The sequence below is a fragment of the Rhineura floridana genome, chromosome 12, assembly GCF_030035675.1.
Source record: "Rhineura floridana isolate rRhiFlo1 chromosome 12, rRhiFlo1.hap2, whole genome shotgun sequence".
Taxonomy (NCBI): Eukaryota; Metazoa; Chordata; class Lepidosauria; order Squamata; family Rhineuridae; genus Rhineura; species Rhineura floridana.
This window is the reverse complement of record NC_084491.1, coordinates 43697520-43769608: the sequence shown is the minus strand read 5'-3', so window position 1 is coordinate 43769608 and position 72089 is coordinate 43697520. Positions and strand designations below refer to the sequence as shown.

At 44.8% G+C, this 72089-nt stretch overlaps 1 pseudogene; it reads left to right on the top strand.

Moving 5' to 3' along the window:
• The first annotated feature begins 43953 nt into the window (after positions 1–43953).
• LOC133368909 (5S ribosomal RNA) lies at positions 43954–44071 on the top strand (annotated as a pseudogene).
• The last annotated feature ends 28018 nt before the right edge of the window (positions 44072–72089 follow it).

Here is a 72089-nt window from a genome sequence, read left to right as displayed (position 1 = left end):
AGTGAATCCCTAGGAACATTTTGGTTTACAGCTGCTCTTCCTAACATAGCACCCTGCTTAAAAAATAAATAAATCAGAAGTCCAATGGATTTTGTAGCTGACTTGTTGACAGACGTTCACAATGTATGAAGGCTCCAAAACTGGTATTCTAGACCAAAATTGGAAGATGAGTGCATGAGCATTACAGTTGGCATCAGTATGGTGATGGAACAGAGAAATAAACCACCAATGATGAAAACAGAGAAACAAGAGCACAGGAAACCTAGCTACTCTAAATGGATTCCTGTCTTCAGGGCCAAAGGAACAGTATCCTAGGATAATAAATGGACTTGCAAATACAATCTCAGAGCCTCTGCCTATAATTTTTGGACATTCTTGGAGAACAGGTGGGGCAGGGAAATGTTGTCCCCTCTTCAAAAGGGGAGGAAGAGGTTCTAGGCAACTACTAACTGATCAGCATTACATGACTCCCAATGGTTCTAGAACAGCTTAGTAAGCAACAAGTCTCTGAGCATTTAGAAAAGGAGCCAACTGGGCATCCGTAATACAGGAAACAACTAGTAGTGCTCCTCCGGATGATCTCAGTGATTGAGCTGGGATATAATGGCTCAAATGGTGCTTATTGTATCCAGGACCCAAGTTGTTCAGGGCATAGTATATTAATGCAAGAACCTTGAACCTGCCCTGGACAATTTGACTGTATCATTAAACCTCCCACAGTAAGGCCTATCCTGGAAAGAAGCGATAGGTTGCACGGCAAGGAGGCCTTGTTCTCTTTCTCTCCTCTCTGTGGAAAGTCACTGGGCCTGATGAATACAAAGCCTCAGGGATGCAGGTATATAATTATCTGAGGCATGGATCATTGCCATCCATCTCAGGGAAATGTCCTTAATATATTGACATCTTCAGCTGGCTTGACAGCCATTTTCCTGGCATCATCAGTTTGGTTTGAAAATAGAAAAAAGTTCCCAAAGTACCTGGTTGTTGAGAGCTGCCAGGACCTGTCCACCCGTCACCTTTCAGGACGTGTTGAATTAGCTAGGACTTTGTCCAGCCGCCCACACAAGTTTGCACAGGGAGTCTTCACCACAATTACTTGTTCATCATTTGTAGGAACGACTGAGTTTTGCAGTGAAGAGAGAAGCTGTCAGGGCCATTAACTAGGATAGTGGAGGAGTCAGGAAGACAGAAGAGTTATAAAAAGCTAGATATTTTCCCAGGAGGGCATCTCATTGTCTGGGTATGTCTACATATATAGTCTATGCCGGATTTGTATTAACCTTCCATTCCAGAAAATTGCATGGGGCCCCAGGGATGGGCATATGAAACAGGCATTCCATCACCATTTGCATCCTCTCACTCACACACAAGGACTTCCTTCTGGAAGTCCACTGACTGATCCTGCATTAGGGCTCTCAAAACTTTGAAGTTCCCTTGGACAGTTCCATTGGAGGCCTCACAGGACCTCCCACCACGTGTTGTCACATGCAGCCATACTGCACCATGGGTGAAGTTGTCCTGAAAGCTGCAACACAAGTACCCACACACAGGTTTTGATTCTGTTCTGGCTCAGAATGGAACAAAAGTGAATAGGTGGGCAGTAAACTGTTAACTTTCCAAGCTGCTCATCTTATTTATTTATGACATTTCTACCCCGCCTTTCTTTTCATGATGGAAACCTAAGGCAGCTTCCATCTGGTTCCCAGGCAGTCTCCCATCCAGGCACCGACCAGACCTGACCCTGCTTAGCTTCAGCAGGGAGCTGGCCTCCTGTGCCTTCAGACCACAGCCTGGGACCTTGAGGTGGGAAGGTGATATTGCAGGTTTCATTGAGACAAAAGATGGCGGTGGTTTGACAGACACATTAAAACGTTACAGTTCTGTGGCACTGAAATGTTGTAACAGCAATAAAAAAAAAGATGTCATAGATGAAAATGTCCTGGTGGATTTGCCGAAATCATTGTGGATTGTTGGAGCAATGCTCCAAGTTGATGGGATAATAATCTGAATGGATGGCATTTGGGTCAGCCCTGATTATTCTCTTGTGTTGGGCATTTATTTCTAAAAGTATTTGTATACCATATCTATAGTGGTTACATTACTTCAGCTTCATCCACATAGGTTGTACTTATTATGGACACAGTTAATTTTCCTCGGCACTAATCTCACCATCACTCAGTTTGGGTGTGTGTGTAGAATGATTATCCCATGATCCTTTGCAAAAGCAGCATATAGCAGAGCTGTATCTTCCCATAGGAGCCTGTTTGAGCCCTGAGATCATCGGGAGTACAAAGGTAAGTAGGGCAGGAGGCAGGAGGACTAACAGTAGATGGAGCCAGAGTCAATGACAAGCAGAGCCAACTCATTCTAGTTTTGTACTCATCCTCCCCCTCCCAGTGGAGTTCCAAAAGGGCAACACTGAAACAAAGGAGGAGGAAGAAGCTGACAGCCAGGGCCGCCCCCTGGACTGGTTGTAAGTAAGAAGGCAGGCAGGTGGGGGCTGGCCCCACTAGCCCCAATGGACCAGCCTGCACTATACAGCGTTTACTACCTACCACAAAAATGTTTAGGAAGCAAAAGTTCCAGCTTAACGTTCTGGTGACTACAGAGTTTACAATGCACTGTTGCAGCCTATTAAAATCTAATTCTGCTGGATTGCTACCACTTGGAGACTTCATCATAACAATAACAATAAAATACCCCTGGGGTTAGGGATCAGCCAGTTTTCATGGGCAAATTGGTACGCTGTGAACACACCCACCCGCCATGCCCCTTCAGCCCACCTGTGTGGCTGCTGGACAGGGATGCGATGTGGTAGAGATTGAGGTACAGTTTGGCCAAATGTGGGTTGAAGTGAATGGTCATGGGTACCTCTAAGGAGTGCAAGGAATTCCATTGTTTCAATTGCTAATTACTGCCCAGCAGGACAAGGGCAAAGAATAACCACCTGCCAACTTAAAAATGCTACCTGAGTTGCTATAGCAACCATCCCTTTTGCAAAGCAGCCAAGCAGAGGCCTGCTGAGGTTGATGCTGAGTGGCTTAGCCTTGCTGCTTCCCCAGCGCTTTTTGCTAGCGATTTATTAGCCATTTGTTGACCTTTCTGCACTTCTGGGATCGCTTCCTCCCCCCCCCCACTGCTCCCACTTGTGCTTGCTGTGGGAAGGAAGTTGGAATTTAACTATTTTTATGCTCGAGTTTAAACAGTCTGAGCTCTGAAGCTGCTGTGCGGGGTGGCTCATGTGTTGCGGAATTCTTTGGCAGAAAGCACAGGTGTGTCGGAATTAGCGTGAAGCCTGCATGTAGATCGGCATGGATGCTAAAATGGCACATGCAGTGGTTTTCTCAGGATGAAGGCATCAGTGCTTGGGGGACAACAAAGCGACAGAGATGCCAAGTCACCCCACCCCACCCCACCATTTCTTAGCAAGAGCAGGAAAAGTGTTTTCCTCCTGAAGGATTTTAAAGAAGACCCCATTGCCTTAATGGAACACCCCCTCCCCTCCCCCATGAACCCCCATGGGTCATCAGGTCCTCTTCAGAGGCCTTTCTCTGAGTGCCCCCTCCAAGAGAGGTGCAGCGGGAGGTATCAGGCAGTAGCCCCCCAATCCTTGCAACAGGGAGGTATGCCTGGCCCCATGTCTTGACAGCTTCTCAGTGCTTTTTGATTCACCCAAGCATTTGAATGTTGATATTTGTCTCTTGACCACTCAGTAAATGCTTCTGAGCTCCTTACTGTTTTCTGGTGATCACTTGCGATAATTTCGTGGTGGGAAATGCGTGCCTGGGGGTATGTTCAGAGTGATCTCTGTTAGTTATTATTGTGTGTTTTTTCAATATTTATTTGTTTACTATCCAAGTTTCCCGAAGACCTTTAGGTATAAGGCAAGTCATTAGTAGCAGTAGCAACAGCAGAAGCCACAAATGATACACACGTGTGCTGCTCACACCAGCTCAAGTGTCCATGTGTAATCTGCATACTAAAGAAGACTGGGGTGGTCCAACTCTCATTGAGCTATTGCCCTCAATGGTTTGCCACAACACACTCCATAGTTTGTCCTCTGCTTGCTTCTTGCATTGTTCTCACTGATCTATTCCATCATTTCATTTATATGGAGACTCTAGTTCCTATCAACATCATCCCTGACCATTGGCCATGCTGGCTGCTGGGAGCTGGAGTCCACCAACATATGGAGGGTGCCCCGTAGGCTACCCCTGCCCTGAAGACTTTGGGCAGCCTGCAGAACTGCATCGGTGTGTGTTATATATTCATCCACATCCCTTGGAGGGCTTACAACAGCAATTCAGATGTGTAAAGGTCTGTTGGAGGTCTGGGCAGGAGATAAAAGGAAAGAGAGACTGTTGAAGGGAGGGAGGTGGAATGTCTGAATGTTTAAAATCTGGAACTCACAGAAGAACTTCTCACAAGTGGAGGAGGAGATCTGCCTGATGTTGTAGTCACTGAGCACAAGCTGTCATCTGACTGAAGAGCAGGTGTGCACATGATGCTTTCCCCTGCAAAGTTAAATCTTTGGCTGCTGATCCCTGCTGTATAAATATATTTAGAATGGCCATATCCGAGATGGCCTGTTAAAGGGATTAGACAAATGCAGTGGCTATTAACTGTGACAGCCAAATGGAACGTCTGGGTTCAGAGGTAAAGTATTGCTGAAGAGCAGATGGGGGGGGGAACCAACTGCAGGAGAGAGCTGTTCCTGCCATGCCAGGAGCATCTTGCTTGGAGAGAGGATGTGTGACTAGGTAGCCATTTTGGTCAGATCCAGTAGGGGCTATTCTTATGTTTCTCCATACTGGTCTACCTTATAAGGTTGATGGGAAGCTTGTTGCAATGACGTGTGAGAAGCACTTTTGCTATCCCAACAGATGTTGCTTGACTACAGCTCCCATCATCCCTGATCATTGGCTGTGCCAGTGGGCCTGACAGGAGGTGTAGCCATCAACTCCTTAAGGGCCACAGCTGAAGCTGTTTGCTACCTTGTTTTCAACTGAAAGGTGGACTCCATTTCCCTGTGAATTGGCTCAGAGCTGCCATCCTGCCAACCATTGTGTTGTAGCCCGTTCCACAGATGTAGATGTATCCTTTTGTCTGATGTAAAAATGGGAAGCCAGTCCTGGAATAGATCTCGGGGTCCCCTGTTGTGATTTCACCATCACCACAGCCACACACAGACAGACACACAACCTTTCTAGCACACTGTGTTTCCTTAGCTGTGATCTGGCAGCCAGTTAAAAATAAACCCTCCTTTAATTTGTTAAAGAAGACAGCTCATGTGTAAGATGATTTGAGGCACTCTGGTCTCCCAACACTTCCGTCTTCTGTAACAGCTTCGAATTCTCACCCTGGACTCTGGAGGAGGGGCTTTTAATGAGTCTCTCACTTTCCCAAGAAGCTCTTATTAGACAGTTGGGTAAAAAAGGGTCGAACCTGTTATGCTGAAACCACACTGGAAAGGCTGCTGCTGCTACTAGCGGCTCCTTCAAGGGGCGGCGGGAGGGATGGAGTGGTGGCCGGCTTTTTTCCTTCTCTTCCTAGGCCAGCACAACTCCCTTCTCTCTCTTTTTTCTTTTTGCAGAGAGGTTTGGAGGTTTGGGGGAGAAGCAGACGTGTTGCATAATGACTTTGGGCAAAGGAGGCCAACATTGCACTGAAACAGACAGTCACAGAATTACTGCGATTCCTTTTCTAAAATAGTTTTTGTGTGATTTTCCTGCTACTGTATTATTGTTGTTGTTGCTGTGGTTTGAAATTCCATCTAATCAAATGTGGATTCGCTACAATCTCCCACTAACCTTCACCTGGAGACGATTAATATGTATGCTGCTCATTAGGGGTCTGTTTAACTTTTATTTATGGAAACAAGAGTCTGATAGCTGGAGCTGAAGAATATGCACTTAAAAGGCCAACCAAAGGAAGATGGCAGCTTCCTAAAGAGGTATCAACAGCCTAATCCACAAACTTGCTCTAGACTGCAGAACCCAGATGATGCTCAGATCCCTCATTGGATCATTTTGTGTAGCTCACAGCCACTGATCCTTGCAAGGGCCTCCTCAACAGCCTATGTAAGACCTAAGAGACTCTGCACTTTGGGGTAATGGCCAAGGGAGGAATGATGGACGTTACAGTGGATCAGAAACCACATCTCAAGAACTGGTCTTGGCCAAAAGGAGTTCCATTGTGGAACCACTCCAGTGTGAAAATGCTTGATCTTGGTCAGTAACCCAAGTCCCAGACACTCGTCATGTGGCTCCCACATCTGCACACCCATAACGGAGAAAAGCAGCCAATTGGAGCCATCCTTTTTGACAAGCCCCTTGAGATCCTTCGGGATGAAAGGTGCTGATGGGAATGGGAAAATGTTATAAAAATATCATGCATTCCCCAGCGATTGTGCTGATATTTGAAAGCAAAGCGCTGAATTAAACATCTTCCCTTCCCCCCCAAAGACTCCCCCCCCATTTTCCAAAGGTCAGTTACAGCAGGCACCTCCACTTCTGTATTCACTGCTTGCCTCACCTCTATCGCCCCATCACTCCCTACCTCGTTCTCTCTCTCTCTCTCTCTGTCTAGCTCAGTCTCTCCCCTTTCTCCTGTTTGAAAGAAAGGGGAGAAAGAGAAAAATAAAGGTTAGTGATGCAGTTGGAGCTGATTTTGTATCTCTCTCTGCCCCCTCCCGCCTTCTCTTAAATATTAAGCCCTGCCTGGAGCATCTATAGAGACCTTTAGATAGGGGTCTTCTCAGAAAGGTTACCTGGAGGGTTGTGTTGTTGTTGTTTTTGCAAAAGGAATCAAGTGATCAATAAAAAGTACAAATTGTGTGTGTGTTTCATTCTGGGTGACAATGAAGAGGAAAAAATTGCTGAGGAAGAGACTCACATTGTGAGGCTGGTCTGCAAATCTTGCCTCACCTCTTTGCTTCCCTTCACCTCTGCACACCTTCTCCATCTCCTTGGGCGGCTGGGTCAGCAGCAGTCAGATGGCCCATCCCAGGGACCTTGCACCAGTTGATAGTCCAAAGGTGATGGCCTGAGCCTTGTGCTGCCTTCTTTGCTGCCGGAGCAGCTGCATCGGAGGTTGCTGGGAGAGCGACGGCAAGCTCTTGGTAACAGATGAGGTGTTTTGCATCCTCAGTGGGCCGCTGTGGCAGAAATGGCCACAGGGGCTGTTTAGATCATCAGTTACAGACGCAGTGTTTACAATGTCCTGCCACATGGAGGTCTCAGAGGAGTGCGAGCTAGGCATAGTTTTGCTTTGCTGCTTCAAGTACTCAAAACAGCTTTTGTGAGAACAGACAGAAAATGTGTATACTTGAACGGGGGCAAGCAGCTGAACCTTCCTTGGATGCAAGTAGCACAGATGTCTGTCTTCAAGCTTCCACCGTGAAAAAGAAAGTAGCTGTTTGGTACAGACCCTCCCAGAACAGGAACCCAGGATCTTGGAGTGCTAGGGAAGAGGCTGCCCCCGGCACAAAAGGTCTGCAAAGCTTTTACCTTCAGGAAATCTCTCAAGCACTGCTTGGCGGCCTTGGGCTGCTCTAGATGTTTTTGTATTGTGCATTCATGATGATTTGTGCCAGTGAAGGCATTGGGGTAGTTATACATGATCCTGCTTTCCAAGTTTTGGGCTGGTCACACTGCTGTGATTCGAATCAGTCCACGCTCCATAATGTCCTGCTGAATCCCTAAACCTTTTCACAGCACAAATGTTCCTGAGGTGTTTTTGTCCTGCCTTTTTGCACTGTAGCTGGCACATGAGTGCCCCTCCAGATGACAACAATGCAATAACATTGGGGGAGCATCGCAGACCAATTAAGAAAGCAGAATGATGTGTGGACGGGCCAGTATCAACCCACCACAAATGCAGTATTATTGGTCAGTGTTACAGAATACATGCATAAAAACGATCAGTCTGAAGGGGCCCTTAGATGACTCTGCAAGCGAATTAGTCAAATTTTAGAGCACTCAGTCTATCACTGGCTATTTCTGGGAATCTAATCACTTGTGAGAATAAGAAATGAATGTTAATGTTTTTATTACTGTAAGCTGCTCAGAGAATGTTGCATCAGGTGCCATATAAATAATGATTCTTTCTTTCTTTCTTTCTTTCTTTCTTTCTTTCTTTCTTTCTTTCTTTCTTTCTTTCTTTCTTTCTTTCTTTCTTTCTTTCTTTCTTTCTTTCTTTCTTTCTTTCTTTCTTTCAAGTGTTCCATTCACCTCTCACCAGCACCAACATTTGTGGTCTCCAGTGCTACTGAATTCTTCCCTTTAGGAGTCACTAGCTTTAGATAACTTTTTAAAAGGACTGGCGAAATAACCAAAGTTGAACTTCCATGTTCAGAGACAGTATACCTTGAAATAACAGAGGGTTATAAACTTCCTTTGGGATGGCCACTGTTTGAAGCAGTACAGTAAACCAAGCTGACCTTTTAGTTTGATCTAGCAAGTTAATTCTTGAGCTCTCCTCCCCATCTGTCTCTCAAATCATGCAAGTCCCCAGCTATTAACTGGGGAGCGGGGAAAAGATATTTTGACTCTTGCCTGCCTAACACCAGCTACGAGTTCTCAGTTGACTGAGATGTTTAGCTACGATCTGCCAGAAGTGTGCATGGGTACAAGGGGACCATTGAGATTCATGGCGGTGGAGCACTTCTGGAGCATCTTTAACCAGGACTCCTGGACACCTGGCATCACCTGGCCTCCATCTCTCTTCAGCATCCCACTGAGTAAAGAGCAATCTTGGGTTGTCAGCTCTTGAACTCAGGTTTTTTAATAAATAAATAAAGGACGCGGCAGGGGCAACATGCCTGTTCTACGAAATCTAATGTAAGACGTTCCCCTGCATTGCGGTGCTGTCTCCATTGTCTTAACTGCATATTAAAATGAATGCTCCAACAGAATTTTTGCAAAAAGAGGAGTTCAACTTGAAATCTGCAGTTCTGGTTTTTTTTAGTACCGCTCTGAAACAGCTGGTGGACATAACTGAAATTTGCCATTTAACTGAAATGTGCCAACTGTTGATTCTGACTGCACGTACACCCATCCAGCCAGAAAATGTTCTGTGTTTTTTCATGCCATGACAATGAATGTTCTGTAGCGTTGCAAATATCATCTTTATACTCATGATATGTTAACCCTTTCATGCTAAGCTGCTTTCTGCGATCTCACTGAATCATGTGCTAAATTTTCTCCTCAACCTTGTCCTATGTATGTTATTGATTCGCTCTTTGCAGTGCAGCTGTGGAGCAAAACATGACTACAGGACCCATGGTGCAGGGCATCTGTAAGCGAAACTTGCATGCATGAAAAGAAATGAGAAATTAAAAGCAATTGCAGAAAGGCAGGACATATTGAAATCATGGCTGCAATTACAATGGGAAGCTAATGTAATTAGAATTTTTCTCCCCTGGCAATCCACTTACTAAGGCATGGAAAAGTGGTTTCCAAATGAAATTCCTTCTGCAAGTTTTGCATAGTCTAGTAATTAAAAGGTACATTTCCAGCATCTTTCATGCCTTCCCGTCCAGCTTCCTTAAAAGATCAATTCTCTCCCACCCCCACTCCTGAAAATAGCCTTTTTTTCTCCTGTGGCAGAACACACAATGCTATAGCCCTCTAAGTGAGATGTGAAGACATCTTCAATAGATTAAAAGCCCAACATACAAGGGGCGGTTCATTAACACACACCCAGGGTCAGAAGTCACCCATTCCTTTTTAACAACCCCCTCTAGTTGCTGGGTGGCCTGCCAGCCTGCCAAAGAGATCCTGGTGGATGCCTCTTTGAAAGGCTGATGGCTTTTTAAAAGTAAATATGATAAATTATTGCGTTTCTTCTTCCTCTGTGAGCTGCCTTTCATTGTTAAGATTAGATTTCTCTATTGCTGCCATCCCCCCCCCCATGCTGTGTTAGTGATGTCCCTCAAGTGGTGCACTTGACATCACAAAAATACATTAAATCATTGCAAATGCTGAGCAATTAAAACAGAGATGGATCAAGCATCGCACACGTTAAAACCACACACTGCCAAATTCTAGACAAAATTAAGAGAGTTTTTGCAACATTTTCCAAATATGCTCAAGTTAGGACTTTGCAGAATCCCCATGAGAGAGTCTGGATGATTTTGTAGGTGCTGAAGAGAAGTACATCAGGGCTTACTAACACATCACCCATTGCCTAACTGGCCATGAGGTGGTGAGGGTTGTTACTTTTTTCTCCCTTGAAAAGCATAGAGCTGAAGGAGGAGGTGGGAAGAGTGATGCTCTTTCCCACTTCCTCTTTCAACTCTATGTATCTTTCAAGAGTCAGATTAATTCCACTGGATCTGACTTTTATCCAGACCCCTTGGGAAAGTTGTGTGTGTATATATGGCAAAGGCTGCAAACCCTGAAGTACATTAAAATAATAATTAGCTCCTGGTTTCAGAATCTGGGAGGGGTGGAGCGAGTTCCTTATATTTTGGTTTAAATCTTGAGTCCACTCCCCTCCAACCTCTCAGAGATGAAAACAGAGGCATGCTTGTAATATCCCTTGCATGCCACCAAGTGTTACTGCCTGCAGCTCTTTCCCATTGCACATTTTCTGGGGACCTCTATTTTGCCTGCCAAATAAACACCATATTTTCCTCTGTAAACATATTTTTGTAGGCTGTTTTGAGAAAGGTACACATTTTTGCAAGCCATTTCTCTTCATTTCATGCCTTTTTGCCTGTTACTTTCACTCACGTATTCATTTTTATGCACACTTTCCACGAATATATGCATTTTTGTAAATGTTGCTTAGTTGGTAAACTGCATCCCAAAATTCTAATAAATGATAATTTTGAAGGACGGCTGTGTTTTGGTTCTCATATTGTTTTGGAAAGTGCAAATCTGATAAATTCTGCTTGAGATTGGAACTGAATCGAAATTCTCACCCATCCCTAATCCTGACACAGACAGAATCCTATCTGATTGGATCCTTCTCACTCCGTTAAAAATATATTTTTGGAAATAGCTTGTCTCTGTCTTCAATGGCCTTGAGAAACTCTGCTGTCTTCCACCAGCAGAACCCAGGCTTTGTCTGTAAGAATGCTGTGCTGCATGAGTGATGCAGCTAGCATAGGATTTCTGTTAAGTAAGAACCAGCCAGCCAATAGTGTGTTTATTTTTCTTTTAAAAGCAACAACACTTTAATAAGTGTACCCTAATTGGAAGTGCTGGGTGCATTATAATTCAGAAACTGTCTTATCCATTGCCTAACCACTCAGCCGCACTTTAAAACTGGTGCAGAGATGTACTGGGGAAATCACTGATTGAGCTCTGGCTTTCTATGAACAGGTGAGAGTTTAGGAGGAGTGGTTCCCCTCTCTTCTGGGTTTTACCAACACCATAAGCTTTGGATGCCTTCCTTGCCCACATCTAGGTGGTTTCTTCAGTAGGCGGCAGCTACTCCTGTGTAGGTAACAAGCTGGATGCCCCTCAGCCAATTCTCTGCAGGGAAAAGATAATGGCGCATAAAATTATGCATAGTGTGGAGAAAGTGGACAGAGAGAAGTTTTTGTCTCTCCCTCATCACACTAGAATCTATGGAATTTGCCCCTGCAAGAAACAGTGATGGTCACCAACTTGGATGGCTTTAATAGAGTATTAGGCAAATTCATGGAGGTTAAGGCTACGTCCTCCCTCCATTGTCGGAGGCAGTACGCCCCTGAATATCAGTTGCTGGGGATCCCAAGAAAGGATAAAGCTGTCAAGCTCAGATCCTACTTGTGGGTTCCCATTGAGGCATCTGCTTAGCCACAGTGAGAACAGGATGGTGACTAAATCGGCCTCTGGTCTGATCCAGCAGGGCTCTTATATTCCTGTGAGTATGTGCCTGTGCACCACACCTCTTCTAATGCTCGCTCAATTGTTGGCCATCATGTAAATTTGTATAGATATCAGCAGAGATTGTCAACTTTCTGAGATGTGTGTGTGCCAGTGTGTGTATTTACTTAAGAAGCAGGCTTTTACCCTGCATTGAGATCACTGAGACTTAAGACATAGTAAAATAAGAAAAGCTACTTTATTTATAGAATTACATAGTGGATAGAAAGGCATACCTAGTTCTAACTAAATAAGTTGGAGGCACAAAGCCCAGGTTTGGGAGTCGCCCTCATGGTTCAGGAGAGAAAGAGAGCAGAGACAAAGGTCTCTCCTCTCTCACACACAGTCGGAGAAGAGAAGAGAGGAAAGGGCGGAAGGAGGAGAGGCAGATAAGCTTCCTTAAGACGTATCAGTCTTAACGACAGAAGGAAGGAAATCAGAGCATCACAGGTAAAGGTAGTCAGGCCTAGCCATCTGGAGGACCCTAACTCTATCTCCCTTCTGGAACATAAACAAAAGAACAAAACAGGTATTGCTCTTGCCCCACTTCCAACAATCACCATATCTTGTGGTTGTGAATTCCATGGCTCCTCATGGACATCTCCATGGTTGATCATACACAGCTCTTATGCACGACTTCCAAAGTGCAACAAAGGAGCAACATTCTGGAGAGGAGAGGGCAGCACTCCTCCTGAAGGATGAAGTCCATAACCTGGGGATTTATGGCCCTTATTTTGGAGGCCTATGTGATACCCATGGCACAAACGCACCTGTCACCCTCTTAGACTGCTGAACCAGTTGTGACCCTTCCTGGTCACATGGTGAGCCTTGCTGTGATGACCCATGCCCTTCCTGGTGACACTGGTTTTAGTCACTGCAAGGCTTCTCTTGAGGCTACTGGGAAACTTGAATCAGTTCAGAATACCATGGCCAGCTTAGTGTTAGCTGACCCATAGGAACAAATTTCATTAGCATTGGGACATACTGCATCACTATGAGACCATTGACATCCAACTTATTTTCAAAGGACTGGTTGTGTGTTTTTTAACCCATAGAGCGCTTTGGGGCTTGGGAGCTGGGTCTCAGAAGGACTGACGGTCTGCTCCTTGGAGAATCTGCCCATCCTTTGAGATCTTCCTTTTTCTTGGTGCCACCACATTGGGAAGGGAGGTGGGTGGTGACTGGCGGTGGGATCTTTCCAGACTGGGAAGGGCCCTCCATGCAGACACTCAGTTGGCACCACCTTTGCTGACTTGTAAGCTCGAGACAAAAATATCCCTGTTCTCCTGAGGTTTTAACAATGTTTGGATTTTATTGCTGTTGTTGCTTTTACTGATGTTTTGATGTTTATTTGTTCCATTCCTCTTGTTTCCGTTTCACTGTGAATTTGAATGAATGAATGAATGAATGAATGAATTTCTTTCGGTCAAGGACCAGCATATGAAGTACAAACCAAAACATTTTTTTAAAAAATGGTACAATACTATGACATTTTGTTGATATATGCTTAGTGTGATGGTTTTAATTGTTGGCTGCCTGGGGTGATTATATAGTGAGGGGCAAGGCTACAAATTGGGGGACCAGTGGCTCTCCAGACATTGATGGGCAACAGCTCCCATCATCCCTGACCGTTGGCCATGCTGGCTCTGCCTGATGGAGGAATTGGACTCCAACAACATCTGGATGGCATCAGGTTCCCCATCCCTGATATAATTTTTTTAAAATGAATAAAGAGGGCTTCATCTATGCCCCTTCATGATGCATATGCAGTTGACACAGGTGCGAGGAACCTTTTCCACCTCAAGGGCTGCATTGCCTCATAGATAATCTTGGAGGGGGGGTGATGGACATGCTAGCGGTGGGAGGGGTAGAGGAAAAAGTGGGTGGAGCAACAGATGGGTGACCCCTACCTTTGTACCATAGGGTGCATTCCTGCTACACAAAATTCATGGGTTCTGCACCAGGGCTAAGAAACCCTTTTGGCCTGGGGTGGGGGGAGATCTGCCCCCCCTGTCCCCATGGGCCAATTTTGACAGGTAGGAAGGACAGGTAGACAATCTGATGTCAATGCTCCAGAAGCACAAAGCAGTTTGCATTGCAACCACTGCTAAAATGGCAGAGGAAAGCTAGCGACTCTTTCAGTGACAACCTCTTTCTGGCCCTGGAACAAGGCTTGCTCCCACTGCCCATCAGCTGAGCTCACCTCAAGCTTTGTCACCGTGCCCCACACCTGGTGTCACAGAGGTCCCCTGGGGACTCTTGTAGACATTCGAATCCAGGTCTTGACCACACAAATCCAGCATTCCAGACAATTGTTCAGTTAGGGCGAGGTGGTAGTGGTGTTGACCCCTAGGGATGGGTGAGAATTTCAGTTCAGTTTGCATTTCAAGCAGAATTTATCAAATTTGCAATTTCTGAAACACTATGAGAACCGAAACACAGCCATCCTTCGAAATTTGCATTTACTGGAATTTTGGGATGCAGTTCGCCAATGAAACAACATTTACAAAAATGCACATATTAGGGGATAGTGTGCTTAAAAATGAATACATGAGTGAAAATAACACGCAAAAAGGCATAAAGTGATGAGAAATGGCTTGCAAAAATGTGCGCCTTTGTCAAAACTGCCTACAAAAATATGATTTGGAGAAATTCGCACTAAAACGGTGGCAAATTTTCATGAGGATTTTTTTTAAAAAAATCGCAGATTGCTGTAGAAATGTAGAGAACTGAATTTAACATTGGAAAAATGAGAAACTGAGAGAACCAAAACAGGCAGATCTTTCCATCCCTATTTACCCCTCATCTTGTTGGAAGTGGGGCAAGAGCAACTCCTGTCTTGTTCTTTTGTTTGTGCTCCAGAAGGGAGATAGAGTGAGGGTCCTTCAGATGGATAGGCTTGATTACCTTTTACCTGTGATGCTCTGACTGACTTCCTTCTGTCGCTAGACTGTGAAGCCATTAGGGAAGCTTACCTGCCCCTCCTTCTTCCGCCCTTTCCATTCCTTTCTTCTCCGGCTGTCCATGAGAGAGGAGACATCCCTTTGTCTCTGCTCTCTCTCCGAGCATGGGGCTGACTCCTACACCTGGGAGTTATGCCTCCAACTTAGCTAGTTAGTTAGAACTAGGTATGCCTTTCTATCTACAATGTATTTCTATAAATAAAGTAGCTTTTCTTATTTTACTAAGTCTCAAGTCTCAGTGATGCTGATGCAGGGTAATAGCCTGCTTTCTTAGGTAAACGCGCGCACACGCTGGCACACTCGCATTTCAACATCCGCTGTTACTCTCTGCTGCTGTGGTGCTGCTTTAAACAAATTTAGCAACACAAACACACAGCAACACAACTATGACTGGATTTGCCAGTGGATAGTCTTTCTTTGATACCACTTCTGAAGGTACTTGAGAATTTGGTGGTGGAGGACTCTCTATGGATGTGATTTAATGGCTTAGCATGCTGGTGGGACCAGCACTTAGGATTTTTTTGGCCATGTATGATTGCCATAAGGAAGATTGTTTTGGGATCAAACCCAAGTTCAGCATTAAGTATAGAAGTCCATTTGTCAAAGTCACTAGAATTCCCAAATAATCAGGTTGGAAAATCAATTTGGGTGATGGGGAGGGTCACATGCTGTCCAAGCAACTGCAGGCATCAAATGATCCCCTACAAGTCCATCTGCATGGCTCTATTAATTAGTGGTGCTTTTGTAGAGGGGATCCTGCCCATTAATTACATCCCAGAAATGTGCTCTTTAGGGCAGCCTCAAGGCTTCTGCCTCCCAGGAAGAGCCTTTCATGTTTGAAGAACTAATTGCTTGAGTTGAAATGGACCAGAATTCCTTGCCCATCAGGCTTGCAAACACCATGCCTATTGATTGCTCATTTGCCAAGCTTATTAAAGGTTATCAAAGAGATTTTTTTATATATGCTAACCTAGATGCTCTACTGAGGTGTTCTTGAAAGATACAATTGATTATATGGTCAATATTTTACCAGCATTTCATCATCATCATCATCATTATTTAACAAAAACCTCCTGCAAGAAGCCAGTGGGTGGTGTGAACTTCTGATGCTTTCTCCTCTCTGTCCCCACCCCCCACCCCCGCTGCCAACACTAAGGAAACTGCCCTGGGCTCCTGCTAGGAGGAAGGGTGGGATATAAATTAAATAATAAATAAATAAATAAAAACGTTGTCCTCTTACAACAGCGACTGATGTGCATGCAATATCTGCCTCCCTCCCGCCAAAGCTTCAAAGCTGCCTCCTAGATACCCTTAACGGATTCATAACGTTGCTATTTATGTATTTGCCTCTGTGAAAAGAGAGGGAGAATCAAAAAGACCCTTTCCTTGGAGAAGAGGGACCACAAGGGGAAAGCATTTACCAGAGGGGGGGAGAAGGGAACGTGGCAGGGGGGAGAGCCAAGACGATCCGCGGTGATTAAAGACAGCTCTCTTCATCTAAGCAACATTAAATACAACTGGCATAATGACGACTCTGTGATCTGATAGAATATAGAGGGCTGGAAATTAAGGGCTTGTATTTTTCCCTGATGTCTCATAATGGTCACATTTTTCTTACACAATGGTTTTTCTGAGATAAAGAACAAATTAAACTGATTTTGATTGCTACTTAGAAATACTTAAAATTGAAAAAGGCAGCAGGTGGGCCTGGCTGGGAGGGATGGTTATTTTAGCATAACAGATGCATGCATAAAACATCAGAAACCTTTTCTTTTTTCTTTTCTTTTTTTTTAAAAAAAATCCCTTTTCTTCCAAAGGGCCCAAACCTCTCAGGCTCCCAATGAGCTGAAGGCAGAAGATGTTCTATGCACGCCCAGGAAGGATCTGGGAGTTTGGGGATGTGACGGTGTCGCTCGCTTGCCAAATGGTCTTTGCAACAGTTTCTCCCCATGGTGGCAGTCAGCATACACCGGGAAGAGCGGCTGTGTTTAATGTACATGAGGTGTTAATTGCCTCTCCCTCCCTGTGTAGGCCTGTCGTGGTTTGGCTTGCAGGATGGAGGAACCCTTCTCTCTCCCTCCCCCTCTCTCATATATCAAGCTGTAAAGAATCTTGTTGTTATTCTAAGAGGACCTTGGTTTCCTCTAAAGGCAGGAGGATTCACAACAACAACTTCTTTATCTGGGGATTCAGTAGCCGGATGCAAGAGAACTAACTCTGAGCAAGTGAAAGGACCAGCTGAAGAGAGGAACTGAAGTGAAGGGATCCAGACTAGAGCCCTTGGCTCCTGTGCATTGCTCCTTTGTCTGCAGACCATCTCTCAAGTCTGTGCAAAGTGGGTGGAAATGGAGATGCCCATGTGGCCATGTGTCCCTGATGTGGTTCTAAGGTAGCATCTGGATCAGAGATGCTGCCCCTGCCATTTGAGTCACAGTGCAGAACTCCTTCTAGGCAGCTGTTCCATTTCAACCTGCCACTACGGTCTGCGGTGCATCTGCCTGTACTTGTCTGCGCAGCTACCTCTTTATATATATTTAACCTCAAGGCTGGCCGGTCTTACCAATGGAATGCCACGACACAGTCTGCACCAGGTGGGAGGTTCCAGAATCCTTGCCACTTTCTTGCTGCAAATCTCTCTGCTCTGTGTGCTGTTTGCCTTCCCGGGGTGGGGCTCCTGTTGGTGCATGAGCTGCTGCTGAAGAGGGGCAGAGGCCATGCTTGTTTTTCACATCAGGTGCAATAAATGAATGAGCCTACCATGCCCTGAGGCAGGCTGGTTGGGGAGCGGACCCTTGTGGAAGATTGTGGGATGCTGGGTTTGTCTTCTGAATGCTCCAGTATGCTGAGATCATGACTCTCAACCAGTCAGTGCAAAGTAGGGAAATACCTTCTCCTTTTTCCATGAGGGGAGCTGAACTGTAGTTGGTCAGTCTTTCTGGCTAACAGGGCATAGCCATCATCACCAGTCTGGAGCCAGCCAGGAGCCTGTACTGAAGGTTCTTCCCTGGAAAGCTGCAGTGATGCGGCTCACCACATGAACCAGCGGTCAGCAGTTCCTGACAGAGGCCTTTCTTCCACATTGATGCCAATTTCACCCCTCAAATATCAGCCTGCATGAGCACTCAGGGCTCATGTACATGGTGGTTTACCCACCGCAGCATGCTTGGTTGCCAAGCAACCAGAGGGAGTGGAAATGTGAAATGAGAGGGTTAGGAAACTGCATGATTGATCCTTCCTCTCAGTGTGAATAGAAAACACACTGTTCACAGCTGGCATTGAGCCCTTACTGTGGATGGCGCAAATAGAAACAGAGGTACAAACAACATCTTTAGTACAAAGTAATGCTCCCATGTGGATAAGGCCTCGGTTTCTGAGGCCCTTTCCCTTGGGGAAAGACCATAGCTCAGAGGTAGAGCATCTGTCTTACATGCAGAAGGTCCCTAGTTCAATCCCTGGCATCTCCAGGTAGGGATTGGAGAGGCTCTTTGCCTAAAACCCTGGAGAGCGGCTGTCAGCCAGTGTAGACAATACTGAGCTAGATGACTCAATATAGGGCAGCTCCCCATGTCCTTCTTCAGACCAAAGTTCAGACTTGAAAGGGATGAGGGAAAGGACCTCTTCCAGCAACCTCCTTGCTGGCTTTCAAGTGGGCGTTGCAAACTGCATTGTTTCCATGGGTATCTTTTGCTAATTTCCAACTGATTCTTTGCTTTGTTGTTTTTCTGGTACTAGTTTTATTGTTTCATTATACTTCTTAATGCCTTGTGCTGCTGCTTGGTCTTAAGACATTGCATGCTGCCTTGAGAGAGCATTTCCTCGACAAAGCTGGGATAGACATTTTAACATAAATGAACAAAAGGAAAAAATCAATTTGTACGGGCTAGCTCTCCCCAGGTAGACAGGGACACTGGCATGTGAGCCCAGCTGCTCTGCCTGTCTCCGATGGGCTGCTGCAAGCAAGACTTGCTGTGGCATTCCATCAGGCAGTGACTTCCTGGCAGGTTCCAAGTTGATTTCCAGGCAAGAAATAATTCCACCCATAAATCATAACTTATCTCTGCATCCGAAGCAGGAGCTCTCAGTGTGTGTATGTGATGTGTGTGTGTGTGTGTGTGTGACGCTTGTCAAAGAACTGGACCTTTAACAAATAACAACCCCACTTTAAGCACAAAATGTATTCTGATGGAACTGAATCTCATTAGCCCTTTACACACACTGAGAATTTATGTGGACAGAACTGCACAGAGGGAGCAGCGTGATCATGTATACTGCCCCTGCTCTGACTTCCTAGGCATATTCCACTGCCCCACTGGCATGGAGCCGCTAGCTGCCACTGGTGGTATCCAACTAACATGTTGCATTCCACTTGTGCAACAGACTTACCCCCCTCTCCTCCCCTCGTGCACTCTACATTGGTGGACGGAGCCGATGCGCATACAAGTTTTGTGTGTGCTTTGGCCCTGTGGACCTGGAGCCAATCAGTGTGTAGTGGTTGGGGCAGGAGTTTGGGACAATGGGCACCATCCTGTTGCTCCATCTGTTCAGTCTCCCCACCTTCTGAACAGGGCTGTTGTCCAATTGCAAGAGGAATTGCTGCACCATGTAAATATTCAGACACAAACGATGAAAAAACCAGCAACCTACAAATGTGGGCTGACTCTGTGTCAGAGCTGACCTGTAGCCAGCCAGTGAGTAGAAACTACAACTGGATCAGAAGCCCAATCAGAATAATGGACTAAGAGCTAGTCAAGGTCGACTGTTATCCTGGCAAAGTTCCAACCCAAACAAGAAGCTGTTATAGCCCTCCCTGTTGAGGAGAGCCAATGGGCAGCCTGTCTGGGTGGAGCCAATCCCATACCTGGAAACTATTCACTGCCCTCCCATCCTGTTGCCCTCGTGGCTCACCAGACAGGGCAGCTGTGCTCAGAGCTGTAGATTCCAGGTTAGCTCCTAAGGGCCAGATCACAGAATTCTCCATCTGAAGCTGCAAGAGCCTCCCTGGAGCGGTTCAATCTCTATATAAAGCCTTATCCCAGGATCAGTCTTGCAGCTGGATCAGGCCCAATGGCCCATCTAGTCCCTCATCCTGTTCTCACAGTGGTCAATGTGATGCCCCAAAGCGAAGCGCGCAAGCAGGATCTGAGCACAATAGGACCGTCCCCTTCTGTGGTACCTGGTATTCAGAGGCATGTGGATTGGGCCCTACATCCCACCTGAAATCTATTGGCAAGAGCTGCTTATGTACTCCTTGAAAAGAAACCAAGTACCTCTGTGCAAATTATGATGGTGTGTGGGTGGGTGGGCTGTCTTCACTGGGACTGTGCTTTGTAATACGTCAAGCGGACCTGCAGGCAAACACAGGTGGTGGTGGTTGTTTTTTTTAAAAAGGGGGACACAAAAAATCTGGGGGTCAGGTCTCCAATTCTGCTCCTTAACTATTGCATGTCCTTGTGTTATCCTGCTAGACATTTGCCTAGATATTTCTTCACCATTCAGAGAAGAAGGTCTTGTTTCTAGGCAGCCTCTTCTGATGCTAAATGGCTCTTCTTGGAGTTTAATCTGAATCTCACTCCCTGCGGTTTGGCCCTCTCCCTTTTAGGCGGAGTGACATGAGGGAAGCCCAAAGTGTGCTAATAAAATGAGCAAACTTTCCTGGGGAAATCCACAGAGCAACATCAACAATCCTCACTTTGGTAGTTTGACTTGCTTGGTCAACTGTCTTCTCCCACTCTCGTCTTTTCTAGGCCTATGGCTGTCATTTCACCTGCCCAAGAGACTCTCCCTCCCTCCCTCTCTCTCTTCCCCCCATCCCCTTCAAGTCACCCGTTAAGATGTGCATCTTGAGAACTGTCACAAGTTCCACCCACTCAGCTGAATCATTCACTTGAGTCATCAGAATCCATTTTCTCTGTCGACATCTTCCTGTGGCCAACTCATTTGCTGCCTGTGGCACCTTTGGGTGAACGGATGGGTGTGAGGTTGGTGGCTGGATGTTCATGGCCCCCTGCAAAAGGGGTATGTGGATGAGAGAGTCTTTTGGCCTCTTTCCAAAGAGCAGGTATAACTGGTGCAATGTTCCAAGCTCAAATATTCACTGCAAAAACAGGCCACCTTACGCTGATTTATTGGCCTATTCCTTATGTCATCTCTTTGTGTTTAAGCCTTTTATTTCTGGGGTGGGTGGGGGAGTTGAGTGCTGAGCTCCCCAGGAGGGGAAGGAGAGGAGAGAGCTGGATAAAGTGTGGTGATTAATTTTGCCCATGCCTCAGTAGCTCAGGGTAAGCTACTGCCCAGGTAAATCACTCCTCCTCCCAAGCTGCAGCAGGGCACAGCTCATCCCTCACAGGAGGAGTAAACTCAAACAAGATCTATTACTGAGTCCAAAGAAATGGCACTCTACTGGCTGGGGAAAGAGCTGGACTTTGCAGGGTGGGTTGTTGCTGCCAGCTAGATGGCTTGCTGCATATTATACTTGTTTTCTGTGTGGCAGACTTGTCACTATCTTTGTTTGCAGGAATGAGAGAGAGCAAGCACTTACGGACTCTTCATTGATTTCACCATCTGGCTTTTTAACCAATTAATTGATTGAATTTTAAACACAGTTGCACAACTTCAGCTTTGAGCTTCCCCTGAAGGGACAATTTCCCTTCTGTGTGTGTGTGTGTGTGTGTGTGTGTGTGTAAAATGTAATAAACAAAAGCTGCCACTCATAGCTGGGAGCAGAGTTACCTTTACTATATGCTTTTCATCAAAGTTTGGAATGTGGCGGCACCTTCCTTATTACAGTAGCATACCAGCCAAAATAGATCTAGGAAAAGAAAACCTAATCGAGTGTGAGGTCCTGCAGGACTGTGAAAACTCCAGATTAAAAGTTGATACTAACATGGATTTTGGCTGAGCAACTGAACTTCAGCTGCCTGCAGGACGAGAAAAAGCAGTGTTGTTGCTTCACCCTGAAATTCAAACTATTCTACAAATCTATGGGATCTGTGCTTCAATGGAGAACTCATTCATCCATGTTTCTCTCCTTCTCTGCCCCTCTGACCACAGTAAGTTTCTTATAAAATAATATCCCAAGATTATCTGACTTCACATTTCTGATGGGTTCTCAGCATTCTGCCACATGCGAACATGCCCAAGGGGCAGGCCTTGGTCCTACATCACCTGCCTCACCAGGGGCAGGGACCTTGGTTAGCCCTGAGTGTGCCCATTATTCTTTTCCCTAGACAAACAAATGGTAGCCAGTGTTGTGTGTAAGAAATTTGCCTTGGAGATCCTCTCTCTCTCTCTCTCTCTCTCTCTCTCTCTCACACACACACACACACACACACACTCACACACACACACACACACACACACACACACACCCCACACCTATCATAATGGACGACATTTTGCAAGTGGTGATACCACTAGTATTTAATTGATAACAATACATCACTGCTTCCATCAATCTCAATTTATTATTTATTTGTGCACCATTTTGGAACATGAGAAATACACAAAGCAGTGTGTGTCTCCGTGTATTACAAACACATATATTAGTAACATGACTATAAATGCACTTGATCCTTAACTCCCCTTCTGGCATTCTCTTCTTCTAGTTTCTGTCCTCGTTCTCCTCATTTAGAGTTTAGGATCAAACTCAATACTATGCAACCGGGCTAGTGGTGAGCTGGAATGTGATCCTATTTGTAGGCTGCAAAATTGGGAGGGAACATTGTAGTTATTTTCAGGAGTGGAGGGTGAAAGCACTGGCACCGCCCCTGACTGTTAGCCATCATTTCATCTCCCAGAATTCCCCAGGACAACTATACATCATGACATAGCTTCGTTGCAGGCCAACTCCTGAGAATTGCCCCACCCATCCTGGACATATAAAACAGGCAGTTTCACTCCTTTGGCCCACCAACACCCCCCAATTTAGCCAGAAGATCTAAGTAGAGAACCTTTGACCCAACTCTATTGCCTCTGTGAAATTGTCACTGGCATGGGTTCCCATCAATCTGATGCTGGGGGGTTGCTCTCTGACTGAACCAACTCATAGTGTGGCCAAAAAGAACGAACAGATTTTCATTAACATTTGCATGTGCCAATCTGTATGTAAAGATGCAAATTTAGAAATAATTATTATAATTTAAAAAGAAATGCAGATCACTCAAGTGGGGAAGTCTGTGGCCAAGTGACTAGTGGGCCTGCTCCGTCTGACGTCCAGGTGTTGCAAGGTGCTGATGGGCACCTTTAAAGTCCCATGGCATTCTCTTCTTTACATTAAAACCTGACTCGGGCCAAACAGCCCTTCAGAGGACTGTCCTTCACAAAATACAGCATGTGGCTACCCTACCAGCTCGTAACATTTTGCCTGCAGAGTATATATGAAGTGCACATTAATGTGCTGGTGTGCACCAGAACATGAATGGCTCTGCCAAATGGATTGGGGATCAGAGGTCTTTAGATGGTGTCCTAACATTTTGGGGGCCACTGAGCCGGCATGTTTTACAGCTTTTCACGGCAAGATTGGCACTTGGCTTTGAGGTGACAAAACCCCTGACGTCTGCGAGGGAGCTAATTTTAGCTTTTTGTTCTCACAATTTGCTTTTTCAAAAACCCAGCCTATCCGGCTGCATTCACCAGGGCCTTCGATGAAAGTGTGGATTTGTCTGGCATTTTGTGTTTAATCCCAAATCTGTCAAGGCTTGTTAAATTTGATGGGGCCTGAAAGGTCTGGTGTTAAGCAAATACACAGTGACCAGAGCCTTTGATGAGTATCAAACTGAACTCTAATCCTGTGATAATGGCTTTTGCCACAAGCCTGCAAGGCTCCGGATAAATAGGGGGAGGAGAGGGCTGGAAGCCTGAACAAGTGTGCCTGTTGGGCAAAAATGTGGATATCATAGTTTCATCTTTAGGATGGTTTTTAAAGTGACAGGATTTGCACCTTGTTTTTTGCCTTCTGCCCCTTCAGGACAGTGGCTCGCCCCAGTTCTGAGCCTTCCACTGACACCTGTTACTTCTTTCTCTTTTCAGAACGCAGGGAGTGGAAACACTTTACCTGGCCAGAGCAGAATTTGTGTGATCACCCTGGGAGAGCCAAGAGTGCAGCATGAAACAAGGAGCTAAAATTAATTGTTCTGTCTTGGTTGAGGTCCACCCCTTTAGCAGCAGAGAAAAGAGAGAGTCCCTTCATGCTGCTAAACAGCTAAAAAATGGCTGCACCGTAAAACGGCATCCTGGGAAAAGCTGGAAGCTGGCTAAGGAACTCGAGGTGTAAATAAATAATTCCCATTTCTGGAAGATGTACTGGATAGAAGTTTGGCTTTGCAGTAGTGGCATATTATTTATAACAGTATAAAAGTAGTCTCCAGATTACAATCAAATATCATAAACAAAATTGAGATCCTCAGATCATGGAAAAGTGCAGTCAAAACCGGGAACGAAATAGGAACTGTATGGACAGGAGTAGATAGCCTCTGGGTCCTAGGTTGTCTCTGCTCCCTCAGGGCCTTTTCAGGTTTCCTCTTGTTAGCAATTGGCCAATTCCCTGGCAGCATTATAGTGCTGGTGCATAAATGGGCAAAAGGTGCTTACATGCCAGAAGCGGCTCCCTTTGCCTTTAGAGTTGAGATGGCTTGTTAATACAACAACTCAGATGTTGCTGGGCCCCAACTCCCATCAGCCGAAGCCAGCATGTCCAATGGTCAGGGCTGGTGGTAGCTGTAGTCCAGTAACACCTGGAGGACCGCAGGTTCATCATTCCTGCTTTAGATGGAATGCTTTGGGTAAAGCTACTACTTTAAAAAAGCTTTTCTCAGAAGGGCTGAGTGTTAATTATGTCATTTCCATGGAGCATCTGACTAGGGGAGAAATTAGGTCAGTCTGCCTTTTAATGTGAACTTAACAAATTTGCACTTTCTGAACTGAGACACATTCCTCCAAACTTTGTGATGCAATTCTCCAGTTAAAAAAAGTGTACAAAAAAGTAGGTGCTAGGAGGAAATTTGCACAAGAAAAATGCATCATATTAGGGGAAATTGCTTGGACGCACAAAAAATGTGTATATGTTAGAAGAAAAGTGCACAAAAATGGAAACGAATTTTGACGGGGACATTTTTTTTTATCTCAAACTGATGTGGACATGAGAGATGGGGAGAAGCTGAAATGGTCGGATTCAGTCATCCCTCGTTCTGGCCTAGGAAGAGGAAACTCAGCTCGAAGGGAATCAGGAGGCTGTAAAGTCTGAGAGTGTTCCTGGCTACCATCAGTGGCTGGTGAGGCTTTTTCTAAAGTGTATGAGAAAAATGTTACCCTTCACCGTGTCATCTCCAGTGGAAGGTAAGCCACATCCCCTTATGAAATTTCTCCCACCTCCTCCACAATTTTCAAGGCTGTTTGTTTGTCCTCTTCCCCTCAAATGGTCAACTGAAAATATTGGCCCACCTCTAATTTGTCATCAAAATTTGCAGCGGAGAATTTTGGGGGAGCAAATTAGTTTCCCCATGAATCTAATCCAAAGTGCCCACCTTGGCCTCCCAGCATAGCCATATTTATATTTATTTATATTGTGCTTCTGCCTTTGTTGTTATCACAACTCCACAACTCTCCTGCATCCTCCTTAGCCGCTGTCTTACGACCAAGAACATGAAGTGCTGCAAAGGCTGGATTTTGGGCAGGCCATGTTCTCCGTCACAGAAATTAGACGATCGTTTCTCTTTTGATTAATCTTTCCAAATAAAAGAAAGGGGAGGTTCTCTCTTTCCAGATCTGTCTGTTTCCCAAGAGAGTGAGCTGCTGTGCTATCTGATGAAACATTCATGCACCAGATATAAACACTTTGCAAAGAGATGCTTAAGCAATCAAACGCTCCAGGGGGTGGGTTCATGCCTGATCACCAGAGGGGCCCAGGCTGACAGACATGAAAGGCTGCCTTGTGCCTCCCGGGTCCCTTTGCTGTGTTTACATATTCTAACTCCTTCCCCAGTGGCCTTTTGCCACCAGAAGGCTGCACAAATTAAGCTCATTTGTTCATTTTTTCCTTTGGCTTTAGATTTTGTTACTGATTTAAAGTTTAACTTAATGGAAGGAAGAGCAGAACATTATACATACCTGCCAAATTCTGGGGGGGGGGGAAATGAGTCAGATTTGGCTCTTCTCATTTGATGTTTTTACCTATTCCTTTTGCTAGATGGCTGGGGTATAATAACATAAGCTTTGCAAAACCTGAGCTGCAAGATCAAAGCTGAGTTCACATGTTAGCCCTTTACAATGAGCACTTCAGGGAACCTGAGCAGCTAGATAGCTTTAAGATCTTTCGTTCAGACATCATGCATACCCACAGATACTGTTGTCATGCCAAGACCTTACTGGCATTGATCAACTCAGGTTTACCAAATGAGTAATGAATTCAGTTGCAAAGGGGTTTTTGTTTACTGGCTTGCATTCAGCAATGCTTATTTTAACCAATCTGTAGAGGAGCACTTGTAAAGTGCTTTGTTTTTATTTAGGAAACTCAGCTCTTGCAAAGCTTACTGTAGTTGCCAATAACTTTAGTTATAAAATAGTGATGGGTAACCTGTGGCCCTCTATATGTTGTTTGCCTCCAGCTCCAGTCAGCGCAAGCTAGGATGGCCAATATTCAAAAATGGTGGGAACTGTCTGCCAATGACGTCTGGAGGGCCACGGATCACCCATCCCTGTTATATAACAAACAATAGCATGTTTTAAATTATCTTGTTTTTTGTGTAAACTACCCTGAAATTGAGCTGTATAATTTTTATTAATGCTTATTGTTTTAATAAATGTACTGAAACTGCTTTGTGAGGTCTGCCTGAAAAGCAGTCTATAGAAATATCTTAAATAAACAAAATAAACAACTCTTTTTAAAATAGTTAACTAACTAGCTAACTAAATATCTGAGTCTTGGGGAGCCAGGATCCTGGCAGAGAAGTAGTGGGGTGGTGGTGTTGAGACCAGTGGTGTAATGATTGCCTTGTTCCTCCCCACTGCCTAGCTGAAGGGACCTTATTTCAAAGCCAAAGCTGGTCATTTGCTCCCGAAATGGGCCACCTCCCTACAGCTGCTTTTGCAAAGTACATTCTTTATGCTGAGCCTATTAGGAGAGGTGCGGGGTGTGTGGAGAGGTGGACTGGAGTATAAAACTGGAAGCAGGTATTTGCTCTGTGGCTTTTGACAAAGGAGACTAATTTGCAAACAAGAGTGGAAATGAAGATGTATCTCCCTCCCAATCTCTGCTAAAATAGTTTTCTTTGCAAATTAAGGTAATTCATTGTACATCTTGAGAAAAGTTATATGCCTTGTGTGTTCTTGGTAATTTGCCCCCCCTCACACACAAACACATAGTAAGAAAGAATGATCTACTCTTTTCATCCAGTACAAGCATGGAGCTGAGTAAGGCAGGGGATGTTTTGAGATTTTCAGGGGACTGTCAGATGACTCTCTTTGGCATTTTTGGTTGATGCAGTACTCTGGCTGTTGGTGCAGAAGTCTAGGGCTAGAGCCAGAGCTAGCCAGGCTCTGATTGGGGCCACGTGTGGCTGTAGCTTAACCCTAGTCTTTGAGGATATGGAGAAACTGGCAGCTGTGGAGTCTAAGATGAAAGAAGCAAGACAATTTCTGCTGTGCTTTGTTAACCAGGCAAGGGTCCTGGTACTCATCCTGGGATTAGCCAGTCTCAAAAGCTTCATATTGCCAGCCAATCCCAGGGACTGATGTTGCACACCCTCCTTCCTTTCTACACCTGAAGAGGACTCTGACGGACTGAATTCCCCAAGGTAGATCTTGGTCTCCAAGTATCAGGCTGTTAGCTTGGCACAGACACAGTTAGAACCTGAACTTAACCAAGTGGGGTATCCATTCCAACAGGGCCCGTGCAGGAGGGGATCCCATCTTAGTGGCCACTGTTGATTCTCTGATACATGTTGAAATTATTGAAACTGGAAATGTTTTTTAGTTATGGAACGTGGCAGGGACAGAAAGACGTGTATGGGCGGGGGAAGAGAAAACTGGCTTTGTGCCTTGAATTCTGCATGTTCCAGTGGCACAGCGGGGCATCCAGGCTTAGCTCCTTCACTCATCACCATGATGAATGGGATTCATATCACATCCACATTTAATATTATCTCAGCTCCTCACATCTGAGGAGCTCTGTTATTCGGAGTATTGTAGCAGAAGGCGGTTTTTAACACTTTCTGTGCTGGATCCTGGGGTGGGATTGGGGAACAAATATGTCAGTCAGAGCTGAATTTCAGAGAGGAGGAAGGGTTTGCATTAATAGCATGGATCATAAAGAACACAAACCATCCAATGCCTTTGCTAGTTTAGTTGGCTTTGCCTTAAGCATGGGAGCCACAGTGCTGTGTTCTGAGACTAGCCGTCACTTATTAGCCATTAGTTATCTATTAGCCATTAGCCACAGGCAGAGGGCAAGCAAGTTGTCTGGCTTCCAAGAACTGGGCTGGAGGAGCTAGTGCTGTTGCATTCATCCTAGTTGTGGAAACCTTTTTGTTAACATTTACATGCTTTCCTGTCCCGCTTCTTGTCCACTACCATAGAAGTACAAATAATCAAGACACTAGCAAATGTGATAGTGTCTTATAATAAGAGTCAGCAAACAGGACAGATAATTGGTTCAGGTTCCCTCAAAAGCCTTCTTAAAGAGCCAGGTCTTTGCCAGGTACCACCACAAGGCATACAGTGATGGGCAGGGCTGGTGCCAGCATCCAGTATTCATGGGCAGCTGCTGGGTCCCCGGTGCCCTTGGGGAGGTTCACAGTTCATGTTTGCCCAGTGCCCTCCCCTTTACACTTCTTCCATCCCTGAGTAGCCACCATGGGAATTTCCCACAAAGACAACGTGTCATTGCAAGAGCATTGTGGAAAATGTTAGCAGGATGCAGCCACCCAGCACAGCTTATAGCACTGCCATTACTGCCTGACGCTCACCAGGAACTGCCAATGAAGAAGGCCACCCCAGAAGAGGGCACGTGTATGCCCAGGGCCCCCTCAGACCTGGATGCAGCCCTCATGAAGGGCCCCTCTCTGGGAAGAGCATTCCAGAGCCTCAGTGCTGTAACCAAAAAGGCCCTGTTCTTACTCCTAACCATTAACCTCAGTTGGTGATAGTGGTGAAGTAGAGCTATAACAGGAGAGTGCAGGAAATGCACACTGCATATGTTCAGAGGTGCTTCTTTTGCTGACAAGTCCCAGGTAATGCTAAATGTAGCTAGTGATTTGGTAGATATGATCCGTGAATGCTGGGAGAGGTCTATGGCTGTTATGTCCTGTTTATGGACTCCCCAAGAAGAATCTGGTTGGCTACTATGGAAAAATTTGATGCTAGACTTGATGGGCCTTTGGTCTGACCCAGAAGCCAGCATCTTTTGATGTTCTTATCATCTCCTCTGTTAGTGCTGCTTGGAGATGAGCTCTGATTTTGATGTTGCCACAGTGGCAACACACACGCACACACGACGAGCTATCAGCATGCTGGGGGAAATCCCACGTTTCACAGAAATATAAAAATATTTAAGGAAAAACAGAACTAAAATGAAAACTCCCCCTGCTCATAAAAGATCAGCCCAATGAGGACAGCATGCTCAGAAGCCATGGAACACTGAGAGTCTGGAATAAGGGGGGTGCAAAACTGAGGGGGAATGGAGTATCCTGAAAGTAGGCATGGCTGGCTTGCTGGAACCCTGGTCAGGTTAGGATGGCTGTGATTATTCACTGGAGCGGAGGAGAGTGTGTCCAAAAGCCTGAACAAACACAAGGCAAATAGCATGCACACACTCACATGATAGCTGCACCAGCTGTAAAAATTCACCTGCTGCTACTGCTTCTGCCTCAGATTCCATTGATGGGTCCATTATATATAAATGATCCGTGCTTAGCTCTTGTGTTGCTTGCTTTCGGAAAAAGCTTAGAACCCCATCGCAAGAGACAAGGCTTCCACTGTTTTCTGTAGAATAATGTAATTCTTCATATTTTATTAACCATAATAACCACAAGTCTCCTGGCACTAGGAAATCTATACTGAGATGGTTCCCCCCCCCTGAATTTCCAACTCTTTCAGCTTTTGTAACAGAACTGTCAGAAAATGCATTTGAGTTCCATCAGGCTGTTTGCTGCACAACGGAGGCTCTCGCAGCACATTAAACATAAGCAGAGATGCAATAAAGAATGTGCAAGCCAGATTCCAAATGGCTTGCATCCTCCCATGAAAGAATATGAGCTTGGAACATGCTTACCCCCTCACAGACTTTTTTTTTGTTGCTTTTTTATTAACCACGTATTTTGTTTTATCATAACTTGCCACAGTCCAATAAATGCTTCCTTCACCCCAGTGGTGGTCATGCTGGAGAATGACAGAAATATTTCAAGTGATTTACCCTCCATTGTTAAAAGAATGGTTATGTGAAGTTGCTGCGTTCTAGTCTCTTGTCATTTCTTTTAACGGGTGATAAAACTGATGGACTTGCTAAGCTTCCAATGTCTTCACAGATATTTGGTGGGGTGATTATTGATTCTGGGCCCCCCTCCTTTTCTCCTGCAACCCCCTTTTCTATCAAGAAACCCCCTGATGACATTAAGTTATGAACCTGTGTGTTAAATTATGAAGCTTTTAACTTTGCATTAGAAGAAGGATCTGCTCTCTGGCTTGCTACTCAAAACCACATTAGTTGTGTTATGTTATTTTCCTAAAAACACATTTCAGAGGAATAACTCCAATCTGTGTTGCATTTTATAGAGCAAAATAATTGAATGGCGGCTGTTTGTAATTTTAGCAATCTCTTAACCTTAATCATATTTAATGGCTTTTCACTTCAGGCTAACAGGAGGGGAAAAATATTCTTGCTCTGTTCTGTGCCGGCACTTCAGTGACGCTCTCTCCGTTCTCTGGCAGGCACAGTAAATTCCTACTATCTGAATTGTTGGTTGAGGACAATCATTCAGGAGGGAATTACTTTCTCATCTATGAAATAAATGAGATGTTAAACTAGTTTTCTGCTTCCTGTGGTACAAATGTGGCAATGTGCAGCCCCATGGAAGGAGCAAACAAACGCCAAGTTCACATTATGCTGAGAGAGGAGACGTTGAAAGGCACCTGGGGTGAGTCAATCAATGGATTCTGGGGGGAAGAGGAATGAAAATGAAATCCAAATAGATGGAAGGGTCAGGCTAGCCTGGGAGGAATGGAGCAGGCGTCCTCCAAGTCCTCGCAAGTGAACACTGGGTAGGGCTGCCACTGGCTTAAATAGACTGTAGTCCATTAATCAAATGAATCTTAATTGACTGACTGAAGGTACATAACTCATTATTCAAAACAAGGGGGGAGGAAAACACACGTTTACTTTCTTCTTACATGATGCATGAATGTGGCATAACAGACGGGGGCTTCGGAAGAGGGGTGGTTGCTGGGAATGCTGGGAGATGGAGTCCTACAACCTTCCGAAGGCCCCCCTCCCCCTCCCTGGCTTAGAAGAGGCATTTCTCTCAGAGTGATGGGAGTGGAGGAGGAGGAATTGGCTTCTCTGAGAGGGTGCCAGGCACCTGCAGCTTTTATAAATGCTTATGTTGCAAGCAATTAACGAGTTGCCCAATTAACTGGCAATGACTTCTTAAGTCAAGGAAAAAGAATTTTACTCAATTCATTGAACAGATTCATCACTAAAGGTTGTGGGGGCGGGAGGAACCCAAGGAGGCTCTTCTGTACATTTAACACCTCTTTCCTCACTCAGACCACAGGATCAGTGGCGGAGCCTCCCCCTCAACCCCTCCTACTCTGCAGTGTTGTGTTACTCTGGTTTCCTCCAGCTGGCATCAGAAACAGCATGCTATGGTCAACTTTGCTTGTACAATCTGTTTCTGCTTTGAAAAAAACCTAAGAATGGTTAATAGTTTATAGTCTCTCAATCGATCTGGCTGTATTTATTATAGAGAGGGGTGGGGAACCTGGGTCTGGAGGGCCAAAAGCAGCCCTTCAGGCCTCTCTATCTGCAGGCCACACCCCCTCTTCCAAAGCCACACCTCTCACTGGACCTGCTTCCCATCTTGGCTGGCTGGAAGGTGTCCCTCAGCTCTCCTGGTTCATCCCGCTTGTCTAGGCAGAGGGTAGAGAGGAGTGTATGAGTGTGTGCAGGAAACAGCCAATTGCACAAAGGTAAACTTCACATATGCTGTTCCGCCACTTGTGCCTCTGGTCCCATCAGTCACTGGCATGTGGTCCCTGGAGGGTTGCTCAGAAATGAATGTGGCCCTTGGGCTGAAAACAGTTCCCCGCCCCTGCTACAGAGAATCGCTACAGCTGAAATTAAAACACATTCAGCATCATGACTGCTCAGTTCCCTGGAGTTAAAGATCCCCCTTGGCAGGGAGGTTAGTGCAGCGCAAATGTGCCTGCAGGAGTGCTGGATTGGCTCTGCCAACCTCTACTCCCGATGCCTCGCCCCGTCTTCCTGGGAAGCAACAAAGACCCATCTGCCAGGATGGTAGTGTAGCACCTATGCCTCTATCTGGTCCTGCTTCTGCACTCCAGAAAGATTTCCTTCGTGCCTGTCCTCTTACCCTGTCATAATGAGGAGAAAATTACTCTGTTTTTGCTGAGTAATACAGATCATCCATACACTCTTGCTGCTGCTCACCTTTGTGTAACTTGTATTCTTTAGTGGTGTTATTCAACTGGTTGCTGTTGGTTTTTATAATGGTCTTTTAAGTATTTTGTGTTGCCTTGTGCCACACTGAAGTAACTGGGGTGGAAAAGGTGGGGAAACAGGTTTTGAATTCGGCAGAGAATAAGATCTGTTATGTGCCATGTGCAATTTAACAAAAAGTTGGTTGATCAAGAGGATGGATGCCCCTGCACAATACCCAGAATCTAGACCAACACAGCAAGGATACAGACTTTTTGGCCCCTAAATACACACACACACACACACACACAAACACACACAGACCCCTTCGCCAGCAGGCTTTCAGTCAGAAATTAACTGTAACTGTTTAAAGGGATCTTTTTCTTTAATGGGCAATGTTTTCCTGGGGATAGATTCAGATGGCAGCGAAATGCCAGGATGCTACAATCACTATTTATTGGGTCATTCCACTAGGATTTATTTTTGCAATTTACAAAGTAATTTTTCCCTACAGAAATATTTACTTCTGCACTATGTGGAGTGGATACAGTGTTGAGAAAGGTGATTGCTTTTGAAGCCGTTCCAAACACTTTGGCTGCGATCCCTTGTGGCCATAATGTGTGCCATTCATTCCTGACTATTAGAGGCATGAGATGCTAGAATACCTTCCTGCTACCAGAACAGTTGTGGGAGCAAAACTCCCTGCTGGGTTTGAGGCAGGGTGGAATATGAAGTTTATAAACAATGATTTATTACCATCTTGATGCTGTGGTCAATCTGTTGCACTCAAAAGTTGATTCACACAACCCTCAAGCTTACCAAACAGAGATGAGTTAAAGGGTACGCCACGTGAAATTGGCCCCAAGTCTCTTCCTGAATTAGACAAACCTTTGATAGAACAAAAAGAAAAACAGTGGAAGAGAGGACTTGGCAGAAGCTGCTGAAGACTTTCAGAGCCAGCCTCTGGTCACAGCAGAAGGCAATTATCGAGGAAGAATTCCATGCATAAATGGTGGCCTTCACACCACTTGGAGCCCCCCAAGTGGAAATGTTGGTCACTCCTACAGGAGGATGAGAACCACAGGGCCTACTGGAGCTTGGTTGGGACCCTTTCCTCTGAGCCACAGCAGCCCCAATAGGAACCATGCAGCCCCCTCCCCATTTGGGCTCTAATAGCTTTCGGGCTCTTGGCCTGCCTCCACCCCTCTCTCCTGTGATTGGTCACTGCTCTTCCCTGTCCCTGGATAAACATCAGTTTGGGCTCCCACGTCTTGACAGCTTCCCCTGGTTCTTCTGCCTTACCAAACCCACTGCTTGCCTCTCTGCCTTCTTGGACTGTTGCTCTGGAACTGACTTCAGCTTCGGCCCCCAGTCGGTCTTGTGCCTCCATCAGATTCCTTGGCCTGAATGGAGCACTGATAACACTCAGGCCCTTCTCCAGCAGGAGACCAGCAATAGGTCGCTTTCAGTGCCCGACTACCTCCTGCTGTCTGTCTGCACTGGCCACTACATTTCTCCTCCTCCTCCTCCTCCTCCTTCTTTGTGGCCATCTTGGTCTAAGGGGATGGCAATAACGGTCAGCAGGGCAGCCCAGGCAGGGCGGCATTGCTTACCTGCCTTCCCAGCGCCAAGCATTAGATTGGCTCCAACACCATGCTCCACCGTGCTGAGCTCTCTACTCCTCGCGCCTCTCAGGAACTGGCAGTGATGCTTGGCTTGGAGAAGGCAGGTGAGCCATGCTATCCTACCTGTGCCACTCTGCCGACAGCGACTGAGGGGAAAAATCAGAAAAAAATCTTCTCCGAAATTTCAGCTCTGCTCTGCTTCCCTTCTCCCCTCCCCCACCCCGGTCTGATTCCAATACTGGAAGCGACCCACTCTTTGGAGGAAACTGCCTGGAGTGACAATGTGTGGGAAGAGGGCAGTGGCAGCTGGCGGCTCCATGTGGAATCTGCACCTGGGTTTAGTCCAAACGTTCAAGGAGCTGTCCAAGGTGCTGAAGCTGAAAGCGTGGACTGAAACCCAGAGCGGATTCCACTGCCCCACTGGCAAGAAGCCACCAACTGCCACTGGGAGAGGAGGAGGGTTCGGCTCCCCTGCATTCCTCTTTCAAGGTAAGAATGAGATGCCAGCCACCCCCTACATGATAATAGGTGAATGGGGCAGAGACCTTACTCAGAACAAACCTGCCGGCCACCCTTGCATCTGTTTTGCCCCTTTGCTTACTATCTTTTATTAGGGACGTGATGGGAATAATTGTGTGCTGGTACCAATAGGCACGACAGTATGTTAAATGTCTCAGAGGTGGCGCCGCTCCAGAGGGCGGGAGAGAGCAGTCCCTCCTCCTGCATTTCCTGGCGCTTTTCAGTTTAAGCCAGAATGTTAATACTGTTTTAAAATACTCTTTTATATTCCATTTCTACAGCAATTTTTAAAAAGGAAAAATACGATGCCATGAAAGAAGAAATAACGTCCCTCATTCCCGCTCCCTTTAGCCCCTCCCGCCTTGCCATTCTCCATCTCTCATCATCAGAGGGCTGCTAAAGGGCCGTTTGATATATGTAATACCCGGTAACAGCTCCTGAATCAATCTGCAGCAGAGAGGAGTCAATAAACTGAGCAGCCAAAAAGCTTCGCAGCTGACTGTTGGGCAGTGAAGAAGCAATGTGGGAGGATGGATTTCATGCCATCTGGAAAGCAAAATCACCACCCCATCACCACACCTCAACTTTTTGTGGATCTTGCACGTCCCAAGGCCATTTACTCAGGGACCTGAAAGTGCTCCCCAAAGGTTCAAAGCTATCTGCAAGCCATGAAATTCACAACAGTGAAATTCACAGTGCAGTGCTGCCCTATCAGGGGCGGCTACCAAACACATCTGGTGTAGGGAGTTGTCTCTGGGTAGACTAGATGGCCGAGCCATGGTGTCAATGGATGAGGAGATGTAAAGTGAAAGTGCACTGTAAGGTGAAAGACTGCCAATTTAACAGAGCCAATGTGGTGTAGCCTTACACCGAGTCAGACCATTGGTCCATCTAGGGCTGCGCCACTCTTGTCTGCTGTGACTGACAGTGGCTGCCTGGGTGTTCCCCAGTCCTTCCACCAGAAATCCTTGAAAGTCGAGCTGGCTAAGACTGAATATGTTGCCTTTTGCGTGCAAACCAAGTGCTATCCCACTCAGCCGCCTTCAGTCAAGCCAGACCATTTATCTATATAGCCTGGTATTGTCTACATACACTCACTGGCAGCAGCAACCCAGGTCTTGGACAGAGATTCTTGCCATAGCTCAGTGGCAGAACATCTTCTTTGCAGGCAGAAGTTCCCAAGTTCAGTCCCCAATGGCATGTCCAGGTAGGGCTGTGACCATCCTCTCCCTGAAATCCTAGAGAGCCTCTGTCAGCCAGTGTTGGCAATACTAAGTTAGATGGATCAATAGTCTGACTCAGGCAGATTCCTGTGGTCTTACCACTTGCCACCTGACCCTTTTAATGGGAGATTCCAGGGGCAGAACGTGGGATCTTCTGCATCTAAGGTACACATCCTACTGCTGCCATGGAGTGACAGTCCCTTCCCTAATGGCTGCTAAGTTCTGGGTTCATAATCTTCCCAGCTCACTCACTCACTCATTTTGGACAAAACATTGTGTCCCCAACAGCAAAGTATGAGCAAAATGACCTCCTTCATAGGGTTGAGTGGAAATACCACTGGAGGGGAAATTCTCTTATGCCAATTATCTTTATTTGAGCTTGCTTGTGAAAGGTGGCATTTACTGTATATTTTTTACTTGAAGTTTATTTTTGTTTTTTCTATCAGCCTCCCCAAATGTGGATTAGAGATGGGGGAGAAATTCTATCAAGTTAGCATTAAAAGCTGAATTTATCAAATTCGCACTTTCCAAACCAAATATGAGAACCCAAACACAGCCATCCTTTGACCTTTGCACTCATCTGAAATTTGCAACGCAGTTCTCCAACTAAGCAAAGTTTGCAAAAATTTATATATTAGGGTAAGATGTGCATAAAAAGAATATATTAGTGAAAATAACATACCAAAATAAATTACATTAGGAGAAATTGCTTGGGAAAATGTGTACATTAGTCAAAGCTTCATTTGACATTAGTCAAAGCCCTGGGCTCCTGCTGGGAGGAAGGGCGGGATATAAATCAAATAATAAATAAATAAATAATACAAAAATGTATTTTGTAGGAGAAATTCTTACTAATGATGGAGAAGCTTCATGAGGATTTTTTTTAAAAAAATTGCAAATCGCTACAGAAGTGTAGAGAACTGAATTTAAGGTTGGAAAAATGAGAGACAGAGAAGCAAAACAGACAGACCCTTTATTTATTTATTTATTTATGTCAATTTATATTCCACCCTTCCTCCTAGAAGGAGCCCAGGGCGGCAAACAAAAACACTAACACTCCAAAACATTTAAAAAAACACTTCCGTCACTAATGTGGATGCTGTTGGCTTTGGGTCCTTGGGAAGAGAACCCATAGAGTAAAAATGTGGGTTTCGCCAGCTGATCTGTGTTAAAGGGACCAGCAGCCAGAGGTCTCTAGCGAATGTACCTGAACAAAATAGGTTATGAACCAACACCTCTGAAGCTACTTTCCCATGAATGATTGAGTCCTCCTCTGACAGCAAGCCCACAAACCCTCGAAAGCGGGTGGCGTACCCAAAGATGACTGTGTGCTTAATGCCTCCCCTGTCCAGCCACCGCTCTGCTCTCTTCTTGCTGATTCTTTAACGGGCAGCGGCATCTGACGCGTGCTGAAGGAAAGCAGTAATTGCCTTTTATTCATTTTGATAGCATCATGAAACATTAAAATCGCATTTGATGGGTCAGGTGGGAGCATCCTTCATCAGTGACTTGGTGTACATGCCATGCACGAGATTGTGTGGTGAGAAGGGCTCGCATCCCCACCCTCTCACTGCTGGCAGAAAGCATTATTAAAAGAAACTAATCATTTTCCCCAAAAAGTACAAATAACCTAGTTATCTGGTGAGCCTAATGGCCTTATTTTTCCGTTCTGCGGCATAATGAGTGCCGTCGGAGCTGCTTGAATCCGTCTCTCCAAGAGCCTAATTGTTTTTAAATGTCTTTCCTAACCACTTCACATCGAGATCATAAATCTGGTTTTCGGGTAACTGAGAGCCACAGTTTGGAGCTCTGTTTTTATGATGACACATTTTTCTGTTAATTAAAAAATGCACTTAGGAAGATGCAATCCTTCAGTCTTTAAATGTGAGACTCCTTGCCACGCCACTGAAGGGTTGCTGTCTCTTTTCTTTGCCTCGCTGAGGATCTCCGCCTGCCTGCAGGGTTTTTAACAAGGAGCACCCCCATACCTCCTCAGTACCGTCATCCTGATACTCACTTCTTGGTCTGATCTATTTGGTTTATTATTTCAAAGAGGTCTGTGGAGGTTTGACTGCCACAGTCACTGTCCATGCCCCTGCAATTGCCTTCTGTTCTTGGCCACTCTGTCATTATTACGATGATGGAGAGGGCGGCTTTATTTATTGGTGCCCTGTGGCATGACTCCAAAGTCCCTTGAACTCCTCCATTAGTTCCAGAAATGCCTTCCCTTTCTAAATCGGTCTCCTTGCCAAGCAAAGGGCTAAAGTAACCATCTCATTGAACTACTTAACTTACTGTGGAGACAGTTCCTCTTATCTATACAAGTCTAAATACACATACAAGGGTTGAATTAACATGGCCAACAGGTTATGAAGAGGCTGAGTTCTTTCCCAGAGGCCTCTTCTTCTGGGCAAATAGACAAAGCTGTTGACTAGATTTCTTTTTAGGCACAGAGAGATGCAACACACAAGAATTGCCCTCCTGTATCAAACCCATGTCCAGAATCCTATTTTCTCGTCGTCCTTAAAAGAGCATAAGAAGGGCTTGGCTGCTAGATCAGGCCAGTGGCCCATCTAATCCAGTATCCTGTTCTCACAGAGGCTTATCACAGGTCTCTGTGAAACACATAGACAGGTCCTGAGCACAATAGCACTTTCCCACCTGTGATTTCCAGCAACTGGTATTCAACAGCATACTATCTTTGAGTGAGAAGATAGAGCATATCCATTAGGATATGTGGTAGCAAATGCCAGTTTTAAGTATGCACTATGAAGAAGTCCTTTCCTTTCAAGACAGACAAAAGAACAGAAAGATCTTCCAACATTCAGCTTCACTGGATGGTGCCTTTGGGTTCCAGTATAATGTATAATGTATAATGTAATGGTTCCAATACAATGACCTGGTTTGGGGAGATCTTTTGGAGCTCTCTGCAATTTCCTTTTTGGTTACTACCCTGAACAATTTGGTGTCATCAGGTAACCTGGTCACTTCATTGCCTACCCTTAACTCCAGGGCAGTTATGAGCAAGTTGAAAAACTGATCCTTAGGGGACTCTATCTACATCCCTCCATTGGGGAACTGTCCATTTATTTCTACTGATTGCTTCCTGTTCTTTAACCAGTTACTGATCCATGACAGGACACGTCTTCTCATTCAATAACTGCAATGCTTATTCAAAAGCTTTTGGTATGGCACTTTACTGAGAGCTTTTTGAAAGTCTAAGTACACAGTGTCAACTGGATCAGCTCTATGCTTATTGGCACTCAAATAATTCAGAAAGGTTAATTAGCCAGGACTTAACCTTTCGGAAGCCATGCCTATTCTTCTTCAGCAAGGCTGGTTCTTCTATATGCTTGGGAATTCTATTGCTGATAATGCTTTTGACCAGTTTTCCTTGAACAGATGTTAAGCTAATCAGCCTGTAAGTTCCTGGATCCCTTGTTATGGTGTTACATTGGCCACTTTACCGTTGTCAGACAGGGAGGCTGATCTTAGGGACAAGTTACATATTTTGTTTATTTATTTATTTTATTTATATCCTACCTTTCCTCCCAGAAGGAGTCCAGGGTGGCAAGCAAAAGCACTAAAAGCACTCTACAACATCTTAACAACAGAAGACTTTAAGACATCCTTGTTAAAGGATTCAAATGTAAAACTGCTGCTCTTCTAAGAACCTGTGGGTGGATGCCATCTAGACCTGGTGATTGTTTTTTATTTGTCAATAAGGCCTAGGACTTCACCTCACATCACCACTCAGTACCCCAAACTCCCTTCCTGAGAAAGTTAGTTCTGCCTACATTTATGTTGATGAAGACTGCTGCAAAGATTTCGTTCAGCTTCTCTGCTGTCTTATTTCCCTCCTTTAGTACACCTTTGACTCCCTTGCCAACCGTAGTTATTTTCCTGTTCCTAATGCATTAAAGAATTTATGGCATAATCAGTCTGTTACTCTTTAAGGTGCCACAAAGTTTTTTTCAGCAGCAGAATAACATGGCTACCTGTCTGAAAATAGTTGCTGTTCAGTATTCATGCACCTTCAGAACATTTTTCCACCCAGAAAGATGCCCCAAACTTTTATTGCATTTATATCCCACCTTTCCTCCAAGGAGCTCCAGCTGGTATACATGGTTCGTCCCTTCCTCATTTAATCTCCACAACAACCCTACGAGATAGGTTAGGCTGAGAGACAGTGACTGAGCCAAGGCCATCCAGTGAGCTTCACGGCTGAGTGGGGATTGGAACCCTGGTCTCCCATGTCCTGGTCCGACACTCTAACCACTACAACACTCTGGCTCTCAAACTGCAGTTTTGATAGCTCGTCACACGGGGCAATCATGCACAGAGTTCTAGTTCCAGCTGATACTCAGCTATTATTTTTAGCTATACTCATTAGATGAATGGAAAGCCCCCTGACCCTCTCCAAAATTGCTGAGCCTCAGCTCTGGATCATTCCCACTGAGGCTGCACTGGACTCTCTCCACTGGCCCATAATCTCCCCCCCCGACCTCCACATGGTCCTGGTCAGATTCCATACTTTGTGAATTCATGAGCTGGTATTCATACTCCATGTCAGGCTCTAGTCCACAGCCTGACCTCAAGGAGTCTGAGTTGGGGAACATCCCTCACATCCTGGGTCCCTCAAATCAAATGAGGATCAGTGGGCCAGGATGATGGCTCTGTTGCTGAGGGAAAGAGCCACTTTGTCCATTGGGTGAAGTATCATCTCTGCCTGAAATCATTATACAAATGACAGAGCAATTCTTCATTTCAATGATTTATAGGATGCAGTGGGCTAATTTTTATTTTATTTAAAAATACAACAGAATGTCCAGTCTAGGTTGTTCTCACCCTGTTCTGCTGGGCCTTGGGCCTCACAAGAGAAGTGGAAGCAATAAACAGAGTAGGTCAAGTCAAGTGAGGCGAGACAAAGCCATGCCTAGTCCAGGCAAGGCAAAGTCAAGGCAGGTAAAGCTCAGGCAGGTGGCTCTAAGCAGGTCAGGAGCATGGACTCAGCTCCCAGTGGGTCCTGCTGGCTAAGCAATGGGGGTGTGGGTGTTGTCTCAGAGCTGGGGCCATCTGGGGCTTTGTGTAGACTGGCAAGGCCTATGCTGCGGTTTACCCTGCCTCCCTGAGGAAGTAGCAATGCTGACTGAAAGGGCCCTTGCCCGATTCTGCAAGCCTTGACTTGTATGCTGTGGTAGTAGGAACAGGAGAGAAATTCAATGCAGTTGGCATTTAAAGGCCAACCTACTTAATTTGCACTTTTCAAAACTATATGTGAAGTGAAGCACAGCCATCATCTGAAATTTGCACTTCTCCAAATTTTGCAGTGCAATTCTCTAGTCAAGTAATGTGTACAAAACTGCCTGTATTGGGGCAAAGTGTGCATGAAAGGCATATATTGGTGAAATAACATTAAAATGCATTATAACAGGCAAATTTGCATACAGAAATGTGTATATTATGAGACATTGGCACTAAAATTCTGAGGAATTTTCATACGGACTTTTTAAAAAAAGCAAATTAATTGGAAATGGATGTGGATGTCGAATTGACATGGGGAGAAGGAGGAGAGGGATTGTCCATCCCTATGCAGAAGGAATGGGGATGTTGTCGAAGGGTCATCTTCAGAGTCTGAGGAAGGCAGGAGAGTGACATTGTCAGGCTAGGAGGATTCAGGGTAGGGATGGAAAAATCAGTAAGTTTTAGTTTTCTCAGTTTCTCATTTTTCCAGTCTTAAATTTAGTTTTCCATTTGCTATTTTTTTTAAAAAAAATCCTCATGAAAATTCTCAAGCATTTTAGTGTGCACACTTTCCCCTAATTTATGTATTTTTGTAAACATTGATTGTTTGGCCAATTGAATCACAAAATTCAAAGAAGTGCAAAATGAGGACTTTTATATTTTTAGTGTGCTGTTTGTGGAAATATCTGTAATAGACCTGCAACCTTTTAAACACATGCTTGTGAGCAACTGTCATTGATTTTGGAGATGCTTACTCATGAGTCAACGAGCTTAGGCTTGGGGCCAGTGCCATTTGGTGGCACTCTCCTGCTGACTCCAAATCTCTCTTTATGCCATTTGCTTGCCCAGTGGGGGAAGAGAGAGGAGCTAAAGTTTCTGGGGTGTTCATGCAAACCACAGGCCATGAGGCACAATTGTCTCAGAAAAGGGAAGAAACGCAGCCGGTGAGATTGCGATTAAGTCCAGGGCTGCAGAAAAGAGAGTAAATTAAGACACCTAGTAGGGAAGTTTGCCAAAGAGACTCACTGCAGAACAGAGACAAAGTGCTTCGGAAGCAAGATGTGTGGGATTGTCAACATGGGTGCCTCCCTTTCCCCATTTACAGCAGGACTTCATGCCATTCACTTATTAAAGCTGGCAGCCTCCGTAAACGTTTCTCTTAAGTCGAGAGTTGAGCAACCTCCGAGAAACCGAACATCAGCAGAATAGGACACTCCTAATTATTTCCTTGCAATTTAGCAGGGGAGGCCTGAGGGAAAGATGAGCATTTCAAGGCTTAAAAGCATGCAAGAGACTAAGAGGCACTACGGAGAATACTAGGGCAGGCTGCCGAGAACCCCTTTGCTTGCTTGCCACTCAGCTCTCCTGCCCAAGAAAGCAGTGCTGCAAATGGACACTGCTTTGTTCAGGCAAAAGACCAAGTCTGTTGTCCACCCACCTTGTCCATAGCTGCCAGCCGGGGGTGAGTCAACCCACTAATGTCCAGTGACCAGGTATTTGGGAAACACAAGATGTAGGCTGCAGTTCTACTGACACTGCTGTCGAAGGTCAGTGTGGGACTGGGAAAACCGAGATCCAAATTCCCCTCAGCCATAGAGATCACTGGGCAACCATTTGTTTGTCACTATACATCATCCTAACCTACTGCCTAGGGTTGTTGTTCGGATAAAATGGAGGGGGGCATGTATGCCATTTTGAGCTTTTAGTAGGAAAACAAATAAAAGCTTACACATCCTTACTCAGATGTAAGTCTCATGGAACTCAATGGGTTTTACTTCTGAGTAGACAGGTAAAGGACTGCAGTGTACGTTAGCTTCAGCCCTATAGCTCTAGGCCCACTCAGGAGGATGAAATCTGCTGATGTGTCCAGGAAATTAGAGTTACAGCTCTTGAGAATTCTGCGGGTTGAAATTTGTGCCCCCACTGCCATAGTGCAACCATCCATTTTTCTGTTTGTCTTTTATTGACTCACTCTCTCTCTCTTCCTCACAGACACACAAACATACATTACAGCATTCTCTGTATACCACTCTCCTCCCTCCTGACTCCAACGTTAAAAAAATCTGCCCCGAACAAACTTGGAAAAATAGATAGAAAAGTTGCCCGCATAGCCAGCTCAAGTAATCTCTGGGTCATCATGATCACCAAACCATTAATTTTATACAAAGCCTCCTGTTGGGTTCTTTGTACTCCCTGTTCAAGAACTGTCTGAACAGCTTTCTCCTTGGGGGTTTATTGGCACCTCCTTTTCCATCACAAACATAATGCACTGTAAAAGACTGATTAATCACCCAATAATTGAGTTCTGAAATGTCAAAAAAACCTATGGCATTAATATTTAGTAGATCACTCTAATGAAACGTACATGCTCATTCAACAAAGACTAACTGTTCTTTTCTTTCCTTCCTATTGTTCTTTTTCTAGAAATTTATGTTAATTTGAATTTTTATGAAATGGGGAGAACAGGATCACTTTGAAGACGTGCACATTATTGCCTCCCAGGTCAACCTCTGATGGGCTGCCAGCAATTAAGCTGCATCTGTCTTACATCCCTGTGTATGGGCTCCTTTGCAGAATTCCCTTGCAGGGGGCAAGAGGGTCCAAAGGGAGCAAAATTGTGCAAGCCGGTAATAATATCTCTGGTTCTCCTTGCTGGATTTATTTTTTATTTTATTTTTTGCTGCATCAATATTGGAGAAAACGTGGTGTTTTCATGCTGGAGTTGCCAAGCTGGCAAAGGTTGATCCTGCCTATAATATTATTATTATTATTATTATTATTATAAGACTGGTTAAAGATATCTATATCTATATCTGTATAGAGTCCAAAAACAATGGTTTGGGTCGCGACTAATTTAGCTGAACTTAGTTCCCATTGGCCTACCGCCATACTACCTGAACACGCCTGATCTCGTCTGATCTCGGAAGCTAAGCAGGGTCAGGCCTGGTTAGTACTTGGATGGGAAACCACCTGGGAATACTGTGTGCCATAGGATTAGGGGAAGGCAATGGTAAACCACCTCTGAATACCTCTTACCAATGCCATGAAAACCCTATGAATATATCCAAAAAAAGATTCATAGGGTCGCCATAAGTCGTAATCGACTTGAAGCCATATGACAACAAAAGTTCCCATTGAAATCAATGAGATTTAAGTTCAACTGAGTTGGGATCCAATTCACCCTCTTTCCCTTTCCTCCCCATTGTGGGGTTTTAAAGACATAGAAGGGAAAGGAACAGCCCATAAGGAATATTCTTTTCTACTTTATCACAACCTTCACAGTGGAGAGGAGAGCCTGGCCGGGAGTCCAGAGTCTGTGAGTTCAAATCCCCACTCATGTCTCCTGGGTGTCAAGGACCAGCTAAAGATCACCCCCACAGGGAGTGCTCAGGGGTGATGTGCCCTGCCACCTGTGCAGCGTTGGGCAAGCAGCATAGTCCCAAGGAGCCCAGTTGCCCCCCAGCTGTCAGTTGCGGATGAGGAAGGGGCTGGCTTGTGCAGCTGGGGCAAGCTCAGCAGGCTCCAGCCAGCTGGGGAGGACTATCCTCAGAGGGAGGCAATGGTAAACCCCCTCTGAATACTGCTTACCATGAACACCCTGTTCATGGGGTCGCCATAAGTTGGGATCGGCTTGAAGGTAGTCCATTCTCCATTTTCTTGGCAGAAAGGATTAAAAAGCAAAATCCAACACACATTATTTTGCCATCTTGCAGAGTGACAGATATTGATATCCCCATTAAGGTGATCACGTTCTGTTCGGTTTAAGTAAGGTGCTGCCTGAGTAGTTTCTAGGAATCAAAAAGGCTACCCCTGACTTGCAAAGTTAACAAGATGTTGACTTCGCTATGTCTTATCTTCCTTCTGCTTTGGGAGGTTTTTGGTTTTTTTAACTGAAGGGACAGCATAGAAATATTTCAAATAAACCAGCATGATGATCTGGAGGCATATGCCTCTGAATGCCAGTTGCTGGGAATTGACAAGTGGGGAGAGCACTACTGTTGCGCTCAGGCTTGTGGGCTTTCCATGGGAGGCTTCCGGCCAGCTCCTGTGAGAACAGGATGCTGGACTGGATGGGCCTTTGTCTGACGCAGCAGCAGCAGAGCTCATGTTATGCCATTGTAGGAGTGTTGACTAATTCTAGGGTTGATAACACAGCCAGACAGGTGGGTGCAGTGTCCTATGCCAAATCATGTGCAAGGAACCGACACTTCTCAGAAATCGGCCTCCCATTCAAAACGCACACACAGGGACAGAAATCAGGCTCGCTATTCCATTCGTGTGCTGATAACATGGTCCGTTCACTTGACATACTTAGATGGCAGCAAATCAGGATTTGCAAACTGAGTGTAAGCTTGACAGAATGCTGCAGCCAATCCTGGCTGCCTGAATGGGTGGAGCTGTGTGATTCAGGTGTTTCTGTGCACTTAATGTGTCTCATTTACACATTATGTTGTTTGGGTGTACATATTGAAAACATAATGCACAAAGAGGCCTCTGCCATTTGAATGTTTCTGGGCTGAGTTATTACAAATACAGTGAATAATTTGCTCATTTACAAGATGGGGTGATAAAGGCAGAAGAAGTGAAGAGTCTCCTATTGGCTGAAGAGGCTGACCAGGAGATGATTGGGATCAGAAAATGAGGCTGAATGGGGGATGTTCTGAGTTTACACGTGAATATTCTTAGCTCAGTATCTGCAAAATGTTTCAGCGAAGACACGTGGTGCAGAAAATGAGATCTCTTTCTCAGTTTCCTGCTGGGTAAGAATGGCAAAGGTGGTCATGTTATGCAAGTGTTGCCAACATCCCAAATGCTTCCCCCCTCGTCCTTTTGTATGTATAGCATCCCCCTGGCAATTCCTATTTTCTCTCTACTGCCAATGAAAAATGCCCTCTGTCTTTTCCTTTGCAGGGAGTGAAACAAGAACCTTTCCCCCATGCAGATATATTTATTGTGCAGGAAGGAATCAAAGCACTCTTTATATGAGAATATTAAACTGCAGTGCTATCAGGAGACCCTCTTTGGGGGCGTTTATTTTCTTTGCACAGGCACAATTCTCTTCAGATAGAAACACCTGCCTGTTTGTCTTCTTGGAAGCCAGAACCCCTTGATAGACACCCCAGCGCCATTACCTTGTCACATTTTACCACTCGGATGAGCGGGAGGCATTTAGCAAAATAGTGTCCTCAGGAGCAGGAATTGCTATTGTTAGGAAAACAAAAGCAGCAACATAATTTCCTCCCAATTCCTGCCTCATTTCTCACACCAGCCAGAAAAAAAGGAGGGGCAATTTATTATTTGAAGGTGGGCAGGCAGGGTCCTGCATCTGACACTGGAACAGATTTGTCTGGGTAACAAAATGTCTTTGAGGGGGTGAAGAGTTCCAGATTCAAGGGCCAAAAGGATTTCAGAATCTCATTAAAGGATCCCTTATGGTGCAATTGGGACTCTGGCTCAGTGGGAGGGCACCTGGTTTGCAAGCAGAAAGCCCCATCGTTGATCCTTGGCATCTCCACTTAAACAGATCAGGAGGTGGGAACTATTTGTGCTGGACCTTGGGGAGTTTCCACCAGTCAGTGCTGGGGCCTGGATGGACCAATTGCTTGAAGGGAGCTTCTTATGGCCCTATTACAAGCACTGAATAGGGAGGGGGTTGGTTGTGGTTCCACCACAGAACTTGGAATTAGTTAGACATCAATGTTTACAGCTCCTCCTATTGCAGAATGTGTTTGACATTGTTATATTATACCAATATAAAACTAAGAGTAGAGGCCCACTTACTATTGTCCCGGGTCCAGTGCAACTCCACTTCTCTTTTCTGAAAACAGGCACACGTGATGCTAATCACACACCCTTTTACTCTAAAACCTGCTCAGATCGGCTCAAGTGTGTGAATTTTTTAAAACATTTTTAGCTTCAGGCAGATTTCACAACTGATTGGTAGATCAACCCATTTGCCTACAAGGTGTGGCCAATGGAAACGCTTTGCTGCAAGCTCAGGCAGAGACAGTGATTGGCCCAACACTTTGCTGTGGGTGGTATTTAAAGGCCTGAAGTCAGCAGGGGGGAAGGGAGGTGTGGCCGGCTGAGGTCAGAGTCACTTCAACATGCAGCCAGAAAAAACATTCAGGCTGCTTTTCAAGCGACAAGTGTGCCCACAGCCTAAATATCTGCAGTGAAGGGTTTGCTTTTTCATCCTGGATCAAGACTGTGGCCAAAGTCAACCACACACACACACACACACACGAACAGCCACGGACTTTGCTGATAGGAGCTGTGCTGGTTGACAACTTTTTGCTGTGGAGTGCTTGCCTTAGCATCCCCTGTGATCTTGCTTCCACATCACATGAAGACTGTACTGGCATCTCAAACATATTGGCACCCCCAAACTGTCCTGACCTCATGGGACATTAATCTTCCAATATTAAGATAGTGCTGATTCCTTCTTCCACAATAAATATGTTTGCAAAGGGGAACAGATGTCTCTTGCCTTCGTGGCAGAACGGGGTGATGGAGGGCACTTTTTTGTTTGCAATAAAGAGAAAATAGATATTTGTCAGAGGAAGGGAATGCTTTGGGGATGTTGTAGCCCTTTCCATCATTCCAACATTCCAGCAAAAAGATCTCTGGGTTGCTTGAATTGTTGGGTCAGCCTTCTGTCACCTTAAGATGACTTTCAAAAGTCTGCTTATATTTTGTATATTTCTATTACTATAAGGCATCCCTTGAAATAAATTTGTGAGGATTCTTTGCATATAGGGAGAAAAGTGGAAGATTTCTACCTTTGTTATAATACCCACATCTCTTAAGGTGCTGTGACACAATGCACAACATCTCTTGAGAGACTGGACGTGAAGCTGTAAATGTAAAAGTTGCCTCTTTTTCAGGGACTTAAAAGTGGGGGCTGCTATCTAGAAATCATAGAAATTAGAGAGAGGAGATGTTACTGACCAATCTGGCAAAGCTAAGCTAGCCTTTGCCAACCTGGTGCCCTCCAGATGTTTTGGGCTACAACTCCCATCTGCCTGTGCTGGTGGGGGCTGATAGGAGTTGTAGTCCTGAACATCTGGATAGCACCAGGTTGAGGAAGCTGCTGTCTTGGGGACTGAAGGGTCAGTTTTTGAACAGCAAACACCAAAGTGTTTCATTTGAGACTGTGTGGATTTTGCCCCTTACAAGGAATCTTGGATAATATCATGCAGCGATATTAAAAACAATTAAAATAAAGGAAAATTACCTGCTTGGGCAGGGAGAACCTTCTCCAATATTATACAGCCATGAGAGTGGCTGTATACAATAGCCAGCATGGATTTTTCACATTCTGCCATGTTAAATTGAAAATACCCCCATGCCATTCTGCTGCTTCCTATCATCTCATTTCAAAACAAAATCTTACAAAATATATATTCCTGAACTCAGAAACACTTGCTTAACAACCCTGTATATTTTTATGGTGATACACAAAACACTGAGAGAATCTAGATTCAAAGTGTAAAACAAGAGGGGGAAAATCCAGACCCCTGTTGGACTTTTTTTTGTCAGTTGCCACCACTCACCATATGCTCAGAGGCACATATTACCAAATTCTTCCAAACCACACAGGAAGTGGACTGGACTGTGAGAGACCAACCCAAATTGTGTTTGCATTTTTACAAATTTGTAGGGCAGTACAATATCTCAGAGAGGAGGTCAGGTTTCTTGCTCCCCTGGTGCATTCACCATAGCTGCCCAATTTCCCTGCTTTTTAAAGCTTGATAGAAATATCTGTTGGCTATAGGTACATTCTTAAATTGCAAGGGTTTTTTGCTATTAGTGAATATATACTAAGTAGGTGGGAGCAGAGAGCAGCTCACACACACAGCCCTCATAGCCCTGAAAACAGCTGAGAGAAGTGTTAAGATTGGGGCCCATTGCAGCATCAATTTCTTTCCCCCTCAACAGCTTCAGCCCTCTAGAGCAAAACCTACTTGAAAGAAACTTTGCATCCAGCTCTAAATCTTTGCATCCAGCTCAGTAGAGCAGGAATCTCCTTGAAATATAAAACTTGAGATTTTTCTCAAGACTGCTGCTATCAGCTCCAAAAAGAAGAGCTGCCCTCTGCTCCCTTGTACTGGAGACCTGCCACCTGGGAAGTAGAAGTAGAGAAAAACCTTTGAGCATGTGCAGAGTGCCTTTCTTCACTGCCATGCAACCTCACCTTACTTTGGATTAAGGAGCAGGGCTTCCAGAGCAGTTGGCATGAAAACCATATTGGTTTTAATCCTCAGCCCATCTCTTGTTCCTATAGTAAGCACCAGAGAGAATATTCCTCCCCCCGCCCTGAGCTTGAAGCCCACCCAGCTAAGGAGCCAAGCGTGCCTAGCATCAGTGATCCTTCCCTACCTATGCCACCCTCTCTGGGGGGTCTCTCTGGCAGCTTCCTCTGATGGTCCAGCCACTTGAGTGCATCTTCAGTCATCATTAACAATTGTAATGTTGCCTGGACTCGGGCATATCTTCTCTCTCTCTCTCATTCTCTCTCTCTCTCTCTCTCCCTCCCCTCCTGATTTTAATTTTATTCATGGAGCTGCTATTACTCCATCCGGATCATGTGGGATGAATACTAATGGCTCTCCAGATTGTTTTAAGTGCAGATCTGAACAAGATACTTCCTTTCATTTTGTCAGGAGCTGTCATTTCCTACAGAGGTTTTTTCGGAGTATTTGTTCTAATAGATTCCGTTCTGGCTCGACGCAGAGGCCTGTTGTGCATTTGTCAGGGGCAGGCGAGCGCTGTACAACCAGGCAAAAAGAAGAGGAGGGGAGGGGAGAAAAAAGAGAGAAAGTCTTCTGTAAGAATTATCCAGCTTAGGAGAAGAGTGTAACTTGTAAAGGGCAAAGGAGAGGTTCTCATGGAAAGACAACAGCGTTTGCACCCTGCCTGTGCCACATGATGCAGTGATTCCTGCATTGAGCTGGGGGCTGGACTTGATGGCCTTATAGGCCCCTTCCAACTCTACTGTGCTATGATTCTATGAGGAGGGGGAGCACTTTCCCAAGCAGAATACCCCAAGAGTCGGTCACTGAAGAGATGGCACATGTGAGCAAGTTCCTCCCTGGCTCTGACTTAGAATTCTCTGGCTGTTGCAGCTGAGTCACCTGCCATTGACCCAACAAAGCAAGCCCAGAGTGGAGGATCCTTTGGGAACCTGTTGCCCTCCAGGTGTCGTTGGACTCCAGCTCCCTTCAGCCCCAGTCAGCATGGCCAATGGTCAGGGATGATGGGAGCTGCAGTCCAGCAGCATCCAGAGAGTAGCAAGTCCCCTGCCCCTGTTCTGGGGATTTGGGTGATGTTCTGGCTTCCCTTCCTTGCCTCCCCGCAGTCTTTTCCAGTTGGGGAGGTTTGGGGAAGGACTGCTGAGCTCCTACGCTGCAGCAGTTGGACTTGCAGGTCAGGGGTTTGGGCATGTGAAGCTGCCTGTTACGAAGCCCAAGCCGTGCTTCCTCTAGCCCAGTACTTTGACTAGTAGAAGCTCTCAAGCCGAGAAGGGCCTTTCTCCTCGCCTGGTGACCTGGTCCTTTTAACCAATGTTTGAAAAGTTCGTTCTAAACAGGAACTCATTCCACTTCAAGTTTGTCCTTTTACAAAATGACCTACTTCGAGTTCATCCAAACGATCATTTCAGTCATAAAAAGTTCATCCTCAGCAAAAATAAAATAAATCAGCATTCAGAAAGTTACATGGAATTGCTGAAGTAATTTGTTTAATTTCTGCTGGCCACAGGGCTGTTAAAGGCACAAGGCACAATTCGCTTTGTCCCTGTGCTTCTTGCTGCGAGCTGCTCCTGTTGGAAGAGAGTGAATCTCTTCTGCAGGGAAGATGCAGGAAATGCCTCACATTCCTTCCTTCTGATTGATTAGCAACAGAGATTAAGTGACTAAGCATCCTTAGCAACAGCAGCACCTGCATATCTACCAAATAAGCCTTAGAGCATTATTTCCACATTTTGCTTTTGACTTTCTTTACAGATGTCCATTTGACTTACTTTTTTAAAAAATAAATAAAAATGAAAGCCAAGAATCCAGGCATTCTGTGAGTGGGAATGAACATGAAGATGAACTAGAAATTGTTCCGATGAACTTAATTCACCTTTAGTCCATTGGCAATAATGGGAACTACCTTCAGGTGCAGTGCAGAGATATTTGAACTAGTTCAGTTGAACTTCATTCAACTGAACTAGTCCATTCCAAGCACTGCTTTCACTAGAGATGCAAGGGATGAAGCTTGAACCTTCTGCATCCAGAATATGTGCTCTAGCAGTGAGGCTGGTCCAATTGGGGCAAGCAGAGCACTGCCTCACCAACCTCAGCCTACCCTCAGCCAGCCCCTGCCTTCCTGCACTGGCTGGCAGCTTCCTTCTCCTTAGTCTCAATGCTACTCTTGTAGAACTGAGCAGGGAGGAGGACAAATCTAGAATGAGTTGGCTTTGCTGGTCATTGTCCCTGCCTCTGCTTCCTTTCGGGCCTTCCTGCCTTCCACCCCACCAGTCCCAGTGGGCACCAGCCACTGCTGTGCTCTAGCACTGAGACGTGGGCCCTCCCTAGTGAAAGATTAAAGTGGCAACACAGGTGAAAGCCACCTTACACTGAGTCATCTGTTTGTCTCCTCTGAACTAGTGGCAAATGTCGGGCTGAAGCCTTTCCCCAACGCCTGTTATCTGTTCCCGTTAACTGGGATTAACAGGACTTGAACATGGGGCCACCCATGTGCAAAGCTAGTGCTCTGCCACTGAGTGACAGCCCCCTTTCTCCCTTCCAAATGTTATCATGCTCGTCCACTGTTGAGTGACATTCCACCCGGCTGCAGGAGGGGGAGAGAGATGGGACTGCAGGGACCAGCAGTAGTTGGCACCTCCACTCCCAGGAATGTGAGGACACAGGAGACTGCCTTAGCCCAAGGAAAAGCATTGGTCCCTCAAAGCTCAGTATTGTCAACACTGACTGGCAGTGGCTCTCCACGCTGTCAGGCAGGATATCTCCAGCTCTACCTGGAGATGCCAGGGTTTGAACCTTGGAGTATTTTACATGCAAAGCACGTACTCTATAACTGAACAATAGCCTTTTCCTCTTCAAATCTGTCAATGCCAACTGGTCATTACTCTGTAACTAAGCCTGAGTTTGTTTTCTTCCTCCTCCATCCTAATGCCTTTTCCTTTTGTGTCATGTCTTTTGGATTGAAAACCCTAGGGAAGGGATTAATTTATCACTGACATTTGTAAGCTGTTCTGGGAACCATTTTTTGGCTGAAGAGAGAGATAAATATGCTTTAAATAATTTAAAGAATAAATAAATAAGTAATATCATGGTTAGAAGCAAGAAGGAGGGAGATGAACTCTGAGCATCCCAAGGAACTGGCAGGATGGTACTGCCCCTCCCCCTGTCCCATTCTGGGACCCTCAGGGTAGATTCTGACTCAGGTAAAAAATAAGAAAATTGTCCCCAGTGGCAAGGGCACAAATTAAAAATCATCTGCCTTCCTCCGTGATAGGAAATGGCACCTTTTCTACGTCAAGTTATTGACAGGAGCAAAAATGTGAATTTGGGATGCTATGTGGAACAGACTTTGGCTAGAAAGGTCATAAAGAAACACACACACACACTATATGTACAAGAAACAAATTGACTGTGAACAAATCCATTTTGAGAAGCATAAAAAGCATTTTAATAACTAGGGCTGTGAACTTCTGGAACAACGACCCTTGTATGCTGGTTGGAACAAAGGCCTTCGCTCGCTTGCAAGGCAGAGGTGGAGAATTTATGAAGGGTTTTGTGAGAAGTAGCTGCTTTTAATTTTTATTTATTATTTATTATTTTATTTATATCCTGCCCTTCCTCCCAGTAAGAGCCCAGGGCGGCAAACAAAAGCACTAAAAACACTTTAAAACATCATAAAAACAGACTTTAAAATACACATTAAAATAAAACATTTTTAAAAACAGTTTTTAAAAAAGCTTTTAAAATCTTTTTTAAAAAAAGCAAAAGGGGGAAAAAAGGTTTAAAAACTTCTTAAAAAGCAGTTCCAACACAGACACAGACTGGGATAAGGTCTCTGCTTAAAAGGCTTGTTGAAAGAACGTCTTCAGTAGGTGCCAAAAAGATAACAGAGATGGCGCCTGTCTAATATTTAAGGGGAGGGAATTCCATAGGGTAGGTGCCACAACGCTAAAGGTCCATTTCCTATGTTGTGTGGAACGGACCTCCTGATAAGATGGTATGTACAGGAGACCCTCACCTGCAGAGGGCAGTGATCGACTGCATGTTTTAAGAACACAAGAAGAGCCTAGCTGGATCAGACTTAACCAGGAGCTGATAGGAAGCCAACAAACAGGGCATGAGTGCCATGGTGCTCTCCTGGGTTTTAAACTCTGCCACTTCAGTTGTAGTTTGGCCCGTTGGGCTCACAAAGAGTTCCCCACCATCTATGTCATAAGCCATATTGTTTTTAGAGGTCTGAGAAGAACAAGGAGCAATCGGAGAGGTTCAGTGTTGTGCAGAGGATGTCTGGGCTCAGATCTCTAATCGGTTGCTGCTTTTGTCTTAAGATACACACTTCAGTCTGGCCCGGCAATGGCTTGACCCAGAGGCAGCCTGTTTTCCACTTCCACAAACTGAAGCAAAAAGGATAAGAGAGAAGAAGGGTCATTTATGGCTATGTCATATTTATGGGATGGAAGCTCCAGAAGACTGCTGCAGAGATGACCCAGTTGAAGTGGAAGGTTCATACAAGAAGCCACACTTGAATAAATAGTGTTGTTGTTATGAGACATTAATCTTCTTTACTTAAATGGATTAATTCCCATCTTGTATCCATTCATTGAGCATCAGAGTACCTTCAGTACATGTGTGTACATCTTATGTTCATTTCATGAGGGCTGGTGTGGAAGAATTGCCTGCTGGATTGCACTGGTGGCCTTATATAGCTTCCATCTCTCATCTATAAAGTAGCAGTTTATCACCTTTCTCTCCTTTTATTTGTCCAAACTGCATTATTTTACTACAAATGGTTTTTAAAAATTAATTATCCTTTAGAATATTTTAAAAATACAACCAGCACCCAACAACCCTCTGGGCATGTCCCCTTCATAATTCAAATGAAACCCAGAGTAGGTCATTTACTACCAGCACAAAAAAGTAAATGATAAAATAGTAAATCTGCAGGACATTAAAACAAAGAGATCCACCTGCTACTTGTTCCCATTATTTGCAATTATACATTATTTTTATCTGGATTATTTGGATGCAAGCATTGGATATGAGGTGTTTGCAGACTGATGCCTCTAGGAATAGCATTTGTCATCATTATTTTATTTTATTAACTTAATTTTATATATAATTCAATAAGGTTGTTTTAATGTGGTTTCAGTGTTTGAGATACGCTCTGTGATTTCTCACTGCCATTGCTTTTCATCATTTTGCCATCATTGCTCTCTTTATCTCCAGTGCCTTTGACTTGGTGACCTTTGAAGACCTTTGAATGTTACAGGCAACTCCTTGACCTTGCATTGCTCTCCTTGCACAATGACATGTTCTTATGTTCCTTTGGTAATTATGCAAAGTAGATGGATGCCTGTGAGCTTGCTCCAAGGCCACTCCAGTTCTCATGAACAGATATGAGGTGGGAATTATTCCATTTAGCAAAGAGGATTAATGTTTCATAACAAAAGATAATTTATTCAATTGTATGCAAAGAGAGGTCTACCAGCAATAGCATGTACAAAGCTTGCTTATTTCCATCTATTGTATGATAAGTTTAATTCCTGTGAAAACACTAGTAGCTCTATTGTGTATCTTTGGGGAGGACTTGACCAGTCCCAGAATGAATTGGACTCTGTTAATTAAAGACACTCAGAAGAAATGGCAAGGGGCCTGCAGGCAAATAGGGACTCAGAATTCCTCTGTGAGTTTTAATAAAGAGGGTCAGTTGTAATAGCTTCCAAAGTTAGGATGAGCCGTACTTAGCTCAAATGGGCCCTGCACAACGGTTACAGCTGATAGTACAGGTAGAATGTCTGAATGCTCAGCAACTTCACCAAACAATAATTTGCAGAGTTTTCCCTTGCGGAGGTGGCAACCATAACAGCAGCAGTATAGAAGTGATTTAAGTTTGTTGTATAGTTCGAGACAAAGTCCTGAGGAACAGGCACGTCTCTAACACAAGGGTAGGCAAGGTGGTGCCTGCAGATGTTGTGGACTACAACTCTCATCATGGCTGATTACTGGCCATGCTGGGTGCAGCTGATGGGACCATATTGGAGGTACTATCTTGGTGACCTAAATTTGCTCTAGAGCAACTATTAGTTATGACTTCACACAACACATAGTGAAATTATGGAATTTGCTCCCACAGCATGTAGTGGTGGCCCCCAACTTGGATGGCTTTGAGACAGTATTGGACAAGTTCATGGAGGATAAAGCTACCAATGGCTACTAGCCAGGATGGCTATGCTCTGCCTCTATTGTTGGGGACAGTATGCCTATGAATACCAGTTTCAGGGGAACATAATTGGGGAAAGTGCTGTTGCACTCAGGCACTGCTTGTGAGCCTCCCAGAAGCATCTGACTGACCGCTGTGAGAACAGGATGCTGGACTAGATGGACCCCCTTGGGCCTGATCCAGGCTCTTCTTATTTCTGTACTTGCTGGAAGGTTAGTGGGATAGGATTGTATCCATCTTAGTCGTATTCAGAGTAGAACCAATGAAATTAATGAACCTAGGTTAATCATATCCATTAGCCTCAGTGGGTCTACTCTGAGTAGCGCTAGCATTGGAGACAACCCACAGTTGTGAGAACCTGCTTCAATAAGCAGCTATTAAGTAGCAGGGACAGATGGAGTCTAAGCTAGGCATAGGCAAACTATAAACTCCCCTTGTTCCTGAGAATAATTTTTGATAATATTTGATACTCTTCTCTCACCTCATTTAGCTCCCCATGAAATTCCTGAGACGTTTTGCCTGAGCAGGAAACTCCAGATCCACCTCAAATTTTTGCTTAAGGGGAGAAATGCAATGACAATTCAACTCTAGCTTCAGTCTTCTAAGTCTTAGCGAAGCCCAGGGCCAGTGCCAGGCATGACTGGGCCCTTGGGCACCAGCCTGCCTCGGGCCCACAGCACCGTACACCAACACCCCCCATACAGGCAGCGAGGGGCTAATAAGCCCACCCATGCACCCCACCTACCTTTCGTGTTGTGCTCATGCCTGCCATAACCAAGATATGGTGGGGGCATCAGCCCCTTAGGGAAGCCTCCACCACCATCTTGAGTGATAGCAGGCATGCGTGCACAGCATTCACATTGATGGAAGAGGTAGGTGGGGCGTGCGGGCAGGCTTATTGAAGCCCACAATATCTGTATTGGGGGAGGTGCCTGGGAGTTCCCTCTCCCAAATCTGCAGCAGGGTTGAGTTGCAGGACCTGATGCTGCCACGGATCATGCAATGGGAATACCACCCTCCCACCCTAGTGAGACACCCTGCGGGGGGCCCTCTGTATTGCATGGTCCCTTGGCCAGGGCCCAATCTGGCCATTCTCTGGCACCGGCCCTGCCAAAGCCCCAGCATTCTGTGTAAATTCTTCCTCATTTGGTGCAACCCCCCCCCCAGCAAATGGTCTTTGGTTAAAGACTAAGAGTAGAGACCCACTCACAGTTCTGCCGGTTCCAGTGCGTCTCCATCTCTCTTTTCTAAAAACGGGCACACGACGCTAGTCAAACCCCACCCCTTTTTACTCTAAAACCTGGTCTGATCAGCTGGAGTGTGGGTTTTTTTAAAACTCAACTTCAGACAGATTTCACAACTGATTGGTAGTTCAACCCATTTACCTTCCAGGTGTGGCTGATAGAAATGCTTTGCTGTAGGCTCAGGCAGAGACATTGATTGGCCCAATACTTTGCTGTGGACCTTCCTGAAAGGTGTGAAGTCAGCAGTGGGGAAGGGAGGTTTGGCCAACCAAGGGCAGGGTAGCTCCAAAACGCAGCCAGAAAAACAATTCTGGCTGCTTTTGAAGCAGCTAGTGGTCCCACAGCCTAAGAAATGTATTGCAGTATACACACTTGTCTACTAGGACCCACTTCATCAGATAATAATTTAGGGCAGACTCTCTTGCTAACCTTTCATTCTCCCTTTGGGAAAGCACAGACTGAATGGTTTCCCATCATATCAAACCTGAGGATTCATTCCTGGGCAGACTTCACCAACCTGGCTGGGGCTGAGGGGAGTTGTAGTCCAAAATATCTGCGGATCACCAAGTTGGTGAAGGCTGCTCTGGTTTATCTCTTAATGGCTTCCCTGACCAGCGCTTCACTTTCTGACTAACGCAGTTGAAATGTTGCCGATTAAGAACCAGCAAATTCCTCACATCTGTCTCTTCCTCTCATATTGTAGCCATAAATTTTTCTCCAGATGTGAACGCAGCCAAGATGAGCCATTTACCATCCACGCAGTCTTCATTCCTGATGTTGATGATGCCAACATTAATGTGGCAAAAGGTGACAGCTTGCTTACTGCATCCCAGGTAGCATTTGTTGCGATGGCAATTCAGACAATCCCTTTTCTGATTGATGCAGGGGGAGAATTCATATATTCACACTTGGCGAAGGAGACAAGCTGTACCGACTGTCATATTTATGGTCATCTGTCTGATTATAATCAGAAGAGCTCGGAGGATGTCTCCCCAGTGAACAGTATGTTTGCTCCATTACTGTACCCCAAGGGCCTATCCACACATGTACATCCACTCCTTAATTGTGTGTGTGAGATACTCAATTTCCCCACACTTAACTGGCAGCTGAATGTATTAATGGATCATCTTTTGAGGAGTCCTTTTCTGTGGCATTTGATCTGCACACTACAGACTGAGCCCACATCTGGAATACAGACCCATGTAATTGAGTCAATTTAGGGAAGGGGTGACTAACCTGTGGCCCTCCAGATGTTGCTGGACTCTAATTCCCATCAGCCCCAGCCAGCCAGCAGGGCCTATGGTCAGAGAGAGTGGGAGTTTTAGTCCAGTAACATCTGGAGGGCTACAGATTAACTACCCCTGATTGAAGGTCACATTTTATTAAGTTTTAGGTCTCCTCCAGATGACTGATTTATTTAGCAGTCATTCTGATTTGCTTGCACAATTCTTACACGGAGGCTAGACAATGTCTGGTCTTTATTGAGCATCCATTTTGATTTGTTTGTAGGGCTGTTACATGAAAAAAGGTATTTCTCCTACATTCATCCTGATTTGCTTGTGGCGTGTTTGTACATCTTCCTGTTAGTCATTCATTCATCCCACAGTTTTCAATACATTTCCCCATCACTTTCCAAACCACAAAGCCCCCCCCCATTTCATTTTTAAAGTGGATTTGTTGCACTAGGGAGCTGAAGCCCTTTAATCCACTAACTGCACAAACTAAAGTTCCGGTACACCCTTGAATCCCTCCCGCAAAGTAGTGACAGTATTAACAACAAAAAGAGATCTGCAACAGTTGAGATGGAATTGGATTAAGACCCTTCCCGACTCTACAAGGGTGAGCCTGATTTGGCCCTGACTCTGGAAATACAGCATTGCCTGCCACCATACCCTCTGGTCACCTCTGACCTGTGGGTGTGGACGTGGCCCCTCCTGCATCATAAGGCTTGGGAGTGTCTGCGTCATTGTTCTAAACTGATTACGATTATGTTATTGGTTTATTATGTTGTATACCATGTATTGTTTTTACCATTGTAAGTCGCCTAGAGTGTCCACTAACCTGGACAGATAGGCGACCAATAAATAAAATTTATTATTATTATTATTATTATTATTATCCAAGCCCCAAAGAGGTTCCTTTTTACCCTCTGCTGGCTGAAGGCCTGATGGGAGTTGTAGTCCAAAACATCTGGAAGGCACCACATTGGCAAAGGCTGGCTTACATGGTTGCTATGAAGACAAAATGGGAGAAATCCACATCTGCCCTCCTGAGCACTTTGGGAAGAGTAGGGGAAATGTACTGTTGTAGTAAAGCAATATTATTCTATAGGGATGTGACACTCCCATGGGGACATGTTTTGGGGGGCATTGAATGTCCATCAGGCCATCATTGGCTGTAACGCATTTGCAGTCTCTGGCTGTCTCTGCAGAGAGTTGAGCAGGACCATTGGCAGGGTGTAGGAGGTGGCACTTTGTCCTTGTAGCAGCTATCCCTCCGTCCTTCTGGCAAGAACTCCCTTTGGCATCTGTGTCATTAGCAAAGGGAGCATCTTATGGATGCTGTGATTCATGCTGCTTTGCCACCATTGCACAAGGACACTTGAGATGTATAAAGCCATCAATCTGCCAAGGAGGCCATCCATAATGTGCTCCTGCCTAGTGGCAAGCAGTTGTGAGTGAACGTGTTGGATTCCTTTTGAGTATAGCCAGAGGGAAAAGGAGTTATCTTTGGATAAGAATCAACATGTGTGCAGAAGAGAGGGTGAAAGGCAGAGCTTGGAAAAGTTACTTTTTTGAACTACAACTCCCATCAGCCCCAGCCAGCATGGCCACTGGATTGGGCTGATGGGAGTTGTAGTTCAAAAAAGTAACTTTTGCAAGCTCTGGTGAAGGGCATAGAGTGAAGACTCTAGCCTAGCCTAGCCTAGAATACGATGGAATAAGAGCTAGTTCACCGTGGAATCTGTACTGCTAATATTTTGAGAAGTGATCCGCACTGGCATATTTTTCATGAGACTCACACAGTGGAGGTGGGCCTCTGGTGTTAGCCAGCCTCCATCCACCTTCCTTCCTTCTTACAACCAGTCCAGGAGGTGGCCCTGTCTGTGGGCTTCTTCCTCCTTAGCATTGCCCTTGTAGAATTTAGCAGGGAGGAGGATGGGGAATAAACTAGAATTAGTTGGCACTGGTTTCCTATCTTCTGCCCCACCAGTCCCAAAGGGGTCCAAAGTCCAGCCACCACTGGAGCCACTGGCTCACATACAACCCTAAGTGATGGCTTGTTTAATAGACAACAAGTTGCCCCATAGACATACAAGCCATAGCTTGTTCCTTCACCTTTTGTTTTATTTTTGAGCTGCTCTAGCCTTGTGCCTTTGGAGTTTGGCGAGTATTATTATCAAGATAATAATAACAATGATGATATTTGTAGACTACCCTTCAACCAAAGTGAACAACTGACAATAAAATAGAGAGTAAAAACATCAAAACCACAGCACTGTATCATAAAAATAAACAGCAGCACAAGTGCAGAGTCTCATAACAGCAAGGCAATAATCTTGTTAACTCTCAAATGCCAAACAGAACACAAAAGCATTTTCAGTAAGTGAGGAAAAGATATCAACCAGGGGATGATCCTGTCTCCTGTGTGTGTGTGTGTGATCCCACAACTGGGGAGCTGCAACAGAAAAGGCCCTACCATGAGTCATGTGGCATGCACTGGGGTTAAGGATGGAACTCTCAGGAGAGCCTCCTCTGCAGATCTTGGAGTGCAAGAGGCACTCCTTCAGCTTTTTTGCTTGCTGTGGTACCGCATGCAGCTGCCCTGTGAATTTGTTGAGGCTGTCTTCCACAGAGTTGACACTTTTTGCGATGCTGCATCAGATATCCAAAAAGAAAAGAAAATTCCCCAGTCCACATGGTAACAACTCCACATGTAGTAACTGCCGCTTCATGGAGAGATTTACAGTAGCCTCTGTGTAACACCTAGTTTGCTCCAGATGTTTTAGAGTACAATTCCCATCAGCCCCCATCAGCATGGCCATGCTATAGTCTAAAACATCTGGAGGGCACCAGATTGGTGACCCTGAGATTAAAGAACAATTCAAATATACTATTCAGTGGCTGGTGTTTCTATTTGGTACAACAAGAGAATATCATTGTAGTGCTCTTCTTGGGGAGAAATTGCATTTACATGTGCTAGTTAATCACCCTCTCCCAGCTGTTGGTGTTCACAGCTGAATGTATGAACCGACTCTATTGAAAGTATCTGGCAGTAATAGGAAAATTCTGCCGGTGGTGTTTTCAACTATGGTGGCTTACTGTTTCTTTGTGTACATCTTCCCTTGAGGCAACAACCAACAAGTGATGGACAAAGTTATATGTGAACCAATGCTATATGTAACCAGTCCTATATCTATATCAAGAATTGTTACAAAGAAATGCAGTTACTCATAATATTGCTCCTGCAATCATTAGACCCACAAACCTCACATTTTCAATATTGTTGATAACTGAGCAAACTACTGCAATTCAGATTCTCTCTCTCTTTCACTCACTTACACACTTGCACAAACACACACCCCCTACCAGAAGCTCCTGGGAAATAAGTAACATGCGCAAGAGAGTCACAGATGAGTCCGCTTCAACCCATCAGCAAGTCTTGTGGTCTGCAGTGAATTATTGGCTCAGCTGCTCAATGCCTCTTAGTCATTGTCTCCTTGAGCTGCAGCTGAACTAGTAGCCTAAAGGCTAAAGACCTTATTATTTGCCACATTTAAAACTACCATAATTACCAAAATTACCAGCAGATAAGATGCAGCAGAAAAACTGCCGAGGTAGAAGATACCTCTGCAATCTGTGGGTGAAATTCAACCCCAGCTACAGCCAAATTCTTGGGTGCCATGAATTTTTCTAGCAGATCCAAATGCTTGTATCCTTTACTGTACTATTAGGTCTGCTTCCCCCTCACTACAATCTTTAAAAAGGTCAAATATTTAGATTAAGAATCTTGAGGCAGCAGGGGAGAATTAACACTTGGTCACAATCTGATGTTACCCATCCTAAATAATCAGGAAAGGTTGGTTTGCTTTGGCTTTCTAACTTCAGAGGGGAGAATCTTTTTGTTAAGACATAGAATTGTATTGCTGTGATGTCTTCTACCTGCCTGACCCAGCCTTGGGGGCCAAGTTCTTGAACATGTGTTGTCTGTGATATTCAGCCCTCCCTCTCCTCAAAATGGCAGTGCCCCCAATTAAACTTCCAGTGTGATGCTTGCAGAATAGACCTATGGGATTAGTTATCAGGGTGTGAGATTCATGGTGCTGCTGCTCCCCCAGATAAAGTAATAATTCCAGAGCAACTTCCCGAATTGCAATTTATTCCAGTAGTAAAACATCAAGAAGGTAAATCACAGAGGGCATAATCACTTCTTTTCTTTCTTGTAAATCACACCGCGTTTGAAAAACTAATGCCCTCTCCGCATGCAGAGCTTGAATCCGTGTTTCGTAAATTCTTTTGGTGAGGGGCGAGGGAGGGAGGGAAGTTGGCAAGGGATTTGAATGTGCATAAATGGGAGCAAACCATGGCATTTAGAGCCAGGACACATCAGCACAAGAACAGCATGGGGGGAGGAATCCATGGAGATTTAGCAGGTTCTTCTTCCCTTGGCTGCTGTCCTTGACATCAGAGGATAGCAAAGAAGAATTTATGTGACCACATTCACACCATATGTTTATTCCACTATTATTCCACTTTATTTATTTATATATTTATTTCATTTATAGCCCACCTAGGGTTGCCAAGTCAGAAGCATCCCAGACCCTGAGATTTCAGGGACCTAGTGATGTCACAAGGGCATCCCATGACTAGAACACAGCAATTGAAGGATATAACCTGTTAAAAAAGAACAGAAGGAACAGAAAGGGAGGTGGACTCATGCTGTACGTTAAAAAAAAAAATCCCTACAAAGAAACACAGGCGGATGAGCTTGGTAGCTCCATCAAGAGTATCTGGATTAAAGTAAATGGGCCAAGAATAAAAGCAACATGGTGGTTGGAGTCTACGACCAATCACCCAATAAAGGAGAAGATGAGGATGAAATTTTTACAATGTTTCGAGGAGGCATGATGTAGTAGAAATGGGGGACTTCAATTACCCTGATATCTGTTGGGAGACAAATTCTGTCAAATACAGCCCCTCCAAGAAATTCCTGGCTTGTGTGGGAGATAACTTTCTCCTACAGAAAGTGGAGGAAGCAACCAGTGGATCAACTATTTGTGACTTGATTCTAACCAACAGAGATGACTTAGTGGATGAAGTGGCAATTATGGGAACTCTGGGAGAAAGTGACCATGTTATACTTGAGTTCTTGATTTTAAAGGAAGCAAAAGCTGAGAGTAGCCATATGTGTATCCTGGACTTCAGGAAAGCTGATTTTAATAAACTCAGAACAATGGTAAGCAAGGTTCCATGGCAAGTGATCCTAATGAGAAAAGGAGTCCAAGGTGGGTGGGAGTTTCTCAAAAAGGAAATTCTAAAGGCCCAATGGCAAACAATTCCGTCAAGGAAAAAAGAGGGAAGACAGCAGAAGAAGCCAATATGGCCTCACAGAAAGCTTAGAGATGACATGAACACAAAAAAGGGCACATACAGGAAGTAGAAGGAAGGCCAGACCACAGAATACAGACAGGTAGTGCAGAATAGCAGGGATGCTGTCGGGAAGGCTAAAGCTGAGAACGAGCTGAGGTTAGCGAGAGATGCCAAAAGCAACAAAAAAGCTTTCTTCAGGTACATCCATAGTTAAAGACAGAGCAAAGAAATGGTGGTACAAATGAGAATGGCAAAATGATGACAAAGAAAAGGCAGAGGTGCTTAATTTCCCACTTTGGCTCAGTCTTCGGCCAAAGGGGGCCTATGACCTTCCTGGGAAACGTGAAGTTGAAGGGGCAGGATTGCAGCTTGAGATTGATAGACAAATGGTCACGGTATACCTAATCACTCTGAATGAGTTCAAATCTCCAGGGCTCAATGAATTGCATGCCAGAGTATTGAAGGAACTGGCTGAAGAACTCTCAGAACCACTGTCTATTATCTTTGCAAAGTCATGGAGGATAGATGAACTGCCAGATGACAGGAGGAGGGCTAAGGTTGTCCCTGTCTTCAAAAAGGGCAAAAAGGAGGAACCTGGGAACTATAGACGAGTCAGCCTGACATCAATCCCTGGGAAAATCCTGGAGCAGGTTATAAATTAGTCTGTAAGCACTTTGAAAACAATGCAGTGATTTCTAGAAGCCAACATGGATTTATCAAGAACAAATCCTGCCAAACTAATCTTGGATAACGTCCCTTGTAGACTGTGGGGATGCTGTGGACATTCAGCAAAGCTTTTGACAAAGTGCCCCATGATATTCTGATTAGCAAACTAGCTAAATGTGGACTGGATGGAACATAAACCAGCTCACTGTGCAAAAGTAAAATGTACATTTGTTGCTGTCCACTTTTGCCTTTGGCCCCAACCATTACTGGCATGTGGCTCTCAGAAAGTTGCACAGAAGGGAATGTGGCCCTCAGGTGAAAATGCTTCCTCCCATCCCTGCCTTATAGAATATTTTTTTACATATTCCCCCACATGTACAGAAAAATCCTCTTTACCATTTTGTGAATTAATTGATGATCAAGCTTCCTCTGAGACAGGAGAGTTCCCCACAGGGTGCTTTGGTCACTGGTACAGGCTCAGTGTTGGTTTTTGTTCATGTGATGTAACTAGGGATGAAAGAAGGAAGTGATTTCTGTTCCATCCTGTATTTGTCACAATCAGCACTTTGGTTTCTGCCAAATACTATGTTATTCATCTTGCTGCCCACTATTTAATGTAAATTACGTAACTGTCTATGTAATGTACCTAACTCATTTTTTTCACTGTAAAGGAAATGGGAAAGCAATGTTTTAAAAAGTCATTAATTACATATCATTGTGGACTTAGAACCAACTACAGCAACAATGTGAATGAATACTGACTGTATTTGCTTGATTGATTTCTGTTCTTGGCCATCAATGAGCAGGCAAATGACAGCAATTTCCACTCCCTTTTCTGTTTTTATTGGGCTTCTCCCACATCCCTAGTTGCAAGAGAGGTTGTTCGGTTGTTGGGCCAAAAGGACCCCCAACTCCAGGCTAAGGGATGGGCAATACAAGGCTAGCTATAAGATTGAAGATTGTGGGTTGTATCCAACTAAGTTTCACTCAGAAGTAGACCCACAGAAATTAATGGACCTACATTAGCCATGTCCATTCCTTGCCATGGGACTACTCTGGCTAACATTGGATGCAACCTGATATCCAGATTTTCCTTGGTCACTGGTGAAATCAATACGAGGGGAGGGGATTTGTTCCTAATTTCAATGAAAAACAGGTCCATGTCTTGAAACTTAAGACAAACAAGGGCCGTAATGAGTCTGACAACCCAGCCACGACTCTGCCATCGTCAAGCGCGAGGCAGTAATGAATGGTAATTCTTCAAGCCGAGACGTTTGCTGTCCCCCCCTTCCTCAACAACTGAACTGATTAGAATGAAACTTTGACTTGATTAGCGATTATTGTCTCTGCATGGCGGTTGCGTGGAGCCCTCTCATTTTCTTGGTTTGTTTTTTAAGAAACATTGCTAGGCATCTCGTCCCCTGATCTACTGCTTGGATTCTCTGTTCCATATTCATTTGTTTTGTTCCCCCCCCCGAAGCCTGAATCACTGCATGCATTCATCTCTCTCCTCCCACCTGCTTACATCTTAGAGATTTTGTAAAACTTCACACAGGGCTGGCCCAAGACATTTTGCGGACAAGATGGTGTGTCTCTCTGAATACAGGAGCTGAGGACCATGAGAGGGCTCTTGAGCTCATGACCTGCTTGCGAGCTTCCAATTGTGGCATCTGGTTGGCCACTGTGAGGACAGGATGTCCCCTTTGGCCTGATCCAGCTACAGGGCTCCTCTTACGTTCTTATGACTCCTCCTCCTTATTGCACACAAAGAAGCCAGCTGGACTGGGATTCAAATCTTACTTCAACTCTGGTGGGGAGGCTAGTTTAGGGGGTCAGGACAGGCCATGCAACGTACACAGGTCTGTCCTCCAACGGAGGGGAATGCCTGGGGAGCTTCCACTGCTGCCCTCAAACATCTGCCGCCTGAGGAGGTAACACCACTTTGCTTAAAGTTAGGGTTGGTCCTGACTCCATGGACATGTTGGGCCAGACTCTATGGTACAGGGTGAGATACCTGTTTGTTCTGTGTTTATGTTCTGAAAATGGCCTTTGGATGGCTTGCCTCACAAGACTTTCCAGCCTTTCTTGGGTTATTGTTAGACAAGATCAGTTTCAAAGTGACCCATGCCGTCACCAGGTGCAGAAGACCCTGTGAAATTACTCACCTGTGGTTCAGGGCATGTGATGCTGCATTCAACATCATTTTCTAGCAGGGGTGGAGACCTGCAAGCCTGGCAGCAATCTGCAGTGCCCCCTGGCCCCTCTGCCAGGGCCTTGAGACTCTTCCCACGTCACACATCCTCCTGAACCTCATCCCTCACCAGCCTGACTTCATACCCTCCTTGAGTGTTTTTGCCTGGCTGGGAAGCAACCTGGATCGCCGGACGGTGCCTCTTGGTTCCCTGGCTGAGGTTGGTGAAGGGTGTGTGAGTCAGTGCTGGAACTATTATACTATACAAAGATTCAACTGATACTCATTGCTTCACCCACTTTTGCCTCTGGGAATCCCACCCATCACTGGCAACCAGCACCATGAAAGTTGCCTAGATGGGAATGTGGACCTCACGCTGAAAAATGTTCTCCATACCTGTTTTATAGGTGGAGTTAGCCATGATGACTCCTAGATTTGCTCCAAACTCCCTTTTCTTTCCATGTCAGAGGTGTATGGGATAGAGTTCGGAGGGGGGATTGAAATGAGCTGAAGATGTAAGCAGTGGAGGCTAGTGGCTCCAATGTCAGTGGGGCAGTGAATCCGCTCCTGTTTTTAATGTGAACATTCAAGAACAGCTGCTTGGCGAGTAGCCCATGGTCACCCAGTAAACGTTATAGCTCATTTCCATTTTAAAAAATTAATTAAAACAATGTAAAAATGTAAATGAATTGCCTTCAAGTCAATTCTGACTTATGGCGACCCTATGAATAGGGTTTTCATGGTGAGCGGTATTCAGAGGTGGTTTACCATTGCTTTCCTCTCACGTTGAGAGGCAGTGACTGGCCCAAGGTCACCCAGTGCGCTTCATGGCTATGTGGGGATTCGAACCCTGGTCTCATAGGTTGTAGTCCAACAGGCAAAGTTTATTAAGTAGATCCACACAATACATTTAAAGCACATCCAACTCACATTTAAAGTGCATGACTTCTCTTGAAGAATCCTGGGAAGTATAGTTCCCACCATCCTTAACAAAATACAGTTCCCATGATTCTGTGGTGGGATTCATCTAGCAAGTAGGCTAGATTAAATGTTCCCTATCCAGGCTCCATCTTTTAGCTAAGATTTCTATCCAGAGAAATGTTTTTGTTTGAATTGTATGCTCCAAGCAAGTGTGGTTGATGCTTAATGTATCATGCTGAATGACATCACTAGGACCTGCCCTCTGACATCACTAGGACCCGCCCTGTGACATCACTTGGGCTCACCCATGTGACATCACTGCGGCCTGGCTTGTGACATCATTAGGGCCCACCTCTGAAATCTCAGGGTTTGGGATGCTTCTGACCAGGCAACCCTAATTTCCAGTTAACATTGTTCTCTTCCTCTCCTTCCTTAATGAGCATAGACTTGCACCAGTGATGCTCAGGCAACTCTGTGGGAATTTACTAGCCATCATCCAGCCTGCAAAATGTTTAGACAAGGGCTGCTCCTTTCCCCAACATTTCCTGGGAATGTGGCTTAGTTGTGGAACGTTTCAATCACTGCCTCTTTATTAAATAATAACTGATATTTACTTAGTGTCTCTTTATCCTCCAAGCTCCTAAAACTTGGCAAACTTTAATTAATAGTTGTTTTAATAGTTAAATAACCTTCAGAATGGCTTTTCATTTACTCCAGGCCCCTTTGAAATGAAGTCATAATGATCTGAGTCAAGTGATAAAAACACAACATATGGCAGAATGTTTGCAGGTTATTAATGAGACGAGTCAACCAGCAGCAGCAGAATATATTTTATTTTTCACAACCCTCTGCTGGGAGAAAGAATATATTCAGAGACAAAGGGTACCATTTGCTTATGACTGTTTCCACAGCAGGCTTCTGTCCTATCTGGGTCTCAGTTTACGTTCCAGTTCTAAACCAGTTTGATTCTCCAGTTTAACTTTGACACAGGGAAGGCTTCTTGCTGTGACAAAGTTGACCTGTCACTTTTGTATAGCATATGTTTCTTCTGAAACACACACCCAAGTAGTGAGAACTGAGATCCCCCCCTTCTATTACTCTCTAGGGGAAAGAGAAGGTTTGACTGTGGCCCCCATGCCATGGCCCCAATCCACATACATCCCAGTGGCAGCTTTTTGAAAAAGAAAATTATTATGAGAGTTCCAGTCACGGAACTCAAGCATAACACATAGTCTGGACGTTGGCTAGGTCCTTCGGAAGCCTCTCAGAAATAATAATAAAAATAGATATTTATTATTTATCAAGTGTCTTAAGAACAAGGCACTGTAGAGAAATTAAATTCAGATAGCAGCCCTGCCTGCAGGCTTACAACCTAATCTTATTCTCCACAACAAGAAATAATTCTTTTATTCTTTAGAAAGTTATCAATTTTTCCCCTGAATGCATCCCCAAGTAGCAACTCTATGATGATGCCTTGGGGAGAGGTTTCATGTGGACTTTGCTGAGGTCCAGACTGTGTTATGTTCAAGTTCCATTATTGGGTATATTTGGATTGCAGCCATGGCATAGGGGCAGAAGCCAAACTTTCTCTTTCCTCTGCACTGTAGCCCTGATCTAAATTGCCACTCTTGAGTTGCTAGGGGGAAAATTGTGGCATATCTTTTCCCGCCTGGCTGGTAGCAACTTATGAGAGTAACAGAGTTGCATGGGAGTCCCTCCCCCCACACACACACTATGGCCCCAATCCAAATTCCTTCCTTCACTGTGGCAGCTTTTTAAGGAAGAAACTTATGTGAGAAATCATGGAAACTCCAACATAATGTGAAGTACTCAAGCAAACCACTTTTATACGTGCATAAGGTATCACAGGTAGACTCTGAAGCTGCATCTGCATGAGTAGTTACTTTAGTTTAGTCTACAGTTCCATGTAAACATTTCCATTCTCTCTCCCTCCGTAATGGAGAGATAAACTAGTCCAATTCTAGGAAGCTGAGGAGAAACCTATGCTTCCCTCACATGCACACACAAGTTTAATGAGAAATGTTTAGTAAGGGTTAAAAGGGGAGAAATATGCTTGTGTACATAAAGTGAATGTGAATAATGCATTTAACATGCATCTCTCAGTAACCCCTTCAGGAGTATAATTTGAACATATGAATAAAGGTGTTTGGAATAATCTCTCCAGAAAGGTCCCATTTATGGGCAGAACCTCCTTCAACAGGGCCGGTCCTACCATGAGGTGGAGTGAGGCAGCCACCTCAAGCAACAGATGCTGTGAGACAGTTCTTCACCATTCCCCCTGATTCCTCTAAGTTTGCCTGTCCTGTGTCTCCTAAGCTAGAGCACCGTACCCAAGTGCAGTGGAAGATGCTGTCCTGTTGCCACTGTTGAATTAAGACTCAGCTGCCAGTTCAGTTGGATTCTACGCCTGGAACAGGAGGGCATCATTTTGTCCTTCATCTCAATCAGCAAAATATCTCATCCTTCAATGCGCATCATATACTGTATAGGTTATCCTAGCCAGGTGTCTCTGTCTCAGGAGCTGTCCTCAGCTCCACCATCTTCTTCGAAACGCGTTGGGCTAATAACATCTTCATTTCTGTGCACCCTTAAGATTCTGTCTCTCTCTTCCCTCCCTCCTGCACCATATCCTCCACCCTTCCATGAGCGTGAATGTGTTTTGTCTCAGCTTGGGAGTCTCAGACATGTCCACAGACCAAGTGGCAGGAGTGCCATTGATTTATCCCTGGAAGCCGTCTTTGCCATCTGTTTTTATATTGCTTTCAGCACAAGATAAGTGGTTCCCAGATAGTGCCGAGCTTGAAAGATTGCAAAGTTCATGAGTTTGCAGAATTTATGATAAGGCAGAAAATTGTCTTAGTGCATCATTCATAGAAGCAACGTCCAGAACAAATGGTGCCACCTCCAGATGTTTCCTTCAGTTCAGAAAGTTTTGAAAGCTGCTAACCTACTGGCTGGCCGGCCAGTGATTTAAGACTCTGGCACCTATTAACTTGGTTCACAATTTGTCTTATGGAGTTCAGAAGGCTTTCCCTGTCCTTTTTCTACTAAATACACCCATTATGATGAAAAATGCCATGACAATGCAAAAGCCAAGTTTTCTTGGTCAAGATCTTTTGGTGTTGCATGGGCATCTTATGAAACAGACTGGGTGCTTTCTCCTGGCCCGTCTTCCATGACAGGAAGTATTTGCAAGTTGACTTAAAGCAGGCTTCCCATACCTTGTACCCTCCATATGTTTTAGACTATAGCTCCCATTGGAGTACATCACTCTGCTGCGAAAAGTGGACTGAATAAATTTTTCTCTCACTCCAAATCCATCAGACATTTATCTAAAACTTTGATGCTTTGAAAGGCATTTCCCTGAATGTTTTTAGGTTGATACTATATTTAATGCTGCGTCTTTGATGATGACGATGAAGAATTTAATTTAACAGATGGCTTTCTTACACTGGTTACTTGATACACTGTTTTTATGGGTGGAATTCAGTGGTTATTGTTGTACTTATTGAAGGCATCCTTCAGCAGAATGGGGAGAGTGGCAATTTTTGGTGATTATTCCTACCACTGCAGCCCCCCATCTCTGGAGAGTCTTCCCAACCTCTGCAGATTTTTGGGGGGGTGGAGGCTGCAGGGGGCAGCAGGAACTGCAAAGAAATGCTCTTCTCCCTGTTCCACTGACAGATGTCTTCCATCAAGAGAACCACATCCATTGGATTCCATTCTATTATATGATTATTTTAACTTTACATCCTTTGTACACTGTTGAAGTGGTTTTTGATGGGATGTTTACATTGTGAGCCGCATTGAGTTCATCTAGTGGGGACAGAGGAACACAAGCAGCCACTTTACACTGAATCAGCCCATCAGCCCATCTAACTCAGTATTGTCTACATTGACTGGCAGCTGCTCTCCAGGGTTTCAGACCAGGGTCTTTCCCAGCCCTGCCTGGAAATGCCAGAGATTGAACCTGAGACCTTCTGCATGCAAGGCAGATGCTCTGTCACTGACCCATAGCCCTCCCCCAAAGTGAGGTATAAGCTTTTTAAACATTTAAATAAAAGTTTTTAAATTACAGCACTTCAAGTGCATTTAGGCAGAGAAGCAATTTTAAATACTATGGCTTTTATTTGGGGATGGGGGAGAAATTTGATTCAGTTCTCATTTAAAGGCAGACTTACAGAATTTGCACTTTTTGAAACAATACACAAACTGAAATGTAGCTGTCCAAAATTCTCACTTCCGTGAATTTTGCATTGCAGTTGTCCAGGCAAGTAATGTGTACACAAATATATATACTAGGGGAAAATGTTTTGCCAAAAAGTGTATATTAGAAAAAATTGCCCACAAAAATGTGTACATTATGGGAAGTTGCACTAAAAAGCTAAGAATTTTTACAAAGACTTTTTTTGAAAGATTTGCAAATTGATGTGGAAATGTGGGTAACTGGCCTTAAAACTGGAAAAATGATAAACTGAGAGAGACCTAAATTGACATACTCACCCATCCCTATTTGTATCCAGTGCTGGTTCTGCTCAGACTAAAGCCATTGAAGTTTAAGGCATGAATTTCAATGGGTCTACTCTGAGCAGAACTTGGTGGCTACAAGCCAATGTATGAAAATAAACCTTGGCTTGGGCCACTTGTGCAAGCCTTTGAGAACATCCAACCAGCCCTGGCCCTTACAATGACTTGGCACACTCGGAACTAAACAGTGGGGGAAGACACAGCTTTTAAGTCTCACCATTTTATCTCCTCAGCTTCTGGAAACTCTCTCTCTCCTGGCTAATGTTGCTTAACGTGACTCTCTGGTTCCCAGCGCAGCTTTGGCACAATAAAATTAGCTTTGTTGGGTATATGTGATACTCTTCCTCTCGCCAGCTTCTCCTATTAATTGTGCATGGAAAA